A 72,089-nucleotide genomic window follows, 5' to 3' on the forward strand; every position below is an offset into this window, starting at 1 on the left:
AGGCGAGGTCCGGGGTGGTATGTCTCAACACGCTGTTTCCCACTCTCTTGGCGTGGAGTTGATTCTTCAACAAAGAGAGGACATGCGGCAGATTGGAATCATGGACTCGCACACCTTTCTTGGGGGTGATGGCATAACCCGAAGCTGTGTGATGTGCGTTCAAGCCCCCTACGACCGCTAGCAGGTGACCTTTTGTGCGTTTTCTGAGCTCCGCGGATCAAGTAATCGTAGTTACTGAGCTTATCTAATAGTGTGCTGTACATGCTATTGATGTAGAGGTTTTGTTACGATTTTCTTTCCTGTATGACTTCCACGATAGGGTCTTCAACTGTAGTGTCTTCTATCCTGTGTGCTCGGACTGCGATGGTTTTTTTTAATAGAATGGCGGTTCTTGTGGTCAGAGCGATGATGTTATATCCTGTAAGCCTTATTTTTTCTGTTTTTAATTAGAACCTGTGCTCGTAAGAGCGAGTGTTCCACGACAATGTGCGCATAAATGAAATTGTTGAACCCTGCAACCATTTCACGATCTGAACAGCAGTGGGAAACCAAGTCACTCGACCGAGGCCTGAAAAAGGAGCGAAGCGTGGTTGAACAAGTAGGGTAAATGGCGAAGGCCCGCGGCTACCTTGAATAAGGAGGCATCTCAACTTGGGTGCACAGTGCGCTTACTTATAATAAATGTTAATTCTATTTTCTTGTTTCCGGACAAAGTAAATACAGTATGTCTTTAATGCCTGGTTTTGGTTCTAAGCGCCCCTCGATGGCGAAACCTTGTGTGAGCTTCTCATCACGTGCTCACCCAACAAGCACCGAGGAAGCAATATTTAGGAGGTGAAACTTCCGTTAAACAGACCTTCCGCGGTCGTCCAGATAATGGCACATAACAAGAAAATTAGCATGTTCCGACAGACACAATGACATCCTCCGACAGAGCAATGCCTTGGTTTAGATTGATAAAGTGCACTTCGAGATGTCATCTGATGTCACAGGTTTCTCCTTAATAAGTTTGTTTTTAGCTGATAAACTTAAGGTCAAAGTTTCATGTTTAAATTTTGTGTTGAAGTTTCCATGCGTTACATAAAATTGCACAAAGTATTTTTCGTACATTAAAAAAATTGCTCGATAAAATTTGCCAAGACTTCGTATGCTACGTCAATGGCACCCGCAGATAACAATGCACTTCGTTTTTATTGAGTAGATGCTATACCACACCACGTAGACGCCTTCATAATTTACTACGTCACGGTGTTTATTGCGGGAATCTCACGGTGGCGTCTCGAAGCCAATATTTCTGGTACGTTTTTTCTGTTACTAAGCGTCATGTCACGGTAGGAGTGGTTCTATCAGAGTTGTAAAATTCTTCTTTACTAATACGCGAAAAATAATTTCACTTTTCAGTGTTCCTTTAATATTGAAGTAAAATATCTTGTTTAGTTTTCCTGAGCTACAGGATGCTCAGACTGTCACTGTATACAGGGGAGAATCGTGTGGCACGCCCCGCCGCGGTGGTCTAGTGGCTAAGGTACTCGGCTGCTGACCCGCAGGTCGCAGGTTCAAATCCCAGCTGCGGTGGCTGCATTTCCGATGGAGGCGGAAATGTCGTATGCCCGTGTGCTCAGATTTGAGTGCACGTTAAAAAACCCCAGATGGTCAAAATTTCCGGAGTCCTCCACTACGGCGTCTCTCATAATCATAGGGTGGTTTTGGGACGTTAAACCCCACAAATCAATCAAATCAATCAAGAATCGTGTGGCAGCACAAAGTCACCTTCGAAAAACAATGTCAGTAAAATTTTAAGCTTAACCTCGAGCTAAGGTGCCGTACCCTGCAGAATAGTCGACTTGTTGCTGGACTTGCATAAGCCAAAGCTTGTTTATAATTATTGATTTCTGACAAGAACAAATGAAAGCAGTTATGCTTGAAAATGCTTGTGCATCTACTCAGACATAGGCTTTTTTAGAAAAGTTGACATCGGGGTAAATTCACAGTAGTTTCAAAATAAAAATTTTCACGTTGATTAGGCAGAATTACACGGTTCATTACTGCAACATGCATATTGGCTATCACCGATTTGTGGAGTGCTTCTGTGGCGTAAAGATCTTCACGTTAAGTGAAGCCCCGTGAACTTGTCTAGCCACATGGTTAACTTGGGTAATCGTAGCTAATCTGGCACGTGGTTCTACTTAAGAAGAGTATATCTGCCAGCTGACTTCATTTCAGCAGATCGCATTGCAAAGGCTCTTAAGAAAGCATAGCAAGAAGAAAGTGTACTTCACTAACAGCGTTTAGCAAATGTGTGCATTTTCATTTGCCAAAGGGGTTAGAATGAAGGCTTAGCTTGAAGGGAAACTAAGTTCAAATTTTGTTTACCAAAGAGAACCATATTTATATTGAGAACGTAGCATCGAAAAGGCATCCTTTGCGCACAATATCCGTGAAATGTATCGTGACCTAAAAATATGAAACCTGCCTTGGTTCTTCAGGGTGTTGAATGTGTTACAATCTAAGGCAAGCTCAAATATTAGTGACTTATTGGGGCCACAAAACAATAATTGCGATATTACTTTCCTGCGTGTCTTTTGTCAAAAACTTGTTGATCCCAAGTTCAACTATCTGGCACGAGGCGATACCGCAAGAGAGACACGCAAGTTACTGCCCCGTCACGATGGTCTAGTGACCCGACCCGACCGGCCTGATCTCGGCTGTGGCAGCTGCATTTCCGACGGAGGTGTAAATGTTGTAGGCCCGTGTGCTCAGATTTGGGTGCACGTTAAAGAACCCCAGGGCTCGAAATTTCCGAAGCCCTCCACTACGGCGTCTCTCATAATCATATGGTGGTTTTGGAACATTAAACTGCACATACCAATCAATCAAACGATGAATCAATCAAAACGCGAATTACGCGATATATGCGTTAATACGAATAAATGCGCCTAAAATATACCTTTTTGTTCTGATACTGTAAGGTTCTCTATTGATTCTTTTTGGCGCTGTACATAATGGGTTGCTCATATTGGCTTTGTACATATTGTGTGACTCTTATCTGCAACCCATTATATTTATTTCTTTATTTTATTTATTTACAACGTACTGCAGGCCCACATAATCTGCAGGCCCACAGAATTTACAGAACAAAATAAAGAATTTTCATAAGGTAAAAAACAAAAACAAACACTTAAAACTCAATTCAAACTCCACATATCCGTGATTGTATCAATCGATTCAACTCATTTTAGCAATGATGGTGGTAATGCGTTCAATTCGTTAATAGTGCGAGAAAAAAAAACAAAAATCACAGCATATCCACGGAGTGAATGATGATGATTGGGGTGAAGCGCTTGAGGGTTTCATCGCTAAACCGTGAACCATCCGCGGATATCACCCACTACATTATGAAAGCACTGAGAAACATGGCATATACTAATACAAAAAATTTTCTTAGTTGTAAGTGGTAGCTATACGTCACTTCTGTTCCCACTTCATTAAAACGGCTTTATAGTCGCTGAAGTGGTGGATCGGTGATGGGGCGTAGTGGGAAGTTTTCAAGGACGAAGTCGTGAGCCGTTTGCAAAGGTGGAACTATAGGCGGTCACGTACAACAAGAGATTGACACAGAGGGACAATCTATATATGGTTCCCCAATGAGCACCTGAATACAAGCACACTACCATCTTGCATTTCATATTGGCTACTTCTCAACAGTACTCGCTTCATTTTCGGTGAAATGGTAGATCGGTGATAGGGCGTAGTGGTATGTTTGCTAGGTGGTGCTATAGGCGGTCACCTACATACAAGAGATGGACAGGCCAACGCCTTTAAGAGCTTCGCCCCTCAAAATATTGAAGGCGTTAGTTCTTGTTTGCTAAGGAGTTAAGGTTTCAGAGTGATGATGTCTGGTTTGTCTTGTTGTTGACGAGCGTAGATAAGGACCGAGATGAAAGGACAACTTGCTATTTCTCAGGAGAAGAAAAAACTTATGCCTGAATATTTTTTTCGTAATTTAAAGTTTCTATTATATTATTGCTCGTGATTGCAGTTAGTGAGTCGGTTTTACGAAATTTATAAAAAATAACTCTCACAGATTTGTCCTGAACGATTTCCAGTGCTTCTATATTGTGGTAGGTGTGCGGATCCCAAACGGTGCGATTCTAACTTTGGCCTAATTAGCGCTTTATGTACGAGAAGTTTGGTTTCTGGGGATGACTGTTATAGTTAGTGTCACAGAACACGAAGTTTGCGAAAAGAAGCAGCACAAACGTTAAACATATGATAATTCCAACTTACGTGGTTAGCTATGGCCACTCCCATGTACCTATATTCATTTACCTCAACTAGGGGATTATCTGGAAGACTGTAAGTAAACGCCTGCCTATTTATTTTTCCCTTAATATGCATGTATATTGTTTTTGTTTCATTCGATTTCTTGCCCCGTTTTTGACACCAACAATGAACGTCATGAAGGTTAGTGTTCATAAGTTCCTGATCCTCTCGACAAACAACCTCATAGTACAATATGCAATCATCTGCGAGTAAGCGTATTTAAACCGGCTCTGTTACTACATTTACGATGTCATTTATAAAGATTATAAACAGCAGTGGTTCCAATACACTACCCTGTGGTACGTCTGATGTAACTGGCAGGCGACGCAAGCAGTGACCATTAGGAGAAACCGACTGGGTGCGTTTGTCTAAGGAGGCAGAGGTCCAATTCATTATGAAAGAGGAGAAGCCAATGTATTTTAGTTTCTAAAGTAATTTTCATGTGAAACAAGGTGAAACTCTCTCAAGAAGTCTAAAAAAATACGTGAGTTTATCCAGGTTTGTCAAGAACGCTTGCAAAAGTGTGAATTACAGTTGTTAGCTGCGTAGCCGTAGAAAAACTCTTTCCGAAGCTATGCTGAAATGAAAAAAAAATGTTGTTGTCTGTCAAAAATTTATTTATGTTTTTGCGACGATGCGTTCAAGCATCTTACAGCAGAAAGTAGTGAGCAAGATTGGATGATAGCTTGTAATCAGTGTAGTATCCCCTTTCTTGTGTACGGCGCCACACGTGCCATACGCCAAGTCAACCGGTAGCGCTGAAGATGACAACGATGTACGGAAAATGTATGTGAGGAATGGGGTGAGCGCTTCAGCATAGCGACGAAGGAAGGCATTAGGAAGGCCATCAGGGCCAGGTTATTCTTTATTATTTGGGTTAGGAAGCATAACTACAATAGCTGGTTGCGATCGAATATTCTCGTAGTCTGTGCAAAATACAGGGTTTAGACCGTATGTTTTGATGGAACAGAGAACACACTATGAAGATAAATATTACAATAATTCGCCATGGCATCTTTGTCGTAAATTCGAACACCACCGATTCGACTCTCGCTAACAGACTTTTTTCATCAACAAGTCCTAGAACTTCTGAGGAGATTTCATTTGAAAATTGGGTGAAATATCCTGAAAGTAATGCCAGTCAGAACATTTAGTGTTTCACTAAGAGCAATTTTAGCAGCATCAACTACGTTCTGTAGAGACTCTTCTTTTTTTATGGTGCTTCAGCTTTCTATTTTAGTGCAAAAATAACCAGTTTCCAGGCAGAATCACTGTTGCGGAGAAAACTGTGGAATCATTTGTTAATTCTAGTGGTGTACTAGATGCCATCGAAGCAACAAGATTTAGCTGCAACGTTACCTTTCCGGCAACACTGTGGCTCCTGCACGTATGCGCCCGCGAAGGAGGGAAGCGAAGCACTGTTACCCTTCTCTAATTCCTAACTGGTGCCTTTGGCAAGATGGAGCATTTCCATATGTAAACGACCAACGCCCTCCTTCACTTTTCCGCCAGTTATCCTTGCCAAGGTGCTCCGCTTCGTCCAAAGTCACATGCATCATTCATGACATTCTTTGATTGTAGAGCAGTGTCCATTGAGAATTTCCGGCGTTTAATTTAGTTTTGTGCTTTCGCAGTGTGGCTTGGGGTACATATGCCTTAGAGACCTTAATAAACAGAGCACGTTTGCAAATTAAGTTATTCGCATTTCTCCTACTTGCTTAACTTCCGAATAAATGGTGTTACTTCCTACCTATGAGTGCAGGACAAAATTGAAGAATCATATTTCTCTTTATTTATCAGCTGTTCATTTTCTATTACTGTTTCGCCACGGTGGTCTAGTGGCTAAGATACTCGGCTGCTGACCAGCAGGTCGTAAGGTCGAATCCCGGCTGCAGTGGCTGCATATTCGATAGAGGCGAAAATTCTGGAGGCCCGTGTGTTCAGACTTGAATGCGCGTTAAAGACCCCAGTGGTAGAAACCTTCAGAGCCCTCCCCTACTGCGTCTCTCATAATCATATACTGATTTTGGGACGCTAAACCGAGTATATCAATCAATCATTTTCCCGTGACTGCTCTCGTTGCATTCAGTTATAGAAAATAAATTTTAATGGTTCTCTTGATAGTGGAGGTTCCACTCCCGTAAAGAGTGGTGGCAATTTCTTAAAGAGGCACGGATACACGCGTGTCAAATTCTGTACGATGAGTGGTGTGTCACTTGATTCTAACGAGAATGCATCACGGAGTTTCGTTACTTCATGCACCGTTTGCCATACACTACGATTAAAATGCGTTCATTTGTTAGGTCATTCGGCAGTTATAGAAGACCGAAAAGAAAGGACGTACCTGAAAAATTCAGCTACTGCGCAAGCGCTGCTGCATCGTTCTTTTCCAGCTTTTTCTCTTACGGAGGCCCTACAACGCTTCCTTCAAGTAGCCATATAATCAATCGGATAAAGGAGCTTATCACCTTACGAATTCACCGCTAGGATTGGTCCAGTTAAGTTGAGTTCCAAATACTTCTCGTACGTTGATATTGCATTCTCTCTTTCGTCCCGACAGAAGGGCAGGAAGCTAAACAGGGAGGAATGGCGCAAATGATATCTAAACCGCGGCCGCGCTATAAGATCAGCACGCGCAGTGTTTGCGTGACGCTTCTTCAGCTCGGTCGTGCATAAACCTCCGCGGATCACACGGGCAAAGGAAATACGTCACACGCTTCTCGTGACCGCACGCATTTTTTTTTCTTTTTTTTCTGTGTGGAGCATTTCGCAGTCACACCTAATCGAAAATCATGCGTCAACGGTGGCGTCAACCCATCACTGCACATGCTCGCGTCTCATGCAAACTGTCAATCCCCCCCTCCCCACTTGCCTCTCGCTTCACAAAGTCGATCCAGTCAGCATGTGCTAGTAAAAACCGACTGCTCGCACTGCGACGATGCACTTAAAATTGGGGAAACGGCATTTTTACTTGCCTTTCGCTTGACGCTTTGGTTGACTCGAGTAGATGCGATGGAAGCAACAGTACCTTCAACCAATAGTGAGGCAGAACACAACATTATCGTTCCACCACTAATTCAAGGCAACGCTTCTCGTACACTCAATAAATAAGAATATAAAAAATAAATAACAAATAAGCATTCCCAAATCACACCCAATTACGCAGCAATCGCGCGATACCCCCCTCAGTTCCCCGTGGAAGATGCAGGCGGCTTATTTTTTCGTTGAATACGTTGCTTTTTCTTTTTTCTTCAAATGCGCAGCTTTTCAGTGCCACGGCCACTGGATTATCCAAAGGCCATGTGCGCACGCGGCCAAGTCGTGGTTTCCCGCGGCGATTAATGACCGATCAAGCCATGCTCAATTCAGTCAATGACTGATACAACGGCCAGGGCCGCTGGATAAAAAAAGTTTTTTATCCAGCGGCCGTGTGAAGGTCGTCATGAATGAGTGATTTCTTTTTTCCCTCATATGTCCTTAAAGAACCAAATTTTAGATGCGGAGCATTTCTTGCTCGCGGATTTGTCACGCATCGGGCATCCGCCCTCACACTACGCATGCGCGACTCTCCTCCATTTTCTCTTCAATAGCTGCATATCACTATTTCCACTTCTCTTCTACCACTGCAGGCCCTAATTCCCCCTGAACTCATGCGTGTCCGCTCTCCTCTCTCTCCTCTCCTACGTTCCCACTCTTCTGCCTCGCAACGCAGACGCAGGGAGCGTCTTCTAACCGACGCTCGCTATCCCCTCTCCTCCAGGCTTTCGTTCCCGTGACATCTCGCAAAGCTGACGCAGGCAGCGTCTGCTGGCAAGTTTCTTGATTGAAACAACCGACTGCTCACACTTCGCAACCATTCACTGGCCACCTCGTATATATAAGCACCAGATCTCGACCTTAAAGATAGTGCGATTGGGAGATAGCTCCTGCGTGTTGTTAAACAATAAAAAAAATGACTTCACCTCCCCGAAGGTAATTGTGAAGAGATGCAAAGGCATTGATTATCGTCCTTAACAGCGTTTTGCACGTGAGAACCCAGCGTTAGAAGAATAATGTTTTCTTTCTTTTTTTAGACTGTACAGCCAATAATGCCGTTTACGCACACGTCATATTTTTCTGTAGCAAGAAACGAAGTATGCATTTCCAGCTCTAGCTGCTAGCGTTCACGATTAAAAGATACTAATAAGTGAACAAAACAAGCAGCGTTCTCGCCTTGACGTGGCGTTTCACTGTGGCGTCTCGAGCACACATTTCCAGATGTTCTTGAGAGGCACCCTGCCAGCGAATGGTCGAGAGCTAGAAACGCCGCAGCTATAGCTAGACGTGAGCGGATGGGAAAGTGGGGAGCACGTAGGAGAGAGAGCGAACAGTGAGGGAAGTAACGGCGAAGCACTGCACCTGTCATTGTACCTGACGGTCATAATTTCAGCGTCTAATCGAACGCCGAATTATCTAGGGCACCATTCACCAGGAATATCAACAAAATGAAATGCTCGCTGGACGCATCAACGCACTCAAAGGCCTTGCTTTCGGGTGCCTCTTTCAACGAACGCTTTCTACGAGCATTCGTAATCACCTCCGGGATGTTGCCTCAGCACTCATTGCAGCACAAACGTGTTGATAACGCGCTGTTTTAAGTGCGAAGCATTTCTTATCAAATTTCCAAGACTTTGAGCGTATCAATCTATCTTTCTATCTATCTGTCTATCTATCTGTCTATTTAGCCGCCCACGACTTTTACCTTTCCTGACCGTTTCGATAATGCTATCGATACCAAACTTAGTATGACATAACCTGACTGTATGAACAACATATTTGGCAAGCCATAACATAATAATTATGACATGCATGTCATGAATGTCATGATTTACATTTTATGGTACTGCAGCTCTTGTGGTGGTTTTGTTCACATGACATGTTGCAAAACTGGTATGGTATGGCATAATTCCATGGCGAACACAAGCGACCGACTCTAACATTATCATGCCATGCGTGTCATGTAACAACATGACTACATGCCACGCTCATGATGCGCTCGTGGCCGTTTCACTAGCGTCCCATATACCAAATTTGGTATTACAGTACGTGAATGAATGACGAAGGTCATTGAGGTTACTCTCTGAAACCGGGAAGCGCTACTCTCAGATTAAGAAAGAGGCTCTTTCTTTAGTCTAGGCATGTGATAAATTCAGTGATTACCTTGTTGGCAAGCTGTTTAAGCTAGAGACGGATCATAAGCTGTTGGTTTCAATCTTCACTTCGAAGAGTATTGACGGCTTGACGCCTAGATTACAGCTGCTAAAAATAAGATTGATGCTACATCGACATGAGGTTGCATACGTACCAGGCAAGGAACTTCCAGCCGCCGATGCACTTTCAAGAGCGCCTCTGCGAGAGACAGAAGACAGTGAGCTAAACAAAATCGTCGAAGTTTTCCTGTGCTCTATGACAACTATATTCCGATAAAGCAACATTTTTTACAATGGTTAAAGGCATCCCGACAAGCAGACCCTATATGCACAAAACTTCGTCAGCTGTGCGCGACAGAATGGCCCTCTAGGAGAGACTTAGAACTTAACCTTATACCATTTTACGACCACCGACACTATCTCACTGTCGAGAATGATTTACTCCTCTACGCATCGCGAATTGCCGTCCCCGACTTATGCCGCCAAGAAATGCTGCGCCTCACGCACGAAGGACATTTTAGCATAACCAAGACATTGGCTCAAGTCATAGACTGTGTCTGGTGGCCCACCATAGGATCTGACGTCTCGTCCCTGGTGAAGCAATGTAAGCAATACATCAAAACAAGAGTAAGCGGGAAAACTCCAATAATAGGTTCCGAATTCCCTGAGAGGCCTCGGCCACGCTTCGTGATGGATTTGTTTCACTTCAAGAACTATTGGTGGTTGATAGCTACCGACTACTATTCAAGATACCCTGAACTAGTTCGACTTGAGAAACTCAGTTCCATAGCCGTAATCAACCACTGCAAGTCAATTTTCGCACACCGCGGAATTCCTGAGGAAGTGGTTTCCGACAATGGCCCGCAGTTTTAGTCGACCGAGTTTTCGCTCTTCGCCCAAGACTATGGTTTCAAGCACATTACAACTAGCCCTCACTATCCTCAGAGTAATGAACTTGCAAAGTCTTCAATAAAACCAACACGAAATCCATGACGAATACCAAGGACCCTTTCCTGACACTTCTAGCTTACAGTCGACTCCTTTGAATGAATATAGCCCTGCCGAACTACTCATGGCTTTTCGGATGAGATCCAGGCTTCCTCCGTGTTCCACCAAGCTAACACTCCAAATTGCCAGATCAAGACAGCCTTCGGAATTTCGAGGAAAGATACCTACAGACAACGTCAAGTGAAAGACTTCATGACAGACGTCACCGAGTCCGCAACTTCAAGGAACTTTTTTGTAAAGATTCCGTGTGGGTGACAAACCTTAAGAGCAAAGGGACAGTGCAGGCCCAGCCGATGAGCCTCCATCTTATTGGGTCAACACCGACACTGGCGCTGTGTTCAGAAAACGGATGGGGCTAGTCCCATATTCCCAAAGTCACAACAACGCAGATAGTCCCAGTACCATTGATTGTGCTATAGACACTCACTCGCGTTGCCAGGATGCTTCCCACGGGCATACAAGAAATGGCAGGTGCTTAAAGCTGCCGGCTGCAGTGAACATCGCTCAATTGCATTGGGAGATGTTGTCGATGCTGCCATCTAGGACAAGCCAGGCGAGGCTGGCGACCGCATGTGCTCGAGGTGCGCGTGGTACGTGGCAGAGCTCCTAGGCTAGAACTCGGTTTTGGAATGAACCTGTGTCCACATAACCCAGCCTCCTGTCTTCTCGCTCATCCTTGATGACTTCAACAGCAGACTTTTTTTTCAATGCCATTGTACTGGGTCACGGTGCAACTCGTGTCCTCCTGAGTGATCGCGGCAAGACGTTTTAGTCAACCATAATCAAAAACCTGCTCACAACCTATGACATGGTACATAAGACGACGTCTGCCTACCACCTCCAAACTAATTGGCTGACAGAGATTTCATCGGACACTAACAGGTATCCTATGGATATATATCGCACCAAACCACGACAGCTAAGATAAAATTTTGCCTTTTGTGATGCCTGGCCATAACACTGTTGTTCATAGAATTACTTGCTACTCTCCTTTCTACCTCGTGTACGGCCGTTCACCGACATTCACGATCGACGTCTCTTTCCTAAATGTTCCATATGACACCTCGGCAACCGTATCAGAGCAGTTCATCCCAAGGCTCGAGGAACGTCGGCCACGAGCTCGCCCTAATACAGGAGCCAATCAGCAAGATTGTAAGCAGCGCTACGGCAGCTTTCTTCGTGACTTCGTCTTTAGTCCGGGGGATGAAGTGTTGCTTTGTATGCCCATTCGTACTCCAAAATCGTGCGGCAAGTTTCATTCACGCTTCTTTGGACCCAATACAATCAATGGACAAACGTCACCAGTGAACTATCGCGTCACTCCAACCAACCTTTCTTTAGATCGTCGCTGTCGTGGTTTGGAGATCGTCTACGTATCGCGTCTGAAGCCATTGGTTTGACGTTCCGTTTCTGTGTTAGACGCGTCTGGGCTGGACGCTCACGCGTGGTAGGAAAGTAAGTCTGAGCATTAGTCATACGTGTCATCTAATCATCTGTACATAGTCTGTACATAGTCATCATCATCAGTCTCACTTGTGTTGTGGGGCAGAGGCTCAGCAAGTATAAGAAGTCTCTTGCAGCCAGAACGCTGCTTTATATATATATATATATATATATATATATATATATATATCCAATGTACTGTAAATAAAAATGTACTGAAAGAAAAGTGGGTGAAAAAATAAATTGCCGTCAGCAGGAATCGAACAGGAATCGAATATATTGTTACGGGTAACGTATTTAATAAATTAAATACGATGCACTGTGCTCGGCGAACAAGATGGCGAGAGTTCATCAACAACCAGCCATTAACGTCGTCTTTCTCTTTCTTCCAGACCGGCTGTGCCGGCGGTCGCGTATCATAACCCCCCGGCGGTAGAAGCACCGTCTCGGTGCTTGAGCAACTCGGATGCGGTCGAAGGAGGGTGATAGGGCTTGAGTCGGGCTATGTGCACGATGTCACTTGAAGGTGATGATGATGACGTTGAATCGGCTGGAACGATCTCGTATGTAACGTCAGTCACCTGGCGAACGACGCGGTATGGTCCAGTGTAGCGTGACAGCAGTTTTTCAGAAAGCCCTACACGCCGAGTGGGGGACCAGAGGAGGACAAGGGAACCCGGTGAAAAGTGCACGTTTCGATGACGGGAATCGTAGAGCTGTCTTTGGTGCTCCTGTGAAGCCTGCATGCGGCTGCGGGCGAGTTGGCGTGCGTGGTCGGCTCGAGCGATGGCTTCGCCGGCATACTCCGTGACCGAGGGCAGCAAGGTGTCAAATGGTAGGGCGGGTTCTCGGCCGTATAGAAGATAGAATGGTGAATAGCCGGCAGTGTCGTGACGTGACGAATTATATGCGAACGTCACAAATGCCAAATGAACGTCCCAGTCCTGGTGGTCGGCCGCTACGTATTTAGAAAGCATGTCGGTTATGGTGCGGTTGAGGCGCTCCGTAAGACCGTTCGTTTGCGGATGGTACGAAGTGGCAAACTTGTGCTTGGCGGAGCAAGAGCGCAGGATTTCTTCAACGACAGCTGATAGGAAGGTGCGGCCCCGGTCAGTGAGAAGTTGGCGTGGAGCTCCGTGTACTAAAATAATATCATATACCAGAAAGTCCGCCACATCGGTTGCGCAACTCGTCGGAAGTGCTCGTGTGATAGCGTACCGTGTCGCATAGTCAGTGGCGACAGCGATCCATTTGTTGCCTGAGCTGGAGATCGGGAATGGGCCAAGCAGGTCGAGGCCAACTCGAAAAAAAGGTTCAAAGGGAATGTCGATCGGCTGAAGGAATCCAGCTGGTAGCGAAGATGGCTTTTTGCGGCGCTGGCAGGGTTCACAAGCGGCGACGTAGCGTCGAACAGAGCGGGCAAGACCAGGCCAAAAGAAACGACGACGTACACGGTCGTATGTGCGAGAGACGCCCAAGTGGCCCGCCAAAGGAGCGTCATGAAGTTGGTTGAGAACAGTCGCACGAAGATGTGCTGGTATGACGGGGAGCAAGTCATGGCCATATGGATCGAGGTTACGGCGATACAGGATGCCGTCTTTTACCAGGAACATTTGTAGAGATGCGTCGCGAGGCCTTGACTCAAGCTTGCCAATGATGGTTCGCAGGGAAGCATCCAGGCGTTGTTCGTGGCCAAGGTTGAGTAGCTGCATCACAGACAGAAGGTCTGGAAAGGTGTCAGTATGGGCAGCCTCTTCCACAGGGTAGCGTGATAAGCAATCGGCATCTTGGTGTGACCGCCCTGTTTTGTACGTTACGGTGAACGTGTATTCTTGTAATCGTAGGGACCAACGAGCGAGGCGTCCGGTGGGATCCTTGAGTGAGGCCAGCCAGCACAGCGCGTGATGGTCGGTAACTACCCGGAATGGACGCCCGTATAAGTATGGGCGAAACTTGGCGACTGCCCACACGAGAGCGAGACACTCACGTTCCGTGATTGAATAGTTGCGCTCGGCTGTAGATAGCAGGCGGCTCGCATATGCTATAACACGGTCATGTCCGCGTTGATGTTGCATTAGCATTGCTCCGATGCCATGCCCACTAGCGTCAGTGCGAACCTCGGTTGGAGCTGATGGATCGAAATGGGCTAAAATCGGCGGTGTTGTAAGGAGCGTCGTGAGCTGTGAAAAAGATGAGGCTTGATCAGCGCCCCAGAAAAACGGGGTGTCCTTCTTCAGGAGGTTTGTGAGTGGGCGTGCAATGATGGCGAAGTCCTTAACAAACCGGCGAAAGTAGGAGCACAAGCCCAGAAAACTGCGAACGTCCTTTGTTGACTTCGGAACAGGAAAGTCCGTGACGGCGCGAATTTTCTCGGGATCCGGGCGGACTCCTGCGGCATCGACGATGTGGCCAAGTACGGTTATTTGACGACGAGCAAAGTGGCATTTCGACGAGTTAAGTTGAAGTCCGGCTCGGCGAAAAACTTCAAGAATCGCCGATAAACGCTTGAGATGGGAGTCGAATGTGGGCGAGAAAACGATAACGTCGTCTAAATAACATAAGCAGGTTGACCATTTGAACCCTTGGAGCAACGAGTCCATCATTCTTTCAAATGTGGCCGGCGCATTACAGAGACCAAAGGGCATAACTTTGAAGTGATAAAGTCCGTCAGGAGTGACGAATGCGGTCTTCTCACGGTCCATCTCATCCACAGCGATCTGCCAATAGCCAGATCGAAGGTCGATAGTGGAAAAATACGTAGCACCGTAAAGGCAGTCTAAGGCATCGTCGATTCTAGGCAACGGATAAACATCTTTCTTCGTAATTTTGTTGAGATGCCTATAATCTACACAAAAGCGCCATGTTCCATCCTTCTTTCTGATCAGGACGACAGGAGAAGCCCAGGGGCTACAAGAGGGTTCGATTATGTCTTTTGCAAGCATCTTTTCGACTTCCCGTTGTATGACGGTGCGCTCGGACGCGGAAACACGGTATGGACGTCGGTGAATGGGACTCGCGTCACCAGTATTGATGCGATGAGTAACCACACTCGTTCGGCTTAAAGTCGTGCTGGCGAAGTCGAAAATGTCACTATAGGACTCCAGGACGTGACGAAGGGCTTGCGCTTGATCAGGAGCGAGGTCTGATGGTACCATGTGGTCAACGTCGACGCCCGATGAACGTGATAGAGTTGGTTCATTGTCTGAGGTGCAGCAATCATCCACTCTGAAGGGTTCAACTGTATGGTCTTGTAGAGCAGTAATTTCGGCCAGGGAGATACCTTGTGGAAGAATTTAGGCTGTGAGGGCGAAATTGACAATAGGAAGGCATGTGCGGTTTTCAACGATTGTCAAAATGATGTGCGGAACAGCGACGCTATGCGTAAGCATCACGGCATGAATTGGTGCCACCATGTATTCACCGTCAGGTACAGGTGGTGTAGAGAAGAGGTCGATATGTGTGACACAGTTAGGCGGAAGGCGTGCGAAATCAATGCAGCAAAGGCGACTTTGGGGTGGGTTGGTCAGATCAGAAAGTAGAGGCATTTCAAGGTCAAGACAGCCGGCTGAACAATCTATAAGAGCCGAGTGAGCGGTGAGAAAATCCATGCCTAGAATTACTTCAAAGGACAGTTTTCTATAACGGTGAAAAGAACAGCAGTGCTTCTATCGGCGATAGTCACACGGGCGGAGCACATGCCGATAATCGCGGCAGTTCCCCCGTCGGCGACTCGAACGGCTTGGTTCAAGGCGGGTGTGACAACTTTCTTTAGACGGCGACGAAGAGCAGCACTCATTATGGACACATGCGCGCCAGTATCGATCAACGCGCGCACAGTTACATTGTCTAAAGTAACGTTCAACAGATTCCGGGTGGTCGGTAATGTCACACGAGGATTTCTTGCAGAGGTCGTCGTCAATGCAGCTTCACCTCCAGAAGCTGCACTGCCTAGTTTTCTGGTCGGGGGCGCTGCGAATAGGTGGGAGAGGCAGGACGGCGTTGTGGGGGCGAATGAGATTGACGGCGAGCAGGGGATGGCGAGCGGGCGTAGCGAGGTCTCGTCAGAGGTGCGGCTAGATCAGAGGATGTGGTCGGCATAGGGGAACCAAAATCAAATGTTGAGGACGACTGGTGGTCAGAAGGAACTTGGGTAGGAGGCCCATAGCGTGCCGGCGGAGCCCAGTGGTTGCGGCAGTGGCGAGCAATATGACCAACACGTCGGCAGTTGAAGCATATGGGCTTGTCGTCCAGTGTACGCCATTCGGACAAATTGCGCTGTCGAGAGTAGTTGGAACCATATCGAGGAGCGGATGGACGACGATAAAAAGGCTCGGCAGAGTAGACTGGTTGAATGGGGTGCAGGCCGACGTTCGATAATTCTTGACGAACGACGGCTTGTATCAGTGAGATAGTGGTCGGTGAAGGATCAGGCGTTGGAAATGGAGTAGCTACTGGTTGGGCTGCCTCGACCTCACGACGAATGATGCGGGTGAGGTTGTCACATCGGGGAACTGGGCGGACGGAGTCATCACACGAGGAAGTAGCTGCTGTGTTCGGCAGGCGCGTGATGCCGTGGGTGACGCGGCGGGCTTTAGCCTGTTCTAGACGGCGGCATTCTGTCAGGATCGTGTCGATGGTCGTGACGTTATTAAAAACCAGCAGGTTGAAGGCATCGTCAGCAATCCCTTTGAGGACATGGTTAACTTTTTCTTCTTCTGACATGCGCTGATCGACCTTGCTACAAAGCGCCAAGACGTCAAGAATGTATGACACGTACGATTCAGTAGACGTCTGGGCGCGAGTGGCGAGAGTCTTCTTGGCAGCGAGCTGACGACCAGATGAATCGCCGAAAAGATCACGGATCTTCGATTTGAAAAGATCCCAACTTGTGATTTCGGCTTCGTTGGTTTCGAACCATGTCCGCGGCGTGCCGTCGAGGTAGAACACAACATTGGCCAGCATGAGCGTCGGATCCCAGCGGTGGGTAGCACTGACTCGCTCGTACCGGTGCAGCCAGGAGTCAACGTCGATGGTGCCGTCAGCGGAGAAAGTTCCAGGATCCCGCAGGGGTGGCAGGGTGGCGTAGGTTGTTGACTCGGATCGAGAGACCGGTGGTGATGAGGCACTGGCAGTTGAAGTAGCCGAAGAGTCCCTGGTGTTGCGACCGCTGCGCGTCTCCATCGAGGTACGGGAGTCGTCCACCTCCACCAATAATGTTACGGGTAACGTATTTAATAAATTAAATACGATGCAGTGTGCTCGGCGAACAAGATGGCGACAGTTCATCAACAACCAGCCATTAACGTCGTCTTTCTCTTTCTTCCAGACAGGCTGTGCCGGCGGTTGCGTATCAATATGTATATATATATATATCTATACACACACACACACATATATATATATATATATATATATATATATATATATATATATATATATATATATATATATATATATATATAGATATATTCGATTCCTGCTCACGGCAAGTTATTTTTTCACCCACTTTTCTTTCTTCCTATTTATAGTACATTGGCTCTATTACCTTCCCCTATACATTCCTTCGCTATATTGTCTGTTAGATCTCATTATTATTGTGTCAAAACACAGAAAAACGAGCCCTTAGGTATACACTTCTATCCAATATATATATATAGTAAAAGAAAAATTCCTTTACTCACGTTGCAGCCATAGCACGGCCATCGACAGAATGTCTATTGCGGCACAGCCGCTTTTATGTTCTTAAGTGCTTAAATTTCAGTGCAGCAGCTAGTACATAAGAAATGAAATTACAATTGATATCAGTTGCAAAAGACTGTTAAGATGACCAGCAAGATACGTACATAAATAAACAAGTCTGAAATGTTATTTGCGTATCAACACCGTATTACATGATGTGAATGGCAGGACATGTCAAAATAAAAACAAGGAACAATAATGCAAGCTGAACCACCATCACAAAGAATTAAATTGATGATATGAAAAGCCAAGTTATTTTAAAGTAAGACAGGTGACCTTTTCTGTGTTTTCATTGATACCATAACGAATAGTATTAAACTTATCAATCAACAAGAATTCCTTTACGTTCCTATCAATGTTCATATTGAAGCCGGACCGGATATTGTTAGCCCCAGTTTTATTGAAACCGAAGCCAGGCACACTGACATCTTTGGAAAACGGTAGATTGGGGAGGCTTACGTCATGTGCACGTTGATAATGAAAACCCATTCTGAAACTAGTCTTCGTTTGACCTATGTATTGAGCTTGACATGTTGTATACTCTTGGAGATGGACCACAATGGTACTGTCACTTGTGTAGTCACCATTGATTGTTATTTAAAAGTTAGATGAAGTACTTGATACTTATTTATATGTGGACATGTACGCGCGCACTTCGGAACGTAATTTTTTGCCGGGATGACAACCTTTATGACATGAACGTGTGGTTTTAATTGAAGTTAGTAGATCGCGGAGGTTCCGCGATCGTCAGTAGACCACGCGCAGTTGTTCTACGAAGATTTCTTTCAGCCGAAACACCTAAACACTGTGGTCACACTAAAGTTGCTCGGAGCAGATGTAGGGCACGTCTTGCTTCTCGAACGCGCCATGCGTCATCTCCCTATAGCACAGAAGAACACAAAGGACGGAACGCAAACAACGATGACGAGCACTGAACAACTTTTGCAGGAAAATTTATGTATTTTTACATTGTGTGACACATACGTCATCCACTGCGGCCTACCTACATACATAGGTAGGCCGACCACCTCTTTGTTGGTAAGCTGTAGAGATGGCACTCTTACAGAACGGTCCCCCAGAAGGGAATTAGACTACTACAACTACTATTACAATGACTATCGTGTATTACTTCTACTACAGACTCTCTCGCTACTACTAAGAGTATCACAGTTCGAATCAATTTTCTTTATATTTTTACCGAATCCGGTCGCATGATCTCGTTGTATTATGCAAGCTATCGCATACACTCTTCACGGTATTTATAATGTTACCACTGCGTACGTAAGACAATGTTCCTAGTTTATTTTTTAACGCCAGAGTCAACGTGTATGCAATCGGATGGTGAAAGTTTATTTAGAGCGCTCAGAGACGCGAATAGCACGCAGTAGGCTTCTCCCTCGTTGGAATGGGTAGGTTAAGCCTTACTGCCGCATCGTGGGCTCTCCGTACAGCGCATAGCTGATCCCTCTTGTTGTTGCATCTGCTGGCGAAGTTCCACTTGGCCATGTTGCTGTATCACTGCCCCGTAACAAGGGGCATACCCAGAGCCCATGCTCTAAATCACCTTGTTTCCCACAAAGGGGGAATAAGCCGTTATTGTATGTATGTATGCATAGTACATCATGTCTCTTTCCTCTTTTACTACTATTTTCAACTTCATTGCTTCTGAACAATTTTAGTATTTTGTTTTTCAGCTATAAACATTGTAACAATGACATAACGAGCTTTAACATGGTGTAGCTTCAAGTGTTTTTCATGCATTATGCAAAACGCTTCAAAAAGAAGTAGGTCGCGTTTTCAGTTGATCATCGCCATGATCATCATCAGCGTTAGCATCTGTAACGGAGGTGGCTCCAGCCGGTGTGCGTCGCCGGGCGAGACATGCCACCACCGGACGATAGCTTCGACTGGCCAAACCCGAAGGAGGAGCTGTCACCGACGCGGTGGCGTCAGCGAACGATTCTCACGCTGCCCGGAGAAAGCGCCGCGCAAAGGCACTGCGGCGATCCCGCGGTGCAGAATGGACAGGACAGCGGCTGCCCGGTGTTCAAGGCACGCACTGAGAACAGTGGCAGCAGGAAACGCAGAGGCGACTTGCCGACGCCCTCAGCCGCTGATCTGCTGGTCCAGCCCGGTTCCAAGCGCCAACGCACCTCAGACGAGGAGCATGGTGAGTGATGAACAAAGCACAACCACGCCGATTGACTGAGCCGGTGCCCAATTCACAGGGTGCAGTACACTAATTCAGAAAATTTGATCCAGGTTTCCAGCTTTTATTATTGGAAGGGGGAAGGGGGAGAAGCAGTGGGTAGTGCTGGTTTTGTACCTCCCTTTGGTATTCAGAAAAATATTATATTCGCAGTTCTACTGCTGGAATGAAGCAATGACTACAATGGCAACCAAATGGAATGATATACGAAGTGAATTCAGCAGCTAACTTCTATAAAACCGATCTCGCGCTTCACTAGATAACATGGGCGTAAAAAAAACGGCTGTTCCAAGGACAAATGCAATTTTCCTGCAGTGTGTCGCCTTAATAACGGTTCTGGCCGGGGCGCTTATACGCATCAGACCACAAAGCTGCTGCAGAAGCAACAGCCTTCACCTTGTTAATCAGAGAAACAGAAAGCAGGATATGCCAAGCATATTTTTTGAGACTCAAATGTTACCTATTCGTATTGAGAATCAAACGTTTCCAAACGCATTACTAATCTTTTCAGGACCACGCTGACAAAAATATAAGAGCCCCGTTACCAGGTACGCATAACGTGGTGCGCAGGCTATGCGTGCCTCAGGGGCAACGCGGAGGTAAACTGTCTGGCTCGCGGACTGACTGGTCTAACCGTGGGGCCCCCCTCGGAGTACTTCCCATGCCACAGCAATCTTGTAAATACTGCCGTTTTGTCAGGCGTTTGAAGACGGATGCTTCATCAGACGGAACTACGCCTCTCCTCATCGCAGCTTACGCAGCCTACGTGCCAGCGATTGTCACTGTATCCAAACGAACTTGTACACACACATACTAAGACTTCACGCGATTCTTTCCCCAGACACAGACAATAGGCAAGTGCCCCTGGTGCAGTGAGAACACAGTCTCATTTACACAGAAGAGTTACCAATGTGCAGAGTAATAAGCCCATGCAGTATCTAAGTTGCTGCATCCACGAGAAGCACTCACAAAGTAGTCTTGGGAGGCACGACTTGCCGAGTTGCCACAGGGGAGCCTACCAGTGACCCTAGACCAGTTCCGGTAAGCCACCACAGCCAGTCGGTCTTGGCAAGGGGGGCTCCAGCTGGGAATAACCACAGAGTCTGCTCATGCAATAAACATCTACATCGTCATCATCATCATCATTAAGATCAACAACAACAATCCGAAGTAGCCAGTGACATACACACAAGGATTGAAGCCATCTACTGATGCCATTTGTCAAAGCGTGCATGACCACACCGATTTCATCAGTGATGGGAACTTGCTGCGAACTTTAAAGTCACTTGTAAGTGCTCTACCAGAAGTTCTAGGAAGACAAACACGAGTGTCACTTCATGGTGATAGCGGTAACCTTAGAATTTCCAACAAATGCACACGAGGAAACTGATGCTATCTATGAGAGCTGCAACCCACGGCACTTCAGCCAGCATGGGAATAATTGGTGTTGTACAGATTTCTTCGTTCTTTAAGCTCCCTTTGGCTCCGTGCGCCGGAATCCGCATTGTCTCGATACGAAGTTTAGGAAAAATTTAGCAGTAACTTTTCAGCCCCTCGGCATGTTCACGGTCACCAATTCAAATGGGCTCACGATGGGGATGACGGTTCATTCTTTTATTCAAAACAAAGGCAGCGCATCAATAAACAAAGCCAGAAGTGCGTTCGAAGCCCACAAGCAAGAAGACAAGACGTATTTGTGTACTACCCATCATTCCCACGGTAGCGGAACGATCGCAGCGGCAGAATTTCCGCTAGTTACTTTGAGAAAGTCTATGCTGCCATCATATATAAGTAGGGCTAGTTGATTTGTGTTGAGGATTAGGATAAACTATAGGCATCGCGAACTGAGACCATGTTTTTGCAGGCCTTGACAGTGCCCTATTCGACAAGCTTTTTTTATTCTAACATTGATTTGAGAATGCATCAGTACTGGTACATGCATGGCGGCATTCAAAACTTTATTTCAGCTTGGCCATAAGAAAGCTGCCGCAGTATCTGCCGAACCTTTGCGTGTACGCAGGCCCCGGCCAGGAGAGGTGCTTGGTGTGCCGTTTTCAGGACGCAGTCGCCAAGAGCTCTAACATTTTTTGCGGCGGTCTTCTAGCGTGGCTATTCTTCAAGTGGTTCTTTTGAGAGTGTGATGTAGTGACGCGGCTCTTTGCGCCGCGCTCGGACAGCCTCATGCATGGGGACATTTGCGAGAAAAAGCTCGCAACCAGTCGTCTGCTGCGGACTATACACAAGAATTGCGGCCACGCTACGCTACTACGTTAACGTTTCTATGAGGAAGCGCCACATTCAGCCTTTAGCGTAGAGAGGGTACCCTTAACTTAGTGCAGTGTATTGGGTAGTTCTGGCTAACATGTGCCGTCTGGCGCTAAAAACAGCACTCCCGTAATAGGGGGCAAAAATGAGGCTATGCAGCTTCCATGAGACGTGTTGCGCAAGTAGTAGCAATGATGCTTTGCGAGTAGTTATACCGTCAAAATACAAGCGCCATCGTAGTGTCGTTGTGACGGAAATTAGTGTGCAGTAAAACATTCTGTAATATTGAAGCGTTATTTAAATGCTCGATATTGTTCGAAACCGATAGGTGCATAAATATAGGGCATGAACGCACAACCTTTGTCCCCAAATGTCTTACTTAACTTCATCATCTCATTTCGTAATCATAACCCATCGCTATTTCTATATTGGTATTCTCCTACATTTCAAGCTATTACTGTACGAGTTATTTTTGCATTTATTACTCGTGTAGATATGATTCGTCCAGTGTATCAATAATTAAAACCCTTATCTACAAGATTCTACTGCCAATTTTACAGACATGTATAATTAGTGAACGTTGTTTTATTTGCATTACTACTGGAAGGTATATATCATTTTCGCCTTGTCTTTATTCACATCGTAATTACTTACCGCTTTTTAGTTGCCTTTATGTTGTACTTGTCAACATGTATATTTCTAACAGGATGTTCACTTTCAGCCGTGTAGTATGGGACTTCCTCCCGTATATACTAACCCCATTGCCTTTATACATTTTGCAAAATATAAACATTTTTTAAGTTGATTGATTGAATGCCGTTCGTGGGTATTTTCTTGCAGCTATTTCTGCAGCACTTTGAAATGAGGGGCTTCTGCAGGACAGCCTCGGAGAATAGTTCATTGGCACGTCATTCCTTTGTTCTTTTTGTATCATTCATAAGACGGTCTTGTTTTCTCATATATCAAGCTAGTATATATTAAGGTAAAGCGGAAAAAACTAGTGACAAATTAATTTATCACACTTACTAATTCACTGAGTGAAAGTGAGAAAGCTTTCTTATGACATCTTTTTGAGAAGAGTGTTGGCATTGAGGGCTCGAATAGCACTTTACAATATCCACTTAGGTTAAAAATATTCCTGAATTGACTTCAGTGCATGTACTTTTCTGTATTGAAAATTTGTATGTTATTTGTTATAACAGTCTTTTCTAGCATTCCTGGTAGTGTCTTTTTTGTTGTCAAGCACAAGTGAAGAAAGGACGCTTTGCTCCACCATTGTCACATCCTCAGTAAGATGACATTCTTCGGAAGTATCTGAGGCTTCAATAAAATGATGCTATCGACCAAACTTTCAAATATTCAAATATAATCTTCTGCAATAAAAAACCAAGAGCTGCTTGAGGCAGATATTTCCTGGCCCTCCTACGTAAATATTTCGTAAGCTATGAAATATCGCAGAATGGTTATGTAGCCTTGGTTTACTGACGCCTTTATAGTAAAGACCGACTTCTTTTAGGCCGGCTTAAAACATGAAAACTTAAGTAATTCGAATGACGTACAAGGGTCAATGTTGATTTCAAATACTGGCACAGGCTTATCACACTGCATAGCTTCTATTATTGCCTAATATCTGGTTAACCTCCCTGCCTTCCTCTTTTCTTGTTTCTCTCTTTCCATAAAATTATTACTTTGATGTTCCTTCCTTGTCGGTAGTGATAATGATAGGGATCTATATATATGGCTCACACACACTCTGTGGGATTGACAAAGAGACAAATAACGAGATAGAAAGAATCGCATAATATTTGTCTACGTGATGGAATAAAAATGGTATAAAAAATAATTTTACTAATTTCGAGAATATGATATCAAAACAATCCTGAATCGATTAAGAATCTTTCTGCAGTGAAACTAGTATCCCGGTGACAACGACCTAGTGAGGAGGCTCCCAGGAAGAAGCTATTCGAAATATTTACTTCCAATACAAATTCATTGAAAGCCATTTGAAGAATGTTTTTCTCTGTAAATTCAAGTGGCTACACGATAAAAAACATTGCTCGATTGTTTCTTCCTTGTTACAAAATGAGCAAAGAAGAGAAGGTGTCATACTAGCTCTATGCATATAATACTTAATTTCTTATGTTGGAACTTAACAGCGTATTTTACAAAAATAACTTCTCTACGTGTTGATTACAAATTCCTATGCCAAGAGAACAAGAGGTGTCGATATTTGTTTAGGTGAGTCTATAATGATTTATCGGAGTCTTGAAATTTAGCACAGCGACGGTCACATCATCTATGAAGTGGAAAGAAGCCTGGTTTTAGTAGTTAGACATACGAGTTACAAAAAAAGCATTTGGTTTGCGAGGCTGAAGTCTATTTAATGCAATATAAAATACTTTAAAGAAATAATTTTACTAATTTGTAGATTTCAAATCAAAACCACCCTCTTTCGATGAAGAATCTTGCTGCAGTGGAACTGAAGGGAAAACATTTGGGATGGCAGTACCAGCAGTGGGATGTCTTCATCAACCTCGACCCCTTAACAAGGGGCATCTGTTGAGAAGGAGATGAGGGGAGCAGGGTTTTGGGTTATGGTGGTCGTGAGATGGCTTACCTCCACACACAAGGCCCGGTGCTTCTGGTCACGAGAATCCCGGGCAGGTGGTGTGTTGGTCACTTGTATGCTGGTCCCCTTCGGCGTCTTCAGCTTGTCGGTAAATGTAGGTCGGTTGGAGCTCTTGGAGTCTTTGTATGGTAGGTTGCTGAGGGCGTTGGGCGCTTGTATCTGGTATTGTGTTCTCTACTCGTTGCCGGGATCGTGCTTTATGCGCTAGCGTAAGCCTGGTGGGTTTAGGTAGGTTCCAATGCTTGCATTCCCGGCTTCAAGACAGATGCGGGCCTTGCCAGATTACGCAGACTGGAGTACACTTAGGGTATACCTCCTGTGGAAGTAACTGGCCACATCTGGGACATTTGTGGAACCCAAGTTGGATACATGCATCTGTGCAGTGGCCTAAGGTCTGGCAGTTGCTACACGTCTAGATTCTCGGTGTGTAGGGCATGCACAGGTGGAGTCCACTATAAACGATTCTCCGAGGGACTGTGGCTTGACCCAAAGTAATGAAAACTGAACGTGTGAGTCTCATTCGTCGGGCGTCTAGTATGGTTTCGCGAGGGTTGCGGGCGATCAAGTCCGCGAGTAGCTCTTCTTGCGATTCTTTCCAGCAGACGTTGTGATAGCACCCCGGACCGAGTCATCGGGGGGTGCGACGTATTTTATGATAGCATACGCATGCTATTCGTATATTATTTTGTGGAGCTGCACAAGCTTGAGTGCGTCCTTTTGATTCACCACAGACACTGTCCAGGTGTTTTGACCGGGTGAAACCAAAGGGTCAGCGTAGATGGGTCGGTCAGCTCTGTGGCCTTCATGAGAAATGCGAGGAGGTAGCGTGGCTGCAGCGTCGTAAGGTCAAGGCTGCCCTAGGAGCCGAATACCACTTTATATCCGTCGGGTGGAAGGGGTGGTAGTTGCCTGATCTTTTTTGCAGTTGTATAAGCACCGTTCACTGACCAAAGAGAGCTGCGATGCTCACACTGCCCTGTCTCAAAGTCCCTAATATTGGCCGTTAGGGGCAGGCAGAAAATAGACACGTGTATGCGTTCGCCATGTGTGCCGACCACAATTCGCCTAGTGATGCAGGGCGCGAGACGCCCGCATCGGGTTCCATTTTTACCGACTCCGTCTCAATGTTGCTTTTTTCATTCGCTAGGCTTTGTGTTTTGGCACTGCAGTAGAGTCGGGAAACTTGACTGCACGGTGCCTATGGAGAACACGAAGCTGCAGCATTGAGCTCTGTAGCGCGGGAGCTCGAGTGGACTCCAGCGTCTCCCGCGACTGAATTGGCGTCTCTCGCACAGAAGGATCGCCGTTCGTACTGTGGGTCGTTTTCCGTATTTGCCGGAGGTGTGTCTGGACTCTTAGGACTTGGGTGCAGTACACTGCAAAAAATATTTGTGTTTGAACGTCGGAACTGACCGGGAAAGTCACAGATTGGGTTCTGTTTCTCAATAAAATGGCGGAATTGGACGTACAACAACATTATTATGCTGCTTTTTTAATAAAATGGCGGAAAATACAATGAATGAGCACTCCAAGTTTCCGTTCAATTGCTCATTCTATGAAAGAGAGGAAAATAACGTCAAGCTGATTTATTTTATCACGTGGTGCGCTAGTATCCGGGAAGTCAGAAGCGACGCCATTGACAGTTTATTACTCGTCGCCTGGGGTGGTGGGGTGTCGTGCGATATTCTGTGGTTCTTGTTCACGCGTTGCGATTCGTTAACTTCTACATGTGATTGCTTTAGGGCGCAGTGTGATCAAATATGCCTTTCGTACGATGTGTGTTAGCGAAACATTTTCACGATGAAAGCGGCTGTGTGCTCCCGAAAATCGATACATTTAGGCTCTGCCATGCCATGGTACTACATTGCGCATTATTGCTGGTGGTCATTGATCCTGTCATGACGAATGTTCCAGGCAAGATCTCGGTTCTCCTTTCCCATAGCGTTTGTTGCTTGTCAGGTGTTATCACTTTATTGTTGCGGAGAGAGAGGTCCCAACGGTTTCTTGGGTAGTGTGTCACGAGGACCAACGTCGGGCGGGGAGCATGCAGGTGGTATTAAGGCAAAGGGCAGCAGAAGAAAACGAAACGTTTATATTTCAAACTTATGTACTAAATGCAGGCAAGGAAGCCCCCGATGATCTGAGGCACCGGTTTTTTTAGGGGCAAAAAAGGGAAGTTTATTGTAAACTTAACTTGTACGTACACAAACGAAACATCGAAAACAAGTAAAGACAGCGTATACATCTTTCAAATTAGCACAAAAATCTAATGGATCACTGGGTATCCAAATGTTACAAGTGAAGGTAAAGTTAAAAAGAATCAAGTTAATCACATTTTACAGAATAACACTTATGCATGCGTACTAGAGTGGTTGCATGGCTAGTACGGGACAACTGGAAACCTCAGCTGTCCCTCTCTTACTTTGAAGAAACGTGTGTGCCATCGTCGAAGGAATGGCTCTTCGTCTTGCGTTTCCAGCTGCTGATCTAGGTAATTCCACACAATGAGCCCGAATTTTCTGTAGTGCGGGATAGGCGCCTCTATGCAGCTTGTGCCGTACTTCCGCTAAACAGCGTCGCTGCCACAGCACGTGCAAAGTTACTATAAAGACCAGTCTTGCAAACAGCCCACGTTCTGTTCCCATGCGCGCCGTGCGGAAGCCAAAGAGGCGTTGTACCATGCGCCAGACGCCCCTCACCAACAAGCACTGAAACAGAGCATGTTGGGCCGTCTATCTTTTGCCGCAGTTTAGGCAGCGGTCATTTGGCATGACTTCCCAATGTGCTAACCAGTCACGCGTGGGCAATGCCCTCCATCTTCTCAACCAGTCAAATTCGCGGACCTGGTTAGGTACGCAATTGCAACACTATCGTTTCCATTTTCTCGTGCAGGATGCTGTTTCTTCCTCTTTGCTCAGTGTGCTACTTGTCACAATTTCGATTATTTCTTGCGATGAAACATCTTCCAGACTGCGTGAACCTACTGATTCTACTGTTTGTTTTAAGCCACTGGCAGCTCTGTAAAACTAAAGCGGAATTTCTGTTTGTGGTCCGATGTACGGATTGGCCGTGAAAGTACCTTTTAGTGTACTGCTCCAGTACATCAAGAGCCTATACCCGGGACAGTTGCTGTCTTCCAACAGCTTCTGTGTTGTTTTTGCAGCCAGCGCTCTCGTCAACGTTGGTATATCTGGAAGGCTCAAGCCTCCACGGTTTGTGGGAAGCTGTAAAGTTTTCCTCTGTACCTTTGCTGGTCTTCCTCCCCAGAGGAAGGTCCCCGCCATAGAGGCGAGGCGTCCTGTAACACGGCGAGGTAGCAGGGCGATGTGTGCTATGTAAAATTGAAAAGCGCATGTCTGTGCCTTGATGACTGTTGCTTTTCCCGTTAGTGACAAGATAAAATGAGCGGCTGCTTCTATGACATCGGTAGATCTCCTAAGCATGTCATTTCAGGTTTTTTTATTTATCTCCTTCTAAAAGTAAACGCCTAACACCTTTACAGCTTGAACGTATTCTAAGCCTCCTGGCAATAGTTCTCTGAAGCCTCCAAAGCGCAATGCTTTACATTTGGTGGTGTTTAAAAGAGCACCAGACATATAAGAATACTCAGCAAAAATGTCAAGGAATGTACTATAGCTAGACAAGTTACGAAAAAATACCGAAATATTATCACTGTATGCGACAATTTTGAAGGTTTCCTTGCCTGGCATCGGGGAACCCACTATGCGCTCGCAGTTTGCAACCTTTCTAATCAAGGGCTCTAGAGACAAAATGAATAATACCAGAGACAATGGACAGCCTTGCGTCACCCCTTTTTGAATTGCAAAGCTTCTGGTCACTCCATTGTAGAAATAAAGACAGCTTGACAAATCCTAATAAAGTATTTCTACCAGTCGCACATACTGCTCTGGGAGGCCAAAGATGTGCAAAATAGCAAAAAGATACCCATGTTCAACTCTATCAAATGCTGTGGCCTTATCAAGAGAAATATATACTTCTGAGATTTGTTTTTCTTTGGCATATGCGAAGAGGTCTCTGATGATTGTAAGAGGTACAAAGACGGAACGTACTGGTACTGCACATGACTGCAAGGGGAACACTATCCCTTCCAAGAAAGGCCGCAGACGCCGTGATAGCAGCGTGGCGACTAACTTATAATATGTGTTTTGAAGAGTAATGGCCCTCCATGATTTAGCATCTGATGGCTCCATACTCTCTTTCAGCAATACAATCACCCTTCCTTCGCTAAAGAACTGCGGTTTATGGCCATCACGCAACAAAATATTCACGAGATCGGTGATCGCATCTCCCAAGATATCGAAGAAACGCAGATAAAATCCCGTGATTATTCCCTCTGGGCCTGGTGACATGGACGTATTCATTGATTTTATGGCCTACCATACTTTTTGTTTATCAATTTCTGCACATAATAATAAACCGTCTCCGAGCCTAGCGATGGCAAACCTTCGAAAAAGGCTGAAAATTTAGCAGTAAACTCGTCGTCCTCTGCGTCATGTTCTGCAGTAAATAGTTTTGCAAAGTAGTGTCAAAAAACTTTTTTAACTTTGTACGGGTGATTAACAACGGTACCATCCTCTTTCAGCGCCTCATCGATGTAGTGGGGCTGGCATCGACGATCTTGGTTTCTTTGCGCTTATGTCAAGTCTTCAATTTCATCTGTCGATAAGTGCATTTCTCTTGCGAGCCTTGTAGCCTGGGACCTCTGCTTTAGAAGATTTTGGTATTTGATTTTTTGTGCTTCAAGGTATTCGAGCATAGCGAACGTAGTTGAACCACTTCTTTCAATAGTTTGAATGCGTCGGAGAATCTCATTCATCTTGGCCGTGAGGCGAGCGTGGCGCGCTTTTCCTGCCTGCTGAGCTATGAGGCGCCAGCGAGATTTTAAGTGGTCCCATGTGGTCGGAGTTATGCAACCCACTTCTGCCAGTGAAGCCGCCAGCTCAGTTTCAAGTACGGAAATGTTTTCGTCATCATAAAGAATTGTTGGGTTCATCCTTCATGGTTTGTGGATTCTCGTTGTTGTGCTCACGTTAAATTTGAAGAGTACCGGAGCGTAATCGCTAAGCTTCTGCTGGCTTGGCACAAGCAGGACGACCTCACATGCTTGTAGGTTCGCTAAAAAATCTTCGGGCACATAAACTTCATCGATTCGGCCTTGGTGAATGCCAGAAGCGTCGGTTGCGACGAACCCGACTCGATGTAGAGTCAACCACCCATCTGACAGCTTGAGATCTTGAACTAATTGCTTTAGTTCTCTGGCGTAAAAATTGTTGGCGCCTTGGCTGGGACCCCTCACGTCTCGTGTAGTATCGAGCACGCAGTTGAAATCTCCGACAAGCACATATGATGTCGGCTCGATCCGAAAATTTCTGACACCTTTATAGAACCCGTTCGTTTCTGACCTCGTTACGGGTGCGTATACGTTGACAAATCTAACTTGTTTGCAGTTAAGTACCACATCTACTGTTATGATGTGGCCTTCGGTGTCAACAAGACAGTGAGCACCCCTCCTCAGCGTTGCGTTCATGAAAACAACTCCTGTGCCACGTGCGCGCGCATCTTTGAGTGAGAAGAAGGCTTCTACATGAAACCTTTCCTGAAACTCTGCAACGTCAAGCTTAGTACGAAAGTTTGTCTCCTGCAAAAAGAGCATGTCTACGCGATGCGCCCGCACGAGGTCAAGTACTGCCATGTGCTTCACCGGATTTCGGATACCGCGAAAGTTTACCGACATAAAAGAAAGTGATGCCATTGTTGAAATAAAGGCGAGGAGAGGAAGTTGCTTAAACGAAAGAAATTGTTAGAGAGAGGGAGAGCCAAATGCTGAAAGTACATATCGTCGTCGCTCACAGTTGGTGACGTTTGCTGTAATGGTGATCCCGCGTGGGGTTTCTTAAATGTTCCCTGTTTAGCGGAGTCGCGGCCGCTGCTCCCACTGCCTGGCTTGGGTCGGCGTTGTGAACTCGAAGGACTTGATGCGTCTGCAGATCGTGCGGGTTCCGTAGAAACCTCAGTGTCCGCCGGTTTGCTTCACGTTTGATGCGCCATTGATGCGCTGCAGTTATGTCGAGTTTTGATGCTGCCTACAAGTGAAGAAAAATCACTGGACGTTTCCGTGGAGCTCCTATTTGGGTGTTGATGTTGCGTCTGAGTGGGCTGTTCATCACAAGTTGCCCCGTCTGCCGTGCTGGCCGGCTTGACACGAGTAGCGTCTTCCGACTGCGCGTCTACGAAATCATCGGACAGGCTCTCTTCCTCCCAGTGGTCTGGTGTCTTGACTCGTGTCGTTCTCTTTTGAGGATGAAGTATTCCATAGGTTCTAGATTGCGCGGCCACACTGGAGGAGCTTGAAGAGGATTCTTCAATTGTTAGGAAGTCTTGGACACTCGGTGACGGCGTGTTCTGAGCTGCGACGGCGTATGATCTGCGCTTGACACATTCTTTGGTCGGGTGATCACCACCCCACCTTCTGCCGGCTTTAGTGCACTCTTCCACAGCGTGTCCGTACACGGTGCCCCTATGACAAAAAGGTGTTGCACAGGCCACGGCCATGTGGCCTTCATTGTGGCAACGCGCACAGACGCGACGCATGCCACGGTACTCCAACATGACGCGGTGTTCATTGATTGAAATAAAGTTCGGGGCGGGCTTTGCCATTTCCATCTTCACCACTCGTGTACCAGTAAATGTAGACTGACGTCGTTGCAGAGTGACATATGTTATACTACGTACTTTGCCGAAAGGCTGGAAAGCAGAAACGACCGCGTCATCGGATATGTACGGCGGCAACCTGTACACACTCACGAACACACTTGGTGGACCGACGACTTCAACTTGAACTTTTTCCTTCTGAAGGACAAAACCTTCCTTAACCATGAGCTTGGTGGCTTGCTCCGCTGTCCTCTTTGCTACCAAGAACTTCAAAGTGCCGAGGTGTTGCAGCAACAACACCCCTTCGCTACCGGTCATCTCTTTGAGACACTCGATGATCTCATCGATGGAGACTACGCCTTCAGGAATGGTGAACGTGAAACAATGTTCTTTTAGCGGGGTGCATACTGGCCTCGACGCCATTTTCCCAGGGGCCCCAGGGGTCGGTGACTTCTCGGCCGAAGCCCCGGGGAACCTGAATGCGGGTGAGACGCCGAAGGGACGCCGCCGAAACACTGGACGCACCGTCGGTGAGAGCCGCACTGACACAAATAAACACGAACGCTGAGGGTGAAGCTTCTTATAGCGGCACCCGTTCGTGTCTCGTAGTCGTAATGTGTAAGCAGTCTTACATTTTCACTTTCAAGCTGGTGCCAGTAAGAGATTTCTTGTGTGCGTTGTTGAACAATAAAAAATTCGCAGCGTGCGCGTTAACTGAAAGCCGAATTCGCATGTCTCTAATTTCCCTTTGCAGCCATTGGCATGTACATTGAGCACTATCTGACAAGAAAGGGTTGCTACGTTATACTCGCTGGGCATAACCTCCTTGGTTTTAAAAAGGTTTAGCGAGCGTTGGGCCGCAGTGCCATGAATACAGTGAACTAGTATATACCATGAACTCGAGGTGGTTAAAGGTGGGAAGTAGACACGAAGTGCAAGCCGTAAGAAAGTGTGCGTGTGCCTCCTCTCGTTTATTCCTTGGAATGTCCGCTGGAAGGCGGTGCATATGCGGAATATATGATCAAAAGATGCGAGATGGTAGTACTTGGAGTGTTGAATCGATGGACGAACGGACACACAGACAGATGCATGAACGGACTCACGGATGGCTGCACTGACGGATGGACGCATGAATGAACGCAGGGGCGGATGCATGGACGAACGCAGAGACGGACGCGCAGATGGACGTGCGGACGCACGAACAGACGCACGCACGGACGGGCGAATGAACGCACGGACGGTCACACAGACGAACGCATGGACGGACGGAAGCAAGAACGAATGGACGGACAAATGCTTCTCCCGACTCTCCATCATTCAATCCGTGGATATGCTGCCAATTTTTTGTATAGTCATGTTTCGGGCACACACACAAACTATGATAGTCTTTGACTTGTGCAGTTTCACGTTTTTCAAGTGCTGTATTCTGTATGTGATACCAACAAGGATTTCTGAAATGATACTGCTGACATGTGGACGTTATCAGAGCCAGTCGGGCAATGCCTGTAACACACTAACCCTCGTTACTGGAATTACGGTAATGTGCGCAGCAAGGGCCATATACATATGTCAAGAATCACAAGTGTGTACGTTGCTGATAAACTGAAATATTTTGATAACTTTTTTATATTCTACATTTCTTTCAGTAGTAAACGAAATGATAAAGTGACAGTCTGAGGACAATGCAGTTAACGACATCTGTTTATTTTGTTTAAATAAATGAAGTCAGGTTTTGTTGAATAGGTCGCCATTATGTATTTGGCCTGCAGCAGCAGAAGTGGTGTATGCACATCACATGGAGACAGCATTATAGTGTAAGTTGAAACAGCAATGTCCAACGTACAAACACCCATGCAATGTGGAAAATCAATTCTTGGTGTGTGCCTTCAATATTATGAAACGCCCTGCTGCTTTCAAACCGTAAGAGGCATCAAATGTCCTATGAAACATCAGCTTTTTCACACTTCTGGTGTTCCACACCTGCCCACAATTCAGCAAACGCTTCTGGTAATTTTTTCAAATAAGTTACCTCTAGAACTAAGTGTACCTTATGACCTGTGGAACAGTAACATTTTCTTTATTTAACGAAAAAGCAAAGCAGTTCATTTAAGTACAAATATGCCCATTAAAAAAAGCCACCTGTTTTCAACTCTGAGTTACGACAAAAATGTAAAAAAAAATTGAAGGTCTGACAGAATACCTCGAAAAACTTCTTGCTGGAATAGTTGACACAACACTTAGAGGAAAATTTCAGGCACTCAAGCACAACCAAACACTGGAGCTTCCCTCGGGGGAACACTGAGGAGGATGCGGAGCATATAATTGGTTAACGGGGTGTTAAAGTGCGACTTACTTGGGTCGATGGCTAAATTGGTTAACGTGGTTGTGAAATGGGGTGTTAAATTGCGACTTACTTGGATCGATGGCTAAATTGGTTAACGTGGTTGTAGGAGGGGGTGTTAAATGAGTGAACACGTACACACGTATGCGAAAGGGCGGCGCTGGTTGAAGGGACGTCGATCATTGTGTTTGTGGATTCGTTGGAATTTATTTCACCGCGACCTTGGACGTCGACGCGCCGCACAAACCAACCGACGAGCGGCAACTGAGCGAGCGAGCGCCGACCTTGAGTATATATACAGCGCGACGTCGCATGCACTGTCAGCTGTCGAATGTTCGAGAAGGGGGAGAAGCGCAACGGCGCATGCGCGCGCGTCAGCTGCTGATGTTCTCGAAGCGCGACGGCGCATGCGCGCGCGTCAGCTGCCGATGTTCTCGAAGCGTGACGGCTCATGCGCGCTACATTATACAGCTAGCGAATGTTCGTGACGAGGAGAAGCGCACGCGGTGTGTATAGGAGGAACGGTGCACAGATGGTGGAGGAGTGAAGCGCGCGCGGTGTGTAGAGGAGGAAGGGATGCACAGATGGTGGAAGAAGGAGGAGGAAGCTTGCGGACGGCGCCGCACTACAAGCCTCGAGTATTAGATGCTCCGCATCTAAAAGCGTCTTGTTGCTCCCTTCCTGTGCTTCATATTGCGTCTAAATTTTTCCTCTAAGAAGACAGAAGCTTTGAAAGCCTAAGCTTTCATTCAATAAAAGAATGATATACCGGGTAGCCCGTTCTGAAACACCCACCTTTCTTTTGTTTCTCGAATAACTGAAATGCTGTATTCTGAATTGCTGAGTCATTCTGTGTTAAGTATAACAGAGCTGCCATGTTTAAAAACATACAGATGACGTACACGTAATAATGGGAGCGTGCTGTGTGTGGTGACACAGAAAATAAATTTACAGAGCCTCCGTAAAACGGAGCCTGCTGTCTTTAATTCACACAAAACTTCCGGCACCACTTTACTAGCGAGATCTTCTGTAAACTGAGACATTTGTTTTACAATGTACCGAGAGTCATACTGGTGTGGGTCAATTGCCATACCTTGAACTTGAACCTCCATGCTGGCCTCATGTGATTAGGCGGCAGCGTGACGCGTCGCAAGGCCTAGCACAGCGTTTTTGTGAAGTGGCTTGGTGTATGGGCTTTACGGCCCTTCTAAGGCTTGCCGAAACTTATAGAGGGGTCAGTAGAAAGCGATCACCTCTACGAAGACGTTTGTGTCGTTCAGGGCACTCGAGATACCAGCGATTGGCAATTTTCGCTGTCACGGTATGGAGCCGATGCAAAGTGCTGCCGGACTCCAAGACCTCTAGCGGCCAATCGCGGTGTACTTCATTCAGAGCTTGTGCCGGCGCTAACACTGACACTGGCGGCGGCGTTCATGCTAGTGCTTGTTGTGGCGTAACACAGGAGAAAAACCCGGGTAGTTGAAAAGCACGCAGTGATGAACTGGTGTTTTCTACTTTAACAAAGCAACCACTGCTAATGGGCAGTCAGATACAGAAGACGTCGATTGTGCACAAAGGCCCACCTTCCGCTTTTAGGTAGTGTGCACGCTGCCAATTTTTACTGTTCACCAACGCACAGAAGAAATATCTCACCGGTCCTACACAGGAGGTCAAAATCTAGTATCAATATATACGAGGTGGCCAGTCCAAGGTTGTGTAGCGCAAGCAGTCAGATTTTTCAATCAAGTGTGAACTATCGAGTACATGTTATTTCCGCGTCATCTCATATACATGTTCATGTAAACGACGTCTGGTTTTTCATCATCGTTATTGTGTGTCTAAAAATAAAGGAAGGAAGGAAGGAAGGAAGGAAGGAAGGAAGGAAGGAAGGAAGGAAGGAAGGAAGGAAGGAAGGAAGGAAGGAAGGAAGGAAGGAAAAACTTTATTTGCAAGGGTTTGGGAGGGGGTCATGAGCTCGATGGGTGGGGCTTCAAGCCCAGGGCTCCACTGGCTGACGCCGCCGGCCTGACGTGACGCAGAAGTGCAAGCTGCACCTCTGGGTCAGAGCTCGCGAGCTGTGCCTCCCGCGGCTCGAAAGTATTACAAAGTTTTACTGGCTTAAAAAGGTGTCTAAATTTGGTGGTCGTTTCAGGCATCCCCACGAAGTGTGGTAGAGTGATGGCGAGCCGCCACACCACGGACACGCCTGCCCATACAGCGTTGGAAAAATTTGGTGTAATCTTTGAAGGTTGTGAAAGACTCCCGTAAGAATTCGGCGGAGGTCAATCGCGTCCTCCCCTTCTAATGATTTGTGGGGGGCGCTGTATTTCTGTCGTATGCCTCACTGGTTGGCAAGAATTTCACGAGGGGTCATTTTGGATGGGCCATCATCCTCCCCGATAGCTTCCTCCTGGAGTGTTTCAAAGGATTTAATGTGCTGTCGAAGCTCTGCTCGGTTCGTGAGCCCTCGAGCACAAGCGTCGGCACTTTCGTTCCCTCCCAGGCCTGCGTGTCCTGGACACCAGATCAGCCTCTATTTGTTCGTCAATCTCCCGCCTAAGAATTTGCTTACATTTATCGGAAGGCGGCCTCTTAAAAAGTAATGGCACGCTTCCTGCGAGTCAGAAATGATAGTTGTCCGCGGCTCATCTCTCTGTTTCTGCGCTTTAATTGCAAGGGCAATGGCAAAAGCATTCCGCCTTGGCGATCGAGGACGTGTACAGCGATGCACATGTCACAATGCATTTGTCGTTGCCAAGTACTGATGCAACTGACTGTTTAAAATTATACCTTGAAGCGTCCACATACAAAACATTTGATTTGTTTTTTAATGTTTTTTGGAGCCATCGCACTCCCTCCTCTCTTCGCTTTCTGTTTGTTTTTACGTCCATGTTCTTGGGCAGCGGTGAGATCGAGGTCTTCTGCGGGATCCGGGATTTCTACAAGAACCTCGTCCAGGTTCTGGGGGTATGGCGGAAAGTCCACCCTAGCAAATATCTGTCTCGCCGCTTTAGTTTGACTTAGACGATTCCTCTGCGCAGTCCGTACCGCTGTCTTTAGCTAAGGGTATGTATTATATATACCGAGGTCCAAAAGCTTTTGGGTTGGTGTGCTTACCGGTAGCCCTATGGCCACTTTGTAGGTGCCCCTAACTATAGACTCGATGGTTTCTTCTTCTGATTTGTTTAACACGTGGAAAGGTAGACTATACGTAACCTTACACAGTACAAAGTCCCGTACTAATCTAATTGTGTCTCCTTCCTTCATTCCCTGTTTGTTGTATGTTATTCTATGGATCATTCGTGCAACTCGTTTCATGGCTGATTTTAATATATTTATTGTATGGTTCGCTCGTCCATTACTTTGAACCCTGTAACCCAGAACACGTGCGACGGTCACCTCACATACTTTGACACCTTCAATGTGTATGTCGATGTTTCCGTTAATTTTCTATCTTTTTCCATGTACCCTGATAATTTCTGATTTTTCTGGGGCACAGCTGAGCCCGCTTGCCTTCGCCAAGTTTTCAACTGCTGTTGCAGCCTTTTGAAGTGTCTGCTCTTTGTTAGCCAGAGATCCATGTGTTGCCCATAGGGTGATATCATGCGCATAGAGAGTGTATCCTAACTGCGGAACTTCATCCAGAGCTTGCGTGAGTCATAACATGGCGATATTAAAGAGCAGGGGAAAGAGGATGGCTTCTTGAGGGGTACCTTTGTTTGGCATCTCAAAAGCGTCTGACGTAACTTGTGCTACGCTTATCGCAGCCCGCCTTTCTGTGAGGAATTCCTTGATGTAATTGTAGGTGTTTGTTCCACATCCGATGTCGTTTAATTCTGTTAGGATGGCCTTATGCGAGATATTGTCGAATGCTCATTTTAAATCAAGGGCTAGTATTAGATGTTCTCTTCTTGTAGGTATATAGCCCAAAACTTCCTCTTGTAATAGGAGAAATGCGTCTTGAGTGGAGAGGCCATTGCAGAAACCAATCATAGTGGCTGGAAAAAGGCCGTTGTCCTCTATAAAGTTTTGTATCCGATTATGAATAACCCTTTCGAAAAGCTTTCCCATGCATGACGTCAGAGATATGGGCCTGAGTGCCTGTAGGGATGGCTTCTTTCCGGGTTTCGGTATCGTAATAATTTTGGCTACTTTCCATTCCTCGGGTATCTTCCCTTCGAGCCAATAGTTGTCATTCAAATGATTTGTCAGTGCCTCTATAACCTTATCGCTGAGGTTTCTGATCATAGTATTTGTGATTTGATGTGAACCAGGGGCAGAATTTCTCTTGGCTGCTTGGGCAGCCGCAAATACCTCTTCCTTGGTGATTAGGGCGTCGAGTCTCTCATTTTTCGCACCAGTGTACCGCATTTCATTACTGCAACTATCGGTATTCTCTCCTATGTATCTGTCCTTAAGTGCTTGCATTAACTCCTCTTCCGTGCCCGGAAAATCATGCATTATTCGTAGTAGTGTTCTGTTCGTGGCCGATTTTGACTTTTCTGGGTCAAGCATGTTCCTTAGGATGGCCCAAGTTTTCGCAGCGCTTAGAATGTCTTACAGTGAACTGCAGACCTGCATCCATCCCTCAGTTGCAATTTCGTTAGCGTATGGATTTGCCTCCTCTCCAAAAGCAGCGATTCTGCGGAGAAAATTCCGATTGAGTCGCTGGTTTTTCCACCTTTTCAGCATACGGCGCCTGCTCTCCCACAAGTGGAGCAGGGGCCTGTCGACTGCAGGAGTCTCTGCTGTGCTTGCGATACATTTAGATGCTTGTTTGTGAACTGAGATTATGTACTCTGACCATTCCTCAATCGACTCCGGTACAGAGTCGGGTGGGGGATCACGTAATCTGTACTTTTCCCAGTCAGTGATCACCACGTCTCCTATGACCCTATAAAGTTTCGGAGTTGACAGGGAAATGCTGATTATGTAGTGATCACTGCCGAGATTCTCTTCCAGGTTTTTCCAGTTAGAGTCGTTAATATTACGTGTGAATGTCAGATCTGGGAACGTGTCTTGACTTACGCTGTTACCAGCCTTGTAGGTGTTGTGGGTAGAGTAATTAAGCTCAATCCTAGTTTGAATATGACGTGTTCGAGACGCGTTTCCTTAGGGGAATCTCTCGAATAACCCCAGGTGTTGCTGGGTGCGTTAAAGTCACCCGATACCACAAGTTGATCTCTCACCCCTGCAATGCCGACGACATCTTTAAGCAGTGCACCAAAGTCCTCGTGTTTATCTTTGTGAGGGTTGTATACAATGAATATTACCGTTTTCACTTTGCCTCTCTTCAGAGGAAGCAGGGTGATTACCTGATGATTTATCCGCAAACTTTCTAAGTGCTCAACCTTTGCTGCAATACTTTTGCTAACCAGCGACGCTACGTGAGGATAATTTGGATCTTGTAAACAATAATATCCCTGCAGTTTTGCCATTTTGGGCCCAACCTCCTGCAGGCATATTACGTCTGGCTGCATTGGTACTGAGTTCATGTAATTTTGGAGTGCTGCGGCGCGCTTGTGAAAAGTGAGACAGTTTCATTTCCAAATCTCTAATTGATCTACACTTTTTATATTATTTTTGGCCATGCTGCATGGTCGTATCCATGCTGTCGCTGCCCGCTTTGGATGGATTGTCAATAACTGGGGCGGACAGGGAGCATTTGTTTAGTGCCCTCTGCAAGCCTCCCACAGCATCGTTAACATACTGCCTATGAGTTTTCAGTTCTACGACAAACGTTTTCATTTCCGTCATGAAATGAGCCAGAAGTTTATGTAAAGTAGCTATGCTTTCTCTGTTTGCTTGAACCTGCGTCTGCACTTGCTTTACTAGTTCACTGCTTTCTGATTGAGTAGCGAACGAGTCTTCGTCTATTGTTTCCTCGCTCGTTTCTGCGCTATTCTTCATGTCGGCTAGACGCTCTCGCGCCTCTTTATTGCCCTCAGTGGGGTTGCCTACCGACCCTGGGTTTTGTATTTTCATAATTGTATTTTCTAATTTGCTTTTATTGACGAGATGGCCAGTTTATACTCTTTCCGCTCCACAGCCAATCGATTTCTAAGCTGTTTAATTTCTTTTGTTAATCTTTTGTTCTCCTCTAGAATTTTCCTATACTGGGGGCTATCAGTTACCGGAACTTGGGAGGCACTGGACTCGCCCAGCTCATCTTGTTTGGTTGGTTGTTTTGTATTTCCTCCGTACTAAAGCCAGTGGTTGATGCTGCTGCTACTTCTTTCCTGCCATGGGCGGAGCTTCTTTCCCAGCTGCTGCTCGGTGTTTTCTTCAAGTTTGGCTTGCCAGGGGCCTCCGCAGGCTTGCTGATGTTTTGCTGTTGCGGGCTCTTTGATGTTGACCTCGATCTTGATCGTGATCTAGAGCTGCATCGAGATGTCTGCCGCTTCTGGAGCGTCGCTTCCTCTCGCTCTGAGCTGAACCAACGAGGAGGTTTCTGCTGGTGTTGCTCAAGTTGCCGGAAATCCTTCTCAGCGTAGATACACTCTGTTTGTCTTCGAGGCGTCTCCACTCGTGATACTCGGGGAGCTACATTTTTTAGTTTCTTTCTGCACGATTTGCCTTCTGTAGTGTGCTCTTCACCGCATATGGCGCAGTTCAGGGCACATTTGTGTCCTTCAGTAGGATCACACGTTGGAGCACACGTTGGCGTTTGGAGTCGGGCACACATCAGTTCGGTGTCAAGTTGATCGACAAATCTTGCAAACGTGTACGGTAGGCTTGTATGGATAACAGGTCGCCTCTGCACCAATAAAATAGACACGCCTGGAGAGCACGTCACCTGTAAAAGTTATTATTGCTGACTTCGAAGAGCCCAGCATCGTGGCTCTCTCTATCTTCACCCCTTGTGTCCGTATACGTAGGTTTGCCATCAGGTCGGCCTGAGTGGTTCCGGGTGGTAGTCCGGGAACGATGCCTCGCAGCACGTCTTCTGGGTCAGCCACGGGCACATTGAAGGGGTGAATCCGTCCTCTGATTTTTAATTGGTTGATGTCTCTCAGCCTTCCCGCCACTTGTTCGTGTGGCGTAGACAATATTATAATGTTCGATCCAGAATGTACCCGCAGCAAAAAACTTTCTCCTCCAAAGCTGTTCCGGCAGGCCTCTATCACTGCCATAGAAAGCTCTGATCCAAATAGATTTTTCACTGTGAGGCCCTTGTGCGGTCTTAGTATAACCTTTATGTCTTCCTTTGGAAGGGACGTCGGTCCTCGCCATTTTCTGTGCCGGAAATCCCGCTTGACTTTGCTGTCCCGTGCTGCGTCGACAAGCGGATGGCCTGCTGACTTTTCGTTTTTATTCTCTAGTTCCTTTTCGGGTTCTTTTTGGCTTTGTTTGTGGTTCTTTTTTCTTCTGCGTGAAAGGACGGTGTGCCAGCCGTCCTTCGTCCAAGTAAGAGCTAGACCCGCGTCGTCATCATTCTTGTTATCGAGAGACGCAGCGCTCGGCACTCGCGCGTCGTTACTTAGTTTCTGATTTGATGAGACGCTACTCGCATCGTTCGGTTGATTCTCCGACACCAGAGATGCGCCGGGTGGGTCTTCGTCAACGTCCATGTAGACGAAGAATTCCTAGGCGTCCTTATGCATACATGTTCATTAGAAACAGGGGAACGGGCCGACCTCCGTTTTCCTCTGCGCAAGGCATATAGTCCGAAGTGGAGGTTGGCACTCACCATTGACTTCTAACTCGGTCAGAAAATGTCCGAGAAAGTCAGTCGAATGGTTGTGAGCCAGTCGACGCACACACACACCAGTCGCCGCACTCCGCACGGTTTAGCGTCCCGGCGCCGCCGACCGAAGCTGGTGATACAGTAAGCTGCGTTCGTTCACGTCGTGTCTTCCAATATTGATAGTTTCTCGTGAAGCTGGTTCATGTCCCAGATTTTATAAAAATAAAATGTTCTGCTGAAATGTTATTGACGTTTGTGACAAAACAATTTTCTAAGCAGGACTCTACGTTTGCTTATGTTATCTCATTCCATCCAATAGTTGAGTAAGAAGTACTCGGAATCGTCAAACACTCTTTCTAAACGCACACTTCGCTAACATGCTGCGCACCTTAAATGCCTTGCGAGAGATTTCACCATCACCGGAAAACACTCGGTGACCGTCATATTCTGCACCAAGTTTCCATTTGGTGCACGCCTGTATGAGCTCTCTCACATGCATTTAGAGACAGGGTTGTACAATTGCACAGCTTGCAATGTAGAGAAAGGTTACCACTATGTGCCAGGAAGCACAAGATTCGCATGGTCCTGCAAGCAGGTGTTAATAAGTCAGCCATATTGCCCGATCTAAAGCTCATCAAAACGGATCCGGGAAAATGAGGAAGCGCACCATCTGTGTTTTTGACCGGGAAAGATTGTGATTTTCATGCATATTGGTGACTTGCAGAGATGACATAGCTTGCAGCGCATGCTCTCAACGGACTTGGGAATCACTTTAAACGCGAAATATTTCATAGCGAACTTCGGAGACTTTAGCCGTATCTATCTATATATCTATCTACCTATCTGTCTATCTGTAGTATGTATGTATGTATGTATGTATGTATGTATGTATGTATGTATGTATGTATGTATGTATGTATGTATGTATGTTCATCTATTTGACCGCCTGCGACTTTTAGCTCTCCCTCCTAGCTGTTTCGATAATTACATCTATAGCAAAATTGGTGCGGGATGACATGTCTAAATGAAGAGCATAAGTAACTAGGCATAATGTAAAATTCATGAAGAGTATATCATGATTGTCATAATTTAAATGCTATGGTCTTGCTGCTCTTTTGATGGTTTTGTTCACATGACATTGCGAAACTGTTATGGTATGAGATGACTACATGGTGAATATAAATGACAGGCTCTAACGTAGAAATCATGACATGCATGTCATGTAAGTCGTGACTACACCGCACGGTCATTGTACACTCGCGGTCGTTTCGCTAGCTTTATATACCAAATTTGGTATTACGTCACGTTAATAGTTGACGAAGGTGTATGACTGGTCCAAAAATGAGAATCATGACATGCGTGTGATTAAAAACATGAATAAATACTACGTTCATAGTGCGCTCATAGCCGTTTCGCTAGCTTCACGTATACCAAATTCGGTGTTACGTAATGTGAATGAATGATGAAGGTATATATGACAGGTACCACGGCCACCTGGATCGTGTGCGCGCGGTTGTGTTCTTCCAGCCGTTTCATTCGGACGGAGGAGGCAAAAGGGGGCGTAATCGCTTCGTTCGCCGCATGGTGGCACGCACCTACTACCCCTCCTTTCCTATGCTGTCTATGCGGGATGGTTTACGGTGCTTGAAGATGTCGCTTTATAGAAACCGCAGACTGCTGGTTAGCTGTAAACCTTATCTTTTCTCGCCCCCAACTGCCTCAAATAAAACAAATAGAAGAACTGATGGCAGGTGGTGCTATATTATTTCTTTTTCTTCAAGCCGCAGTGGCTGTCGCCATGATAATGACAGAAGAAAACACATCCGTGAGCCAGCTTTCAAAAATAGTGTAATGCCCTCCTGTGCAGCACGTGAAATATAGAACATTCACAGGAGAGCGAAGTCACCCGATTGATTTATTAAAATTTTTTGACCGCTTCCAGAAGAGTGAGACGATCCGAAAAATAGCTGATCTGCATCGTGGATGTTGGCTAAGATACCTTCGAGTACCGAGGCCTTCAATGCGCAAGCTTACCTGCTTTACTCGCTGACAACTTTTTTTGGCAATGAAGGGAAAGCTAAGGAAGCAGAGCTTTCTACAAACGTGCTCCTACGCGAAACAGTGTGGTTTGGCACGCGTCTCGTGACTGCGTGGAAAAGGATGGCTGTGCGCAACCAGCGTTAATTTGCGTAAACTCAAACGATGCTTAGCGTTTCAAGTACACGTGAAAGGTAGGCTCTCTTTTTCACACGTGTAAACACGCAGTGACACAAGAACGCGCACAAAACATACACAAACGAACACACAAGCACACAGATAGACTAGCGCACTCACATTCACATTCGCACACACTCACTCACGAAAGAGCACACACAGGCACAAATTCGCACGCTGAAAAGAACACACGCACCAGCGCGTGCACTTACCCACACAAACAAGTGCGCGCACAAAGACTGCCGAGCGCACGCTCACATACAGGAACTTAAGAGCACACACACATGGCGTGCGCGCACTAGACCCCACACAAAAGTGCGCACACACACACACATGCGCACTCATGCACGGAACACACACACAATCGCCTCCCCAATCACTAGCACGAACCCTCACTTCTCGATAGAGACCCACACTTTACCGTGAAGGCCGAAGTGAAACACCATCTTCATTGCATCTACGTCAAATTTTCGCTCATGGCCAAGGCAGCTTTTTAGGGGTGAAGCTACTTATAGCGGCACCCGTTCGTTCCTCGTAGTCGTAGTAGCAGTCGTAGTGTGTAACCAGTCTTACATTTTGACCTCCAAGGTGGTGCCGGGGAGAGATTTCTTTTGTGCGTTGCTGAACAACGAAAAATTCGCAGCGTGCGTTTTTTCGAAAAGCCGAATTCTCCTGTCTCTCATTCCTTTTTAGCAGCCATTGGCATGTACATTGAGCACTATCTGACAAGTAAGGGTTGCTACGTTATACTCACTGTGCATAACATCCTTGGTTTTAGAAAGGTTTGGCGAGCGTTGGGCCGCAGTGCCATAAATACAGTGAACTAGTATATACCATGAACTCAAGGTGGTCAAAAGTGGGAAGTAGACACGAAGCGCAAGCCGTAAGAAAGTGTGCGTGTGCCACCTCTCGTTTAGTCCTTGGAATGTCCGCTGGATGGCGGTGCATATGCGGAATATATGATGAAAAGATGCCAGATGGTGGTACTTGTAGTGTTGAATAGATTGACGAACGGACACACAGACAGATGCATGGACGGACTCACGAATGGCTGCACCGACGGATGGACGCATGGACGGACGCACAGATTGACCTGCGGATGCACCAACAGACGCACGCACGAACGGCGAATGGACGCGCGGATGGTCACACCGATGGACGGAAGCAAGAACGAATGGACGGACGCATGCTTCGCCCCACTCTCTATCATTCACTCCGTGGATATGCTGCCATCTTTTCGCTCACACACAGACGCTGACGACATTATTTCTGCGAAACAAGCTGTTTAACGATGTCACTCTCTTAAACGACAAGATTCGCCTAGGCGAAAAAAAGCCCTATATATAAAGAAGCCCTATATATAATTCGAAAGAAGCCCTATATATAATTCGCCGGTGACTAGCATCACCTGTCATTTTCACGATCACATTAGCCTACATGCGGTGTGCGCTTAGTTAAGGATGTCCGATTCGCAACACTGTCGTACCGTGGGAGCTTAGAAATTCTAAGTGTCGTGGCCACATTAAAATTTCTCTGATCATCGAGTAAATGAAAACGAATGTAGCATTATCAGCACTGTGGTTTAGTTTTCCAGCAATGTGATGCTGTGACGACAGAGCGAGACTGCGTAACATAGATATATAAGCAGGGTCGACAACGGCAAAATGCATTCTATTTAAGATAACAAGGATGCCTGAATTGACGCGCACTAATTCAGGCAGCAGTGAGTGAAACGATCGCTACAACAAAGAATGAAACGCGGGGCACATCAAGTATGGAGGCGAAATTCGGGAACAAGCTGCGCCACACGAAGTCGCCTCACGCTGCTTGTCTCAGTTTCGATCATTCCATGCTACAGAGAACAACACTCACTGTGTCAAGCCTGATTAATGACACATATTAGCGTTTTTTTATTCCAGTCACCACGTGAACGACGTCCACTGTGCATTTCTCCAAGCATGTCTACGGTGCAGCGCAGTCGGGGTCGTCTGCAAGGAAGTAAAAGAAGAGCGCCGCAACGCAGCGCGCGGCAGAACTTCTTTAATTACTTTGTTTAATGGGGCGCATGATGAATGGCACGGTGGGAGAAACACCGCCGCGCGTGCCCGATCTAGGCGGCCGTGCTGGCGCGAACAAGATAAAAATGGCATGCGTGCCAGGTAAGAACTTCATGCCACGCTCATGATGCACGGTACCAAACTTGGCATTGCATCACACGAACAGACGACGAAGGTAAGCGACACGTCCAAACATGATAATCATGACATGCATGTGATGTAAAACATGACTACATGATACGCTCATAGCGCGCTTGCGGTCGTTTCGCTAGCTTCACATATACGAAATTCAGTATTACGTGGCGCGTACGGACGACAAAGCTAAACAACACGTCCAAACATGGTATTTAAGATATGCGCGTGAAGTGAAACATGACTACATGCTAGGCCCGTGTGCTCAGATTTTGGTGCCCGTTAAAGAACCCCAGGTGGTCGAAATTTCCGGAGCCCTCCTCTATGGCGTCTCTCATAATCATATGGTGGTTTCGGGATGTTAAACACCACATATCAATCAATCCTGACTACATTATATGCTCATAGTGCACTCGTGGCCGTTTAGCTAGCTTCACACATACCAAATTTGATATGTGACGTGAATGGATGACGAACACAAATGCCGGGTGCACACATGATGTTATAGAAATCATTGACGGCATAATTTACATCCACCTCGTAACGCTGTGCTCATTTTAAAGTGATGTGTATACCTTCCTCATTCGTGCTTCGGATGTCATGAATTCCCACTCATCTGCCAACTTTCTTTAGAAACGAAGCCCTGAAAGCCGTTGGTGTCTTCATGCACCATGCATGTCTGGGACCGGCTCGTAACCACTCAGTTGTATGACTCACTTAGCAGGTAGCGCTAGGCTAGTGTGAGTGACAGACAGACAGACAGACAGACAGACAGACAGACAGACAGACAGACAGACGCATGGATGGACGGACGCATGGAGGGACGTACGGACGGATGGACGGATGCGTCGATGAACGGAGACACATGGACGTACGCACGAACCGATGCACGGGCGGAAGCAAAAACGAACGGAAGCACAGATAGATGGGCAGACGGACACATGGGCGAATGGACAGAAGCATGTATGGATGCTTCATCCCACTCATCGTCCTTCACTCCGTGAATATGCTATGATTTTTCTTAAACGTCAGTTGCTAGTAGCCCTCTATTTTTCATCTTGTTAACGTTTCAGTTTAGGATAACAATGTGCTCTTCATCATTCCTTTCTGCTTCTTCTCTGTGTATGCTTGGATAAACAAGAAAAAAAGCATAGAAGAAAACGCAAAGAGTATAACGTCCAGTGAAATACTGTGCCACAAAGTGGCTGACCACGGGACGTGTACACTAACAACGTGGTGCTGGCAGCTCTTTGACTATATTCAAACAAATTTTATCGCTAAAATGTCGCACACATACACTGGTCATGACCCATAATTGGGGCTTCCGTCACTTCAATATAATAATTTGAGACGGTTCAAGTGATTGAAAGGAATCCATTGGGCTGCGAATAGATTGTGGTTTTCTTAAGATAAACATCATCAGGAATGGATAAAACTTTATTGTTTGATATATGCAAGCCGTCAGCTGCTTACTCTCGCATCATCATTCTCACAAATATTTCAACGAAAAAAAAAGGAAAAGAAGTTTCTTTTGCAGTGGCCGGGGCTTCAACCCGGGACTTCTCAAATGCTAGCCCACCGCTTTAGCTATGAGCTACACCACTTTGAAGGGCTTCGTTGTGCAGGTACCTACGAAATTAAAGAGTTAAGGTTACAGACAGTTTCTTCGATATAAAATAGGAAGAGGAAAAAGGAATAAAAGCAAACATTTACTAAAAGAAAGGTACGTAGTTTTGGATAGCCGCGGGGGTTTAGCTCAGTCGCCCTCCACTTTCGGCTTCGGTGGGAGACCGATGTGTGATGGCTCGCTCCGTGCGAGGTGCTTCGGCGGCCGCTGCTGGCCGCGGTGTTAGGTTCCCTTCTGCACATTCGGTTTACCAGTTTTTGTTGCCTACATTGCCATCGGGTGACAGTATGGAAGAGTGTGTGTTTCTTCACGGTGATTTTGACAAAAGACCATACCGGTTGGAAGACTTTTGGGCCCCGTTGGGAGAAGTGGAACTCATCAAGGCGATCGCTGGCAATGGAGCCTTCCGGATGAATCACATCTGGCTGGTGAAGATGCGAAGCAAGGATGACAAAGATGCATTACTCAAAACAGGTGGACTCTGAGTCAAGAGTGGCTTCTGTGCTATCATCGACCCTATCCAACATGATGTAACCGTGAAAATCCACTGGGTTGACTTTGCGGTCTCGAATGAGAGCATTCGACAAGCGTTAGGTGAGTTCGGTGAACTTCTGGAGGTTTCCAACGACAACTGGACCGTCGCGGGCTTTGAACACGCGATGTCGACGACGAGGGTGGTGCGACTGAAACTGAAGGGAGGCGTGGTGCTAGAAGACTTGCCGCACCTTTTTAAGTTTGGAGAGGGCACGTCCTTCTTGTGGCCCCGGGTCGGCCACCGCTTTGCCTAAGGTGTCACATGCAAGGACATATACGACGAGGCTGCCAGACTCCCCGCTGTGGTGTATGCCGAGAGTTTGGACATGAATGTCAAGATTGCGTCAGGAGTTATGCCAGAGTTACGAAGACCACGCTGCCAACAGACGACGCCCAAGATAATCTAATGGACGCCGAAGAGGCTGAGAAGTTGGCCTCTGGCAGCGATGCCGTGGGACCCGACGCCATGGTTCAGGCAACTGGAGAGGAGACAGCCGACGCGACAACGCAAGACGACAAAGACTCAACGAAAGAATCCGAGGGGTTGGCCGCAACGGGCGGCCAGCAGGACATTCAAGAATCCATGGAGGAAGACATGGGTACCAGTGGCGAGATCGCTACGCCAGAATCCAGCACAAAGTCTCCAGAAGCGACCACGGGACGCGGCAAGCGTAACCCAGTGGAAAGCACGGAACGCAACCTGAAACGCCCGGAGCGTCTGTGGCATCGCGTCACGGGCGCTAAGAGTAAAAAATATGCCCTCGAAACCCAGTCGGCGTCATCGTCGCCGGTTCGGGGACAGAATTCAAACGCGTAAGACCCTGGTTTTCCCACTGCATGGTATACGAGACACGGTAAGCACTGTAGTTTTCATCTTTGTCATCAACATGGCTAGCAAGACTGCGCCTTTATGCATTGGTACGCTGAATGTACGTGGTCCAGGAACGCGTTGCAAACAGTACCAGTTGAAACGCTTGATGCAAGAAAATGACCTTGACTTGCTCGTGGTCCAGGAGGCTAAAGTTAGTACTGAGGACGTGACTGATAGCTTGGTAGCAGAATTTTCATTGCGGTACAATGCGTGTGTGAGCTATGCAGTGGGAGCATCAGCCGGATGTATTATTTTTGTCAAGAACTCACTTGGTATTGTAGTGGAAGAGGTCAAAAGTCGCCTACATGGGCGTTTTGTTTTGTGTGACTTTTGTTACGTGAACACTAAATTTAGAGTTATCTCTGTATACGCACCTACAAATTCGAGAGACAGATGTTTGTTTTTTTGGGAAATGCAAGCGTACTTTGAATGTCAGAAATGTGTGATTCTGTTGGGTGACTTCAATTGTCTTTTGTCCCTAGAAGATTGCACGTATACTGCTAAATTAGTGATGAAAGCGTTGGTTTGCTTAGAGACAGCCTTAATAAGAAAGTACTTTTTACATGACGTAGCTCTGTTTTCGACGGGTGGCAGTCACCAACAATTCACACATTTTCAAGGTTCGAGTCACGCACGACTAGATCGATCATATGTTTGTTCTGAGATATTACCTTTATGTCAGAACTATGACGCTTATGCTGTTTCCTTCAATGATAATTGCTGAGTCTCGTTTGAGATAGGTAAAAAGTGCAAAAAGAAGGTTGTATGGGAAACATGGAAACTGAATACTAACCCTATCGGAAAAATCGCCATGGTGGATACTGGAAAACATGGTGGGCGTAGTGGAAATAATAGTGGGCATGGTGGAAATAATAGTGGGCATAGTGGAAATTATGATGGCCATGGTGGGACGTAGTGGAAAATATGGTGGTTATGCCGGGACATACTGGGTGGTATGGTGTACAGATGATGGGTAAAGTGGAAATGATGGTGGAAAGCAGAGGCTAGATAGTGGGCAATAATGGGACACTCTGCCCACCATTGCGATAATGCTGGGAAGCCCTAAGCATATGGTGGGTGGTGCTTATTATGGTGGGCTACAAGGTGTACCGAGCTGAGAAACTCTTCCTACCTTTTCGATAATGCTGGGAAGCACTAAGCAGATGATGGGTGCTGCTTGTTATAGTGGGCCACATGGTGTACCAAGCTGAGAAGCTCTGCCCACCATTGCGATAAAGCTGGGAAGCAGTAAGCAGATGATGGGTGGGCTTATAACGGCGGGCAATTTATATAGTGTACCAAGCTGGGATCTGTACACTACATGTTCTACCACCATGATTTCCACCAAAGGTTAGGCCTATTGACCGAGCCCGTACAATTGTGTTGTCCGTGCTTCCCGGTTTCAGAATACACGATTACGACGACTAAGTATGACAATACAGCGCAGCCATATGGCATCAATTAACCTAAACGAAGCATTTTTCATTGCGTATGGTGTCCGCTCAAGAAGCAACAAACATCGATGCGACGCGATTAAAGCCCTCCCAGAGAACGTAATTAAGTGTCTTCTCACCGACAGCCGCCGGTCGCACTCGCCGGCACTTCTCTAGCTTTTGTACGAGAACTCCGACGTGGCAATTCGTGTGCTTAGTGAACCAATATGATAGCGTAATGTTTCCGGCAAACTGCATTCGTTTTGGCCAAGCCGTTATGTAGTTGTTGCTTTAGCGAAAGAGCTACAGCATTGCGCTGGCGCGACCGCCCTCTACATTGCGCGAAAAGCATCCCAATACTCAATCAATTAAATTAGGCGGGCGTATCTAAGGAATGAGCCTAGAAGCATCATAAAGCGTGAGCAGATGTCGCCCTTTAGAACGAGCGCGAAACGGATATTAAACTTGGCAGACCCCGCCGGTAAACTGTTGCTGCTCCCCAGTCCTTTGGTTTTTTTTTTCTTGAAGTTGTGAATTGTAAAAAAAATAGCACTAGTGCCATTAACATAGTAACAATCGTTAGAGGCCGCAGTTGCTTGTGTTTAATAAATGTGCAATTTTTAGTAGCAGGTGTAGATGTTGTATATGTTGTGTACACGACAAACATAACTTAAGTTGAACCTTAAGTTTGTATGCCAACTAAGTATTTAACACTCAGTCAACGTCATGTTGGGGTGGCGCAGTGGTTAGCGTTTTCATATTGGAATCCGCAAGTTGGAGGTTCGATCCTCCGTGGCAACTCGTTTTTTTTTTACGGGACGGGTGTTTTTATACCGTTTTTATAGACTTCTTTTTTATTTTTTGTGGCAGCTCGTCACGGTGATTCTGACGTCATTTCGCGCTCAAGTGTTGCCGGCACTGCAGCACCCACCATACCCACCATGCGCCATGGTGGGCGTTTCCCACCATTCACCCACTACAATAATCCACTATAATGGTGGGTGGTGGTTTCCACCATGCCCACCATTCGTTTTTTTCCGATAGGGAAGATAATTACGCACGAAGGGTTTGTAGATTAGACAAAGAAGCAAATCGAGGATTTTTTTCAAAAACGCAGAAAGGAGTGCCACGGAAAGATGGGAATTATTTAGGCAAAAGATAAGAATGAAGACAATAGAGTGTGGTTGCTACATGCAGTATCAAGCTCGAAAACAGGAACGTGAGCTACGGGCAGAGCTGAATGATTTGGTGAGAATTGAAGCGAAAAACCCGGGCTTATTTACACATCAACTGCAGGTTGTCAAAAACAAAATTGAATGTCTTGAAGAAGATAAATATAAAGGCGCAATTATACGAGCAAGAGCTGAGAGATACCTTGTGGGTTAAGCCCCGACAAAGCGAGCCTTGTCAGATGAAAAGGCATATGCGCGAGCTCACGACATACTAGAGATAGAATGGAATGCCATGGTAAAATATTGAGAGAACATGCAGATATTATGAAAGCTTTTCAAACTATTATCAGGACTGGTTTGCTTATCGCGAACCAAAGAAGCCGGGTTTTGTAGATTAGTTCTTCATAGAAATGCCGACACCTAATGCTGAGGACACAAATTTATTGGAAATGTCTATTAGTATAAGGGAAATTGAGAAGGCTATCAATGATCTTGGCATGGGAAAATCACCTGGTCCAGATGGCATTAATGCCGCCTTTTACAAGGCGTTCAAAGAGGATATGGCCACCGCATTGCATGAGGTTTTTTCAGAGTCTTTAGATCGCGGAACTCTGCCTCCATCATTTAATCGGGCACACACCGTGCTGATCCCTAAAGGCAAAGAGCAACATGTTTTACGCAAAGTGACAGCATACAGGCCAATCACGCTAACAAACGTTGATTATAAGGTGTTTATGAAAGTTCTGGCTAGGAGGTTGCAAGGAGTTATATACAAGTTGGTCGCGTCACATCAGACTTGCAGCATCAAGCGTAGGAGCATATTCACGAATATTCATGTTGCCAGGAGCATTTAGGAGTATTGTGACGCTGCACTTCTAAAAATAGCTATGTTGCAAATTGATCTAGCCAAGGCTTTCGACATGGTTCCACACAATATACTCTTCATGCTAGCTGAGTATGTTGGTCTTGGTGCGATCATATGTACAGGTATTAGATTGGCATACAAAAGTTCCACCACAAATTTAATTGTAAATGGAGAACTCTCACAGCGCATACAAGTACTTTCCTCCGTGCGCCAGGGGTGTTCTTCAAGTCCTTTGCTTTTCGCTCTATTTTTGGCGTCACTGTGTCAGAAAGTGATTCACCACACAGGGATAAATGGTTTCAGGCTGCAGTCATGTGAAGTGCGTGTTTTAACATACGCCGAAGATATTGCCTTTTTTGCTGTTGATAGAGAGAGTGTCACTTCGTTAATAAAAATCACTGAAAGGTTTTGTGACACGAGTGGAAGTTTAATGAACAAAGAGAAAATCATTGGTTTATGGCATAGTAATTGGGACCTCACGCCCAGTTCCTTTGGAAATATTCGGTGGCTCACGACACCTAGTCGTTACCTAGGGGTACCAATGGACAGGTATCAAGAAAGTGAAGCATTTTGGCTTGGAAAGGCTGAAGAACTGCGCGCGACCGCCGAAGCATGGGGCGGTCGTGGCTTATCAATTTTCTCTCGGTCAGCTGTATGCAACGTGTTTCTGGTTGCTACAATTATGTACCTTTTGCAAGTACTTAGTTGTGCGCCTAAAAGCATTCACAAAGTTCACAGGATATTCGCCACGTTCATCTGGAGCTCTACGTGGGAGAGAACATCTAGAACGAACTTGTTTCGGCAAGTTAAGCAAGGAGGGCTGTGTCTGTGGCATCTGTTTCTTAAAAGTAATATCACGTTTCCTGCTCATTAGAGACCAGAGAGACTCTTTTTACGTTCTTTATTTCAAACAACGCTGTTGCACCACATGCCTGACTTCTTTGTATCTTCAGACAGGCGAGAACGACACACCTTGTCACTGTTCTTGCGCAAAGTTGCGTTCTCATATCGTTTTTTAAGGGCGAGGTTTTCCATAGAATATCCTAACTAATGCGAAAAGAAAGCACCTTATGAAAGACCTAATACAGAATGTTTTTCCTGTGCCTCTATACCGTTCAAAGTATGAAAAATCATATGGTCATGACGTACTAAAGCGAGTGAAAAACATGTGTATAGCACCCAATGTGAAAACCTTCTTTTTTAAACTTCATACGGGAACCTTGCCAGTAAAAACGTGGCTTGAAGAGAGAGGGATGTATGTACCATGGGGAAGCAGCTGTCTCCTGTGTAACAAATCTGAGACCATTGAACATGTGTTTATTGATTGTGAGAACGCTATTTTCTTTTGGGACATTTTACAGAGGACTTTAAAAAAAAGATTCACCTCTTACTTCATATGGGATTCGTTTTTTGCCTTGTGATAGTTCTGTGCAAAATTTAGATGTTATATTTTTACTTGGTCTTCATTCGGATCGGCGTAGTATGCTATCGTACAGACACTGTGATGTGAGAGTTCTATCTGTTAATGAGTGTTTTGTGGAGCTGTTAAAAAAAGTGCGAGATGTGTATAAGACTACCGATGGTGTTGAAGATGTATTATCTTTGTTTGACGCGTTATCACGCATGAAACACGTGTGATAGTGATTGTCATATTAGCTTGACCTGTAGTCAAGAAGGCAATAAAGAAAAAAAGGGGGTGTAGCTCAGTGGTAGTGCACTCGCTTTGCATGCGAGGAGTCCCGGGTTCGAACCCCGGCTCCTCCACCATGGAAGTTCTTTTTTTAACGTTAAAATTTGAACTTTCCACTACTGTCTCTGACATTTTTCTAGTTCTCATTTTTTACCAACGTCCCCTCTTGCTTTGCAGACAGCGCCTGTGGCAGCTCCTACCAACGGCTCACCCTGACTAGCTGGTGGCAAGCGGTAATCCACCGCCAACCTAATCGGAGACTGGCCTCGAGAGACGTGAGTGGTGGCTGCTGCTTCGTCTACATACCAGCAATGCCTGGCAAGCTGTCCACATGTGCACTGGGGGTCGCTCTTGATCGCCAGTGTGCCGCAGACGGGATGCCGAACAAACGCTAGAGCTCATTATTTGCTCCAGCCCTGCTCCGGGTGGTGAATAATGCGAGATGGTGTGCCGCTACCACTTTCCTTCGTCTCCCTGCGACAACTGTGGAGAATTTCGTCTTGCCCACACGGCCCAGGATACCAGCCCTGCCGAGCAGGCCCGTAGCCACTGTGAGGGGGGGGGGGCAAGCACGTGCCCCTCTCTCTACGGAATTCGAAAGGAGCGGGTGTTTTACCGAGAACAAAGTTTTTGACTGCAGGCCTTCCTGCGAGCCTTTATCGAGTTTGCAGCTCCAACGAACTTCGATGCCATATAGATGAACGCCTTGGCTTTGTTCTCACCACCTGTACTGACCAGACGCTCGGTTGTCATCTATTAAGCCCTGCTTGATATCTTCTTTGTCTTGCCAGAAACCTCTAGTGAATTAAAAATTGAAAGAAACACTGCGATGGTTAAAACGAGCCCCTCTATCGAAACCGGATGATTATCAGTGTTTTGTCAAAAATGCCAAAATCCATGGCAGGAGACTATAGCCCTCATGTTCGTAATCACCATCATGTTAGGAATGAAAATTCTGCAAAGTGGAAGCAACGAAACCAGAAAGCGAGTGAGGAACGCTATGTCCACATGACTTGAAAATCGCTATGTGAAGAAAGAGTAAGTAAAATAGCGGGAAAGAACCGGAGATTAGCCAATTCAAGTACCGGCTCGCCACTTAGCGCTGACAACCCAGAAAAAATCAATAGGTAGTACAAGACGCATATTTGTGGACAGCTTAGCAATCGCATTTAGTTGAGGTAATACTGAAAGTCCCTTAGACGTCCTCTTAAGCTAATTATGTGTTCGCTGCAGAACGAGGGTCTTTACTAAGCAAGCCCTCATTTGTAATGTTCTCGGGCAGACTTCATTTTCACCTGCTTAGTTCTTGACATAACACGTCTCCCAAGACTCTGACATCCTTAACTGCGCTTGCTATCGCTAACGAAGATGGACTATATGCTCCTGTCCATCCAATATATTGAAGCATATATGCTACAATATATTTACATAATGAGACTTCAAGTTACACGCGCAAGCGTATATTTATCCCCCCCCCCTCTCGAATGGTTAGCGGTGCATGTGCCTGTGGGACCCATCTGCCGCCAACCCATGCTGGACGAAAAAACAAAAAGGCGAAGAATAAAAATAAGTGAACACTCGGGACTGCTAGAAGATTTTCGTTGCAGCTGTTTGTTATTCTCCAGCACAAGTTCGCCATGCCTACGCTGGTTTATTAAATGTATATTTTACTGTGCGTTGCAGTATACAGCAAACATCCTCAAATCATGACGCGGAACAATCACGGCTGCTGCTAAACGGAAAACTGTGCAACCATTGCATAGGATAACTCCGAGAATACAGGCTCAGGAATACTTTTCCAGGAAATGAACAGCTTATTTTAATCATTCTCAACGTTAACTTATAAAATCGAAACATGGCCGACAACTAGAAAACGTGAGACATTAGGCACAATGAAATGGAAATCTATAAATAAGTCTTACACTAAGAGGTACGTGTGTGGCTGGTCTCATATGAAATAAATCATGTTGGCAGGTGACCAGAATCCCTGGTTGAAATATGTGGAGGTGAAACACGTGCGTGTGAAGGGTTGCGTGCTCTGGTGTATACAGTCGATTAATATTGTGCTTCGTGCATGGCCGTAGCAAATATCAAAGGCTATGCCGACACAACACTTTTGCTTAAGATCTGTCCTGCCAGGTGCGGCAACGATGTCAACTGCTCACAATCGCCTAATGAACTCAGACATGTAAATTTATTGTGCTGGCAATTATATGGACAGTCTCAGCTTGTTCGTACAGTCACAGTCGCCGCCATCATTCTCGTATAGGTACATATATTTATATATGTATGGTAAAGGATGCGCTATAGCCTCCTTTTTCTGCGGAGCAAGCATCGTCTTTCCGGCCGGGCTCATCTACCTACGCGCTTATCTCACCAGCGAACAGTGAGAGGGGGGGGGAGTGCTTATGGTTGCCGCATTATCGTGGCAATGATTGGCACGCGCCTTGTACCCCACAACAGGCGGGAGCATCTACGGGCTGCGCTCTCACACAAACAAACGGTGCCAAATGTCTACCTCGACTGATCGTGCTCTCGTATACCAGCGTTTCGTAGAGTTACGTGAAATGGGATCTAAATGAGTTGACTACCAGCCTCACTACCCACGAGTATTGGTCTTACAAATGCTAGTTTTGCTTCGTAACACATCCGAATATGTTGCTATCACTATGATTGCTTCGCCCTTTTGTCGAAACTGAGAGATTTTAATGGTAATGCTGACAGTTGATTAGGCTTCATCTAACTTAATTGTTGATACATCATTATATGAATGAACACAACTTTTAACTACAACAAGAACCATTCATATGTACTTTATAGAAAGCTATTTCTGAACGTTTGCAAAGCTCGAAGTACTCGGCCAAAAGTGTGTGGAACAGAAACAACCGTGTTCGTTCAACCAAAAAAACAGACTTTGTTAGGCTATGTATTTTATGCAGGCCAGGTGACTGGTGGAGAAATAAAGGAACGAAAGCTGTCTGCTTTGTTTTTACAAAAATGATCCGCGTATTCTCTCTTTAGAGGCCCTCTTGTACTCTAAGTGGTTTCTTTCTACGAAATGTTTACATGCATATCTGGAATATTGTTACACGATATCGACATGGACAACATACAAGCAAAGTTGTTTGGTATGTGCACATAGAATAAATACGTCGCAAAGTGATGGATAGATTCTAAGGGGGAGGCAGCGTGAGTGTTACCGTGGACGCCGCGGCCCACTTTGGATACCTGACATAGCCCGACTAAGAAATGCCTTCGAATTTAAAACAGCTCTGCGACACATGACTACATCACGTGGCGAATGTGTACTAGAGCATTTCCGGCGTTCCGCATTCCAAGCACACATCGCCCCGAGAATACTTCAAGATGTCAACGGAGAACGCAGGACGCGCCTTGCTTTTCCCTCTGAACGGGCAATGGTGTTCGATAACTCTAACCGTTGCTCTAACATGCCGTGACTAGGCAACCTTAGTCCAAGCACAGCATCTAATCAATGAGGCTCTCCTGGCTGGCACACTATTTCATCTGTCTCTGCTTTCACTGTACAGCTACCACAAGCTTCTATATTTCCAAGGGTTCGTTTAATCACTGATTATGAGCAATAGTCATCCGGATACAGAGGTACACCAAACGCCAAGAAGGATGCATCCACGTTAAACAGTGTTATTACTGCCAAACACCGATAAGAAATATGCAAGCTCTATAGTACTAACGTACAGTAAACATTGAACTGCTTCTGTAAGGACACGTCATTGGTGTTATACCGATTCCCAGGACGGAGAAATCAACCATATTTTTCCTTTCTATTTTGAACTGGCTTTCTCTTTTTTCCTCTGTCTTGCCTTGTTTTAACAGCCCTAAGCAAGGCGATGGCAACGGCACATGACAGCCCAGTCCCAATAAATGCAGTGCAATTAAACATTTGCGTAGGAACAGTAGTTCTAACGAATACAGCTGTACCGATTGAAAACGTATTCTTATTTAGCTCAGTCGCATCTGCAGTCTAATCACTGCAAATAAATATTGTCTGGAATGACTAGAAAAAAATTGCTCTATCTGAGCATACTGTGTGTGAGCTAGCGTTCTCTCTTTCGTTCTGAGAAGCATTTATAATAAAATAAAGCTAAAAATGGCAGCGCATTCATGGAGTGAATGATGATGAGTAGAGCGAAACCTCTGTCCGTGTGTTCATTCGTCCGTCAGTCTGTCCGCCCACGACTCTGAACGGACGGACAGAGGCACGGACAGACTGACGAACGCATGGATGGACGGGAGACAGACGGGGTGACTTATGGACGAACGGATGGAAGCACAGATGGCAGCACTAACGAATGGATGCACGGAAGCACGAACAGACTCACGGACGGACTCACAGACGGACTGAAGCATGGATGGACTCATCGACGAATGGAAGGAAGCATGGATGGACATAACGACGTACGAATGAACGCTCAGAAAAACGGACGGACAGAAGCATGGGCAGACTCATTGATGAATGGATGGATGGATGGATGGATGGATGGATGGATGGATGGATGGATGGATGGATGGATGGATGGATGGATGGATGGATGGATGGATGGATGGATGGATGGATGCGCGGACGAAGTAAGGAGAAGATAGGAAAGATGGACATGGTTGCAGAAATCCGAAAAGGGGGCCACTCAGCGAGAGCTCTTGGTGGCGTCAGGAGATGGCGTAGGGCGAGTCAGTCGGCCAGAGCTGTGCTGTCGTCGGAGATTGCGGGGGCACAACCAGTCGGCACAAAATCCAGCGACCGAGTCCCCCGCCTGGGGGACCACCAAAAAATATGTTGTGAATTAAGTGCATTCTCATTCTGACGTCTGGACACACGGACGTTTTGCCTCACTCATCATCATTCACTCTATGGATATGCTGTGAAAACCTCTAACGCCATCTAGTTGTATCACTTCCAAGGATAAATGGGTGGATGTATCCGGCTGTGCCCCTCAGATCGAGCCATAAAGTTAAGTACTATCACCATGTGTTTAAGCATTGAATTTCACTCGCGCCTCGATTGTAGCCACCAATCTGTTACCCTCCTCCTGGTTATTTATACCCGTTTAAAGTCCGATTTGTCTTCACTATTCTTAAACCCAAGTGCTCTGAAAAATTCTGCAGCCATTATCTTGGACTATAAGGTGGAGTCCTTTACAGAACATTTTTTAAATTTAATTTTTCAAGGATGCTGTGGTCAATAGTGTCGAATGCCTTCTGTAGGTCAAGACATACAACAGAAACTAGTTTATGGCTATTTAAAGCTGTGTTGACATTTTGTGAAAATGTTTGAACTGCAGTGGAAGTAGAATATCCCGGACAGAAACCATGCTGTTGCGGACATAAATTTTGATATTTTCCCAGAACTTTGTTGATTCGAGAAGAAAGTAGCTTTTTAAAGATGTTATTTATTATACTGAGAACTGATATCGGGTGATAACAGGAAGGGTCAGAGAAATCACCGTCTTTAAGTACGGGCAATACTTTGGTGACTTTTAGAGGATCAGAGTCGGACGAGGTTACTAGGGAATGATTGAAAATGTGGCACAAGATGGCGCCTAATCTGTCTATGTTATCCTTGATCAGATGGACTGTGATTTCATAAAGCCCTGAAGTTTTGTTATTACCCAATTTTTTCACGGTAGATAACAGCTCTCCTAATTTTATGTCATGAGTAAAGAAGGTATTGGATATGGAGCTGGCTAAACACATGTAATTAGAGTCAGGATGACTAGATACCAAGAATGGGCCAATACTAGTAAAGTATGAATTGAAGATTTCAGCAGTTTGTTCGTCTATTGTTAAAAGGAGAATACGATGCTCACTAGAATTTTCTACAACTCCTTGTATAATTTTCCATATTGTTTTTGTATCCCCATTCGCGCGTTGAATCAAGCTAGAGTAGTAGTTCTTCTTGCGTACGCGGATTATTGCCACAAATTCATTCCGTAACCTTTTATACTGCCCTAAGTAATAATGATTATGTTTATGCTATTTCCATTTATTGTACCGGAACTGTTTTTTCTTCAATATAGCAAGAATGTCTTGGGTCATCCAAGGGCAGATCGGGACGTTATAAGAGCGAGAAGATACGGCACTACTAGCGTTACTGACTGCAGTCTTTACAGTTTCGGTTAGATTGGCAACCTCAGTATTTACATCATCATGGTACAGACTGCTTCGTATGAGAGATAGAAATTCGTTCTTTATTAGGGTATAATCTATTTTTCTAATGACAAGGTGATCTTTAGGTGCAGTTTTGAACAGGTCTATAATCAAGATACAAATAGGAAGGTGATCAGAGATCGGTTCATCATACACACTTGCATTGATCGGGGTGGATATGTTTGTTAACACGTGGTCTGTCATCGTCGCTGAGGTGCTAGTTAAACGAAAGTTCACTGTCTCTATTTAGTATCAACATCATTCATGTACAAGTAGCCTAAAACTCCCCAGCCCACCGATCCTCTCCCATTTTTCTCAATCACTCCTCAAATTCTATCTTGCTGCTAGCTTTCCTGCACTCAAACGATGTCCATCCCATGTCACCCTGTACCCCCTTATTTGGGGTATTCCCGCGTGCTCCTAAAGCAAGTCTACCTACGCCCCGTTGTTTAATTTCCAATCTTTCTTGAACCTCTGATGTCGTGCACCAGACCGCATTGCCGTACGTCGAAGCCGGGACCTTGACAGCTTTCCAAACCCCTCCAACAGCGTTATACCTATTGTAGTTATACCATGCTATATTTTCTATTACAGCTTCATTCGTGTTATTCTTAGTCTTTACGCATCTTTCGTGCTCGCTGACGTACTCAGCCCCGCTATTTATCCATACGCCCAAATATTTGTACTTATTCACCATTTCTACCTTGACTTCATGTATGTTATGCTCACTGCTTTTGTTATCATTAAAAATTATTATTGCCGATATTTCTCTGCTCAACTTCATATTTAACCTACCTCCCTAATTACCACAGATGTCTATCAATCTCTGCAGATCTTCCTTGTTGTCAGCTACTAATACTACATCATTTGTATAAATCAATGCTGGTAATGACTGTTCAATGTGTTTGCCTTGCTCGGCAAAAGAGAGACTTAAGCAGAGTCAACTCCCCTTTTATTTGGCTTCTAGTCCCTCTAGATACAGCATAAATACCAAAGGTGACAAGGGACATCCCTGTCGAACCCCCATTGTATATTTATAGGTTCAGATACCTGTTTTTTTTTTATTTGATAACTACCTTGTTACTCTTATAGATATCCTTTAGAACATTACTTAGTTCGTATTGCGCACCCAGTGTGTCCAGTATTCCCCCTGAGTTTTCTAGAATCACACTATCGTAAGCTCCCTTGATATCTAGAAATGCTAGCCACAGTAACTGTGTTCTTTTTCCGCTATTTCAATACACTGCATCAATGAAAACAGATTATCCTCCAACCTCCTTTGTTTACGAAACCCATTTTGTAGTTCTCCCAGCACCCCCTCAATCTCCATGTCTGCATTCTTTCCTTTACTATCTCCATCACCCGCCTGTAAACTACTGATGTCACTGTTATAAAACGGTAGTTGTTTATATCGGTTTCGTCTCCTTTCCTTTATAGATCATGCTCACCCTGCTTAGTTTCCACCCTTTGGGGGCTTCACCATCTACTATTGCTTTGCTCGCGGCCTCTTTTAATGTTTGCTTAGAGTTTGCTCCTCGTTTCCCAATTAGCGTAATTGGGATGCCGTCGGGGCCTGTTGATATCAGGACACATACACACAACGCCATATATTGAGCAAGTCATAAACCATAGGTGGCTACATACTACAACAACGACTACAGAGGAGAAAACGACCCACGGTTTAGGAGCTTCGCCCCTAAAAAATGCCGCCCTCATCTTCCCACGAGGTAAACTCGAGTAAATGCGGCACAGAGTGGTGGGGGTATCAAATGATTGTTGCATAATTGGGTATAGTGTGGGAATACCTCATTATTATTTCGTCTTTATTATTCTTATCTATTCATTGAAGGAGAAGTGTTGCCTTCAACGTCAAGCGAAAGTCCCGCAAAGACACCCTTGACTGAATTCCTGTAATCGGCGACAACGTTCTATCTAGTTCTTCTGCTGATATTGCTTATGATTGTTTTATTGATTCTCTATGTTCAGTGTATAAAAAACATTTTACTTACAAAGCTTTAAAGAAACCAAAACGGGCGCGCAAACCTTGGATTTCTTCCGCAATACTAAATATGATAAAAGAAAAAAATACGTTCTATCAAGAGTTTCTGATAAAGCGAGACCCGGATAAATTTAAAGCTTTTAAAGTATACAGAAATAAACTCACTAAACTACAAAAACAAGCTAAACGCGATTATCACTTCAGGATGTTTGACGGTGTCACCGATTCTAAGCAATTATGGAACAAACCTAATGCTATCATATCTACCAAACAAGTGTCTAATGATATTTAGTGAGCTGGTGATTGAAAATAAATTATACAAGGGCGCAGTACTAGCAAACAAATTTAACGAGTACTTTACTTCACTAGTTGACAGTATTCATAATTGTGATTCATCAGGTTATTTGCCTCCTGCTTTAAGTAATTCTGTGTTTGCAAATCCTACAGACACGCAAGAGGTCATCAGCGTTTTTCAGCATTTCAAATTGAGTAAAAGCGAGGACATAGATGGCTTAAAATTAGAACCTATATTATAGATTTTAGATCTCATATGCGCCTGCTTGGTACATATTTAAAATCTCGTGTTCACCACTGGGCTGTTTCCTCAGAGAATGAAAAACGCTAAAGTAACGGTTATATATAAGGGTGGGGACAAAAGCAGTTTAGGAAACTACAGACCAATTTCGATTTTACCAGTTTTCTCTAAGGGGTGTGAAAAACTTATTTTCATTAGGTTATCAAATTTTTTTAATAAACACAACATTATTACGCCGTCACAGTTCGGTTTTCAGTCAGGCCTCTCAACCGAAAGTGCCTTACTCTACCAAAAGAAATTGATTTTACGGAATATAGAAGCAAAAAAACTTACCCTAGGAATATTTCTAGATTTCGAAAGCTTTCGATAGAATAAACCATGATATTTTGCTAGAAAAACTTCACTGTTATGAAGTTCGCGCAACCGTTTTAGATTTAATAAGAAGCTACTTATTTAATAGGAAACAATGTGTACCAATCAATCGAGAGCTATCATCATCCATGAACGTTAAGAATGGCGTACCTCAAGGTAGCATTTTGGGACCCCTATTATTTATTATATTTATTAATGATATCGTACGTATTGACAGCTCTGTAGAATATGTAATTTATGCGGACGATACTAGTTTTTTTTTCCTGGGGAAACGGCTGATGACCTCATTGTTTCTGCTAATGAAATACTAAATAAAATATATGCCTGGACTGTGGCAAATTCTCTACACATTACTTGCTCTAAAAGCAAGGCTGTACTGTTCCGTGCAAAAGCCAAGTCATTTGAAACGTCTCACAAACTAATACTTAATAACGTTGAAATTAAACTTTGTCAAACAGTTAAAACTCTCGGTGTCCATTTTCACAAACACATGGCATGGAATTACCATGCAGAACACATTAGTCACAAACTTTGTGAAGTTCTAGGTGTGTTGCGTCAATGCCAGAACATACTACCTGTGAAACAAAAAAATATTAGTGTACAATGCTCTTTTTTTTCACATTTACACTATTGTCATCTGGTCTGGTCTACAGGCTCTAAAGCATCTCTCAAGAACCTGGTCGTGTTACAAAAAAAAAGGCCTTGCGGTGCATTGAAGGTGTATCCTATAACGCACACACTGCTTCAATATTTGCAAAATATAGAATTTTAAGAATTACCTGTTATTATGAAGACCAGCTTTTGTCAGCTTTTAAATCAGAAATACGCAGAGGAAGTATCTCTTTACGCACCTTGGCCACCTTGCAACCAAGCCCTGCCAGTCGCGTTACTCGTTGTACGGAGACTTGGCACGTACCTTGTCCTCGCACAAACTATGGATTTGAAACACTACGTTACCGCCTTCTAAGTGTGATGAACAAATGGAAACTAACAACTGATAATCAGCGTATATTGTCTAAAACTAAATGTTAAATCGGATGTGCTGATTGTGTTGTAAATGAATGTTTGGTAATTTCTCTAATGGTTATTCAGTTTTTATTCTTTCATGCATTGCTTTGTTATGAATATTTTTGTGCGTATTTTAGAGTTGTGATTCTATAATTTGCTGTCAGGGGCCACATGCGTGTTTTTTTTTTTGTATTGTCGCTTTCCGCTGCCTGTACCTTTTGTAACTTTTTGTAAATTTGTAGTTTAAATTTTTTTTCTGGGTGAAGGGGCCAGTCAAGCTGTGAAATCCAGCTTTTTCCCTTCGCACCAAACCGCGTAAACAGTGTATTTTCGGGTACTTGTTACGTGGTTGAATAAACTCAAACTCAAACTCAAACTTATCTTGGTACTGAAGGAAAACCTATGGAGGCGGAGCTTGTGCACATGTAGCATTGCGCGAAGTATTTCGTTTTGGTGCGCGTCTCGTAACGCTTTGGAGAGTGACGGAGCACACCATCAGCGTTTGACGTAGACGCAGAAGCCCCTTAGAGTTTGAGATGCACGTAAAAAGGCGGTACTTTTTCGCGCATTCAAAAACGTCAAGTCACAACGAATAAAGAAAAGTAATTACGACTATCTTAATGTTGGGAGCTCCATCCTGTCTCAAATACTTCAACGTAGAAAATAAAGACGGAACTTCTATATTTCACGGCGAAAATACGTGCGCCGTTGTGCAACTACATTCACTGGCGGTAGGATGCCCGCGATATAGCTGTGTAGCCTTCGCTCCAATGCCAAGAGCTGTCGCCGAATGTAACGCACAATCCAGGGACGCATCCCAGTGGGCAATCGTTCACCGGAGTGGCCAGTGAATTATTGCCCAGCGTGAGCAGTCATTTTTTTTTTACTAGCAGACGCTATCAGCGTCAGCCTTGCGAGGCAAGGAAGGGGGAGGAAAGTGAGAGTTTTGGTGTTGTCTTCCTGCGTCGGCACGAGATGCGAGCATGAGGCACAATGCACGAAACGTGATCGTGCACAGTGGAAGTGTGGATGGCGCAGTCACCGGCGCCGAAGCATGACATCGTGCGACTAAGAAATGCTCCACATATTAAAAATATTCACCGCATATCCACGGACTGAATGATGATGAGTGAGGAGAAACATCTGTCACTCTATCCATTCGTCCGTCCGTTCGTTCTTGCTTCCGTCCATGTGTTCTTCCGTCCATACGTCCATCCATACGTGCTTCTCTCCATCCGTCCGCCCATGCTTTTGTCCTTCCGTTCGTCCATCTGTCTGTCTGTCTCTCTGTCTGTCTGTCTATCTGTCTGTCTGTCTGTCTGTCTGTCTGTCTGTCCGTCTGTCTGTCCGTCCGTCCGTTCGTCTATCTGTCCGTTCTTCTGTCTGTCCATCTGTCAGTCCGTCCTTCTGTATGTCTGTCTGTCCGTCCGTCCGCTCATCGCCTGTCTGTCCATTCGTCCGGCCGTCTCTTTTTACGTCTGTTCATCCGTCCGTCCTTCCAGTGAACACTCCAAGTACCGGCATCTCGCATCTGTTAATCTTATATTCGGATGGATGGATGGATGGATGGATGGATGGATGGATGGATGGATGGATGGATGGATGGATGGATGGATGGATGGATGGATGGATGGATGGATGGATGGACGGATGGATGGATAGATGGATGGATGGATGGATGGATGGATATGGCTGTACCCTTTAGATCGGGCGGTGGCTAGCGCCACCAAGCCGTAATACCTAATGAACCGAAAACTATATTTATTTTTTTCCTTAAAAAGTGAGTTTGAGGATTCGTACTTTGCAGTGAAGAGTTTAATTTTCACTCGTGCCTTCACTTTAGCCATCAATCAGATAACCTCCTTCTAGTTAAGTCTACTTGCTTAAAGTCTATTTCGCCCTCCCGGTCCCTAAACCCCAGTGCTTTGAAAAACTCTGCGCCATCATCCTGAACTATAGGGTGAAGCCCTTTACAGAACATGATCAAGTGTTCGGCAGTTTCCTCCTCCTCTCCACATGCACTGCATACTGCGTCTACCCCTTCGTATTTGGCCCGATGTGTCTTGGTTCGCAGTACTCCCGTCCTGGCCTCAAACAGTAGAGAACTACCCCTAGTATTATCATAGATCCTTTACTTGGCAATTTCCTGCTTAAAAGTTCGATAGATCTCTAGTGCGGACTTCTTAATCATGCCCATTCTCCACATATCAGTATCCGTTTCCTTCACTTTCTTCTTAACCGATAGTTCTTTTTGGTTTGGCCACCTGCTGTTTTCTAAGTATTTCCCAGTCAGCTTCCTGATTCGCTTCCTCCATTTTGTATCGACATTCTTCATGTACAAGTAGCTGAAAACCTTCCTAGCCCAACACTCTTCCCCCCTTTCTCTCAATCGCTTCTCAAATTTTATCTTGCTGCTAGCTTCCCTGCCCTCAAATGATGTCCGTCCCAAATCACCTTTTACTCCCTGATTTGGTGTATTCCCTTGAGCTCCTAAAGCAAGCCTACCTATTCCACGTTGCTTAATTTCTAATCTTGCTTGAACATCTGATCTCATGCACAAGACCGCATTGCCGAACGTCAGCCCAAGAACAATGACCCTTTCCATATTCCTCTCACAACATCATATCTATTGTAATTCCATAGTGCCCTATTTTTCATGACTGCTGCATTCCTGTTACCTTTCGTCGTCACGTATATTTCGTGTTCCCTCAGATACTCGGTCCCATTGCTTATCCATACGCCCAGATATTTGTATTTATCTGTTAACTCTAGCGTGACCTCCTGTATTCTAAGCTCACTACCTTCGTTGTCATTGAAGATCATGACTGCTGATTTTTTCTTACTGAATCTAAAATCTAACCTATCTCCCTCATTACCGCAGATGTCCATCAATGTCTGCAAATCTTCCTTGTTGTCGGCCATTAGCACTATATCATCTGCGTACATTAATGCTGGTAGTGCCTGATCAATAAGTTTTCCTTGTTTGACTAAAGAGAGGTTGAAGCCCAGCCCACTTCCCTCTAATATTGCCTCTAATCCTTGTAGGTACATCATGAATAATAAGGGTGACAGGGGGCACCCCTGCCTAAGCCCCCGTTTTACCTCTGCAGGCTTGGATACCTGTTTTTCCCACTTTATAACTACCTTGTTACCTTTATAGATAGCCTTTAAAAGATTAGTGACTACAGGTTCCACGCCTAGTGTGTCCAGTATTCCCCAGAATTCCTCTTGAACCACACTATCATACGCTCCCTTGATATCCAAAAGTGCTAGCCACAGTGGCCTGTGTTCCTATTCTGCTCTTTCGATGCACTGCGTCAGTGAGAACAGATTGTCTTCCAACTTCCTGTGTTTCCGAAACCCATTCTGCAGTTCCCCCAGCACCCCTCATCCTCTATCCACGCCTGCAGTCTTTCCTTTATAATCTGCATCGCCAGCCTGTAGACCACTGATGTCACTGTTATAGGACGGTAGTTGTTTATATCAGCTTTGTCCCCCTTTGCTTTATAGATCATGCTCATCCTGCTAAGTTTCCATCCACCGGGGACTTCACCATCGATTATTATTGTGCTCACTGCCTCTCTCAAAGCCTGCTTAGACTTCGGACCTAATGTCTTTATCAGCCTAAATGGAATGCCGTCTGGGCCTATTGATGTACTACTAGGAAACCTTTTCTCAGCCCTTTCCCACTCTTGTTGTGAAAATGGAGCCATTGCACCACTTGATTCGTCCTTGTCTATTGTGGTGCATAAAGTACTTCTTTGTTGAAATTTTTCTGTCACCCTTGTTCTTACATATTCAATAGCTTCGTCCCCTTCTAGCCTAGCACCTTGGGCTGTAGTCATAAAACTCTGCTCTAGGCTCGTCTCATTTCTTAGGGAGTTTAGATGGTTCCAAAATTTTGCAGCTGCCTTTCTATCTTTTTTATGTACTTCTGCCAGCCACTGAACTCCCTTCCTTTTAATCTTTTCATTGATCAGAAGGGATGCATCTCTTCTACAGCTTAGAAAGGTTGCCCATTTCCTTTTAACATCATCTGTTGGTTCACCCCGCTGCTGAGCATGTCTGTGTTCCCTAGAGGCTTCCTGACGTTTTGCTACGGCTCTCATAACTTCCTAATCCCACCAACTTTTGGGTTTGTGTCTTCGTTTCCGGGGTGACTTTTCACGCGTCTTAACAAGCTCTAGCTCAAAGAGTCTAATTATATTCGTGTATGTCCACACTGCCTTATTAACCTCCGTGATTACTTTCTCAATTTGTTCAGTGGCTATTTCAATTTGCCTTTCTGGATAAAAATTGTCCTGTACTTGCTCATCTTGTCTCCTTCCCACTTTCACTGCTCTTCCAAAACTTAGCTTGATACGTTTGTGATCGCTACCCAGACTTCTGGAGCCACCTTCATCTATGTGCATTCCCCTGAGCTTATCATACATCCTATGTGACATCAGTGCATAATCTATCGTCGACTGAAGCCTTCCTACCTCCCATGTTATTTGCCCATCACACTTCTCGGTACTGTTGCAAATGATCAAATCAAGCCTTTCACACATATCCATGATCATTTTTGCCTGTCGGGTCGGTATACCCATCTATATTTTCTATGTGCGCATTCATGTCTCCTAGTATAATTATCTCGCACTGTTTTCCTAACTCCTGAATGTCCTTTGATATACACTCTACCATTGCCTGGTTTTCCTCTCTGGCCTTCGCTCCCGTCCACAAGTACATGAAACCAAGGAGTGTCATTTGACCTGCCACTTTCTCTTTTAGCCATAAATGTTCCTTGCACTCCTGCTTGACCCTTTGCCAGTCTGTACTTTTATGAATGAATGCCCCAATACCACCCCCCTTTCTGCTGTCTTCTGTTCTATTACAATATTCCCACGCGTAGTCCGGATTGTTCGGAGGTTGTTCCATGTCGCTGAGATGTGTTTCTAGAAAACCGTATACCATCGGCCTCTCTTCCCTTAGCTGTTCTTCTTTCTCTTCCTACTTCAGCCTGTTCCTACCACCCTGCATGTCAATATACCCTATGTCTGAATTGGCTCGGCGCTCGTGGCTACGTCTATTTATGCCCCGGACTCTACCTATCTTAGATATTGGTGCCACTTTGGAATCGTATCTGTCCATACCACCTGTTGAAAAGTCTCCCTGGTTATTTTCCTCGTTACTAGCTATCCTGCACCCCGAAGGGCTCGCTTGCCCCCCAAAAAAGCTACTGCGCGTCCTGCAAGTCGCCAACCCACCTCATGACCTAGCCGCCCATCGAAGTGAATTCTGTCTCGTTGAAGCCCCCCCCCCCCCTATGCACCTCTCTGTTTATTTCCACCACCTCAAAGCCTCTCTCGACTCATCCATCATATCTCTTGGTTTGCGTTGACCACCGCTCTTTGCAGGTTGCTATCACGCACCAGTACCTCCGGTATCGTGCATATCACTACCTGTACCTTAGGAGAAGTGGCGCGCATGTCATCAACACCTCTCGCCAATGTGGCTGCTAGTCCTGCTGCATCTTCATTTAGGACATCGTTTAAACCGCCTGAAATTATCACGAGGTTTCGTCTATCAGCTGTCGTTTTGAGCTTTGCACTCGCTTGCCTGATGACTGCTTCCAGCTTGCGTCCTGGGAACGCCCCTACTGCAACCCTCTTGTCACCTCTTACCCTCTCTTTGATGGCTTCTGTGCATCGATTTAAATTCGAGTTCCGACGATTATCACATGCTGTGACTTTTCAGCTGGAGCGTTCTGCACCTGGGGGCTACTTGCACCTGTGACGCCGGCTGCTTTGTTCCCTCCCTGCCCCACCACTACCTCGCTGAAGCTGGGCCTTGCGACAGTTGAACCAGCTAAACCTGTTTTTTCCAAACTTGCTTGCTTTTCCTTCTCCACCATTCTGGTTGCCGGTTCCCTATTGTTCTCTCGGTAGGTCGCTTCTTTGTTCAGCTTCGCTAGCGCTTCCTCGGCGGATTTCAGTCCTTCTCCCATTTCCCTCGTTTTCTCTTGCTGTGTCGCCAACGCAGTCTCGAGCTCGGCGATTCTCATCAGCAGTTCACTCTGGGCAACCATCATTTTCTGCATTTTTTCCTCGACCTCACATTGCCTACACTTCAAGTCAGCCTCTTCTCCATGCGCTTCTACGCTTGGGTCCACTTTCAAACCCACTCCACATCCTGAACACTTTACAGTCTTTTTAACCATACCTTTCTGACACCAATACCTTTCTGACACCCTATACTCGATAATAACTAAACTCGAGCCCTGCACTACGAAAAAAAAAAGAAAGTCTAAGCTCTACTACAAAAATTTGCGTGTTCAATGTACGCGCACTTCGCCCACGGGGTGGCAAAAAAACAACAACAAAAAAATTCAAACACACACACCCGCACTAACTAATAAATACCTGGTGACTAGCCCCCGAAAAAGCCGTACGATAAAATAAGTGCTATGAAGATTTCAACCGCTGCCTTATAATTACAAAAACAAGCTCAAAACATGCACAAACACTTATCTGCGCAGTCAATCCGGAGCGCTCAAAAAACACGTCCTACCACCTTGACAGCCCGAACACGACCATCATTACAAGTACCGCCATCCAGCGGCCATTCCAGAACTAAACGAGGGGTGTCTATCTACTACTACTACTACTACTACTACTACTACTACTAATAATAATAATAATAATAATAATAATAATAATAATAATAGTAATATTAATAATAATGCTGCTGCTGCTGCTGCTGCTGCTAGTACAACTACTACTACCTTGAAAGGTGGTTCGAGTTACGATGTATGCGCAGTAGCACTAGGGAATTTAGAATAGCACACCGTGAACCTTTGCGGTGCGGTCGCTGCCACTGCGCATGCGTCGTAACGCGAGCGGCGTTCGTGTTCGCGGCCCGCCCGCGGAAAATTCGAAATAGCTGGCGGCGTGTGTGGCCCGCATGCGGCCTGCAAACGCTGGTGTCGAGGTTATTTGTAGTTTCCGTGCATTCCAGTTTGTGGGGCAGCTAAAGTCACTACATTGTTTCCTAGGATGAGCAACCGTTATTCTAAACCTCATATGGTACCCCCTAAGCCCGGAACGTCCGCAGCGCCTGCAAACGTTATTCCAAAGCTCCCTAGTGACGCACCACAATGCTTTGCGGTGCGCTATTCTGAAAATCTCTGTTACCTCTAGTAGAACCATTTCGCTGCGCTATAGGAATCGCAGTCACCGAGGCTGCGATGGCAACGAAAGCGATCGCTGCGAGTAACCGTTTAAGATATCGCTAACAGGAGTCTTAGCACTTCTACGTGTCCCCAGAAATGCTTGATCAAAAATAAGTTCAAGCACGGAAAAAAGTACCTTTGAAAACCAAACTTAGTAAACAACAACAGGTAGCTTAGAGGAACGGCGAAATTTTTTTGGGGGCTAGTTTTGTTTTTTTTTTTTTTTGTTAGACAGAATGTCAATCACAAATGAGAAAAAATACTACCAAAAAGAATTTTATATATCTCAGCAGTAATAATATCCGTAGTAATTGCAACATGAACTGGTTCAAAGCTTACTAGCCGCCGGCAGGATACCACTGAGCTACGGTGGCGGTCCTCCTCCCGTCCAGTTTATAGGGTTTTATGTGTATTTAAATACAGGAGCGTTAGCATCAATGATGAGGATGATGATGATTCTCGAAAACGGGGCCCTACCCACCACGGTGGATTGGCCATGACGCGTGTGGCAGTAAAATTTGTGGAACAATATAAAATAAAATGAAAATATTATTAATAAAACGAAAAGTGTTGCTCGCTGTCATGGTGGTGATTGCGGAACATTTTTTTTTCTGCTTGTTGGCGTTATGTGCCACGTGATGTTCATACTTACCTTTTTAAAAGTTGGCAGCTGACGCCTTAT

The 72,089-nt window shown here is 45.5% G+C and overlaps 1 protein-coding gene and 1 non-coding gene across 2 annotated transcripts; both read left to right on the forward strand.

The window, feature by feature from the left end:
* The first annotated feature begins 19,554 nt into the window (after positions 1–19,554).
* LOC142791133 (uncharacterized) lies at positions 19,555–55,625 on the forward strand. The gene is made up of 2 exons (XM_075885426.1): positions 19,555–19,872; positions 54,278–55,625. Exons 1-2 carry the CDS (start codon positions 19,584–19,586, stop codon positions 54,493–54,495), a joined length of 507 nt encoding a protein of 168 aa, XP_075741541.1. The 5' UTR covers positions 19,555–19,583; the 3' UTR covers positions 54,496–55,625.
* TRNAA-UGC (transfer RNA alanine (anticodon UGC)) lies at positions 54,103–54,174 on the forward strand. Its single transcript has one exon. It is a non-coding gene; the product is annotated as a tRNA-Ala (tRNA).
* Positions 55,626–72,089: the final 16,464 nt, after the last annotated feature.

The sequence above is a fragment of the Rhipicephalus microplus genome, unplaced genomic scaffold (assembly GCF_043290135.1).
Source record: "Rhipicephalus microplus isolate Deutch F79 unplaced genomic scaffold, USDA_Rmic scaffold_141, whole genome shotgun sequence".
Lineage (NCBI taxonomy): Eukaryota > Metazoa > Arthropoda > Arachnida > Ixodida > Ixodidae > Rhipicephalus > Rhipicephalus microplus.

Excerpts from the sequence above, each read along its gene's own strand:
- LOC142791133 (XM_075885426.1), top strand. The coding sequence starts at position 19,584 with ATGCCACCACCGGACGATAGCTTCGACTGGCCAAACCCGAAGGAGGAG. Across the intron at positions 19,873-54,277 it reads CACCTCAGACGAGGAGCATG|ACAGCGCCTGTGGCAGCTCC; the intron begins GTGAGTGATGAA and ends CTTGCTTTGCAG.